This window comes from Struthio camelus, chromosome 8 (genome assembly GCF_040807025.1).
Source record: "Struthio camelus isolate bStrCam1 chromosome 8, bStrCam1.hap1, whole genome shotgun sequence".
NCBI classification, from domain to species: Eukaryota; Metazoa; Chordata; class Aves; order Struthioniformes; family Struthionidae; genus Struthio; species Struthio camelus.
The window spans coordinates 14,867,272-14,935,885 of record NC_090949.1 but is presented as its reverse complement, the minus strand read 5'-3'; the positions used below and the strand labels follow the sequence as shown (position 1 = coordinate 14,935,885).

Sequence of the window (68,614 nt, the reverse complement as noted above, 5' to 3'; positions counted from 1 at the left end):
AAGCAGGATAGGCTATATGTACTACTTACTATCTCTCAAAGAATATAGTAATTTTCTTGCTTACATATTGAAAATAGGATCCAGATCTCACAGAATGGCGGAAGTATACTAAATGCACATGTAATTCCCATACGTTATCTGGGGATCAACTGAAAGAAGCTGTACCTTTAACGCACTCCTATACACAAGAAAGCTGGCTTTGACTGCCCCTATCAATTTAGGCTTATTACAGTTACTGTTTCACATAAAAGGACAAAGGAATTAGCATAAAAATTGTTAAAAAGTGCTTGCTTGAGATCATAGTAATGGTAAATGTAGCAAACAATTAGCTTGTGTGGAGAAAGAATACTGTACTTTTGAGATCACTTTGAGAAGAACATCAATAAAATGGTGAGTGTCACCTTTGAAAATCTAATGGAGATCTTGGCCAAGAGAACTAACAGAATGTGGATCAAATAACTGCATTTTTTAATATACAAGTAAATATATCAAAGAGAGGAGATGACTTATAGCAACGGAAATCAGAAAAGATGTCTATGGAGATTAGTAAGATGTTCTCATTTCTTACAGTAGTGGGAGCTGAGAAAAAGACATATTGCCACCCTTAGTTCTAAACAAAGTAAGAAACATTCCAAAATTCCAAAAATGTGGATGTAAAACACAATATTAACTAATTCTATAGGAGTGACAGAAACAAATATCTTTGAATGGAATATATCACAAATGTCTTTTCTCAGTATCCCTTTCACTTCTTTTCCCTAAGTCTTTATCAAAACAGCCCACATCGGCATCTATGGAGAATGTATACATATCACAGTGGCACATACAGCTTCTGGAATCATATGATATTCTCAGTATTAACAGAAAGACCTACTGTTAAGGAGATGCGTGATCTGTATGTGTTGTATAGAATATAACTAGTCTATATAATGTGGCAGTTACAAACCATGTAGGAACACATAAGAAAGTTAATACCAATTTTCAAACCAACTTAATGTAAGAAAAGTAATACCATGAAGTTCTATAAAATGAAAGAATCACAACAAAACCTCAACACTGTACAATTTCATATACAGTTAAGAGTCACAGCATCATCTAGTGGTCAAATACTAAAAGCAGAATCCTAAGTGAATTATCCATCATTCTGGTATTTCAGCTCTTTAAGACAGAAAAATTAAAAGCATAAAGTAAGTAAATGGCTGAGGTGTAAATGGCTATTTACACCTCAGGAAATATTGAGAACTCAACGTGGGCAAAGCAGAGGAAAGCAGTTAGCTGATTTTTTAAGGCTTCCTTTTTAATTTTTAATTTTTGCTCTTTCTCTTTTTCGGAAAAAGGCAATAAAATTAACAATGCACACTTGTAGACGAGACATCATGTACTCTTTATTCACTTTTTCTTAAACTGTACTCATACTCTGAATAGAATGAAAATCCTCCACCATGTGTCCCATTACAAGCCAAGTGAAATGAAATAGAGCAATCATTTTGCAGTCTCTTTGAGGCTGCATATATGTTTATACAGTGCGTAACAGAAGATAGCTCTTATCCATGCCTGAAGCTTCTGTAACATACATACATAATACTAGTAATAATAGCTGTTATGTTAGCAGTGGTATTTGATCCGTCTGCAACGTTATCATTTTTAAGGCTACTTTGTTACAATTATTCACGTTAATAATGAAACTTACAGGATTGCTACTGTGAACATCAGATTTTCCCAGCAACTTTGGCATCTGTGCCTCAAAGCTATTCTTGCAGTTTTATCTCTTTTTATTTTTCTTAGTAATTAAACCATTTTGTTCTGAGGGTACTAAAACAGTAATCTGTTAACAAAAGAAACCTTGCCAGCCTTGTCTAGCTTACAAGCATTTGGCAAAAAAGTATCTTTTGGGGAACTGAATTTGAATGACATGTAATACCACCTCCTTCTGCCATATTTTTGATTTACAGAATGGCTATTAGTGGAATAATGACGCAGTGGCATAGGCTGTTGCTTTGTGGTCCAGTAAATATCGTATTGCCACTGCTAGTAAAAAGCCGCAGGCTTTTCACTGAATTTACAAAGCCTCAGGACTGAGGCTTGTCAGACCTGATTTGCCTGAATTTATTTTGACCTGTCTGAATCTTTGTCTTAGCTTGTTTAGCTGTAACAGCATTTTTTCTTACCAGGTGGATATGCCTGATTTGTTTTACAAAGTTGTAAGAAGTAGTTATTCTGCTTTATGACTAATGTAATACAGGCATACAGGCCTCGTATGACAACAGAGACCTTGATGATGGGAACCACGGGATGCAGTGTAAAGGAATACAAGGCGTGGGATGGTAAGAGACAGGAGACAGGCTAACTCTGGAGACCTTAGGGCTATAAACAACTCATCAGTGGTCAGTTAAAGAAATGCAGATCAGGACAAAACTAGTGTTGAGGGTAGCATATGAAACAAAAAACAAGTATTCAACATTTTTAAATGATCCATATCTAGTAAATTCAGAAGAAAGAGCAAGGTGTCAAGCACATTAGCAGACATAAAAAAAGTGACCCTAAGCAGATCCTAGAATGAGGAGGAAGAAACCATCAAAATCATACTCCACCTGGCAAACGACTCAGGATGCAGATGACCTGCCATGGTGCCCCCACCAGACTGAGACCATCTACATTAGGACACATAGCAGCAGTGGAAAGGTGAGCTTAGCACCAAAGAAAAAGGTTAGATACTAGGAAGCGTGTGCGTAACAATTTTAACTGTACTGTTATAGAGACTTTTCTTGTAATAGCATTCTTTCACTGATTTTATTTTTTTCTTTTTCTGTAATAATTAAATCTGGATTAACAATAATTCTTAGCTTATACTGTTAAGATTTCAATTACACTAACAAAAATTCTTGGCTTTACATATCTGGCTTATTTGTTTTTTTGATGCTAACAAGATTTTAAGCATAACAAGGATTTAGCAGGACTTGAGCCACATTCCTGAAGGTTCCCAAGGAGGGCTGTTGAACTTAGAGCACAAAATCGTAATAGCCTGATGTCACGGTCAAGATCTAGAAAGACATCAGTGATAAAAAAGCACTACTTATTGCAAAATCACTGGCCCTGTATGTCCATTAGATCATGGAACAAGCTAAGTTTAGTGCCTTCAAACGTTTAGCTTGCTCTTTCAGTGTTACAGCATGTGCCACTGTAGTTTTGCTGGTTTGCTGGGATATCTCAAGAGTATACATTTCTGTAATATAACTAAAAGGATCATGGACAAGGAACACTGGTGTATCTGCGAAGGAATTATTCTTAGAATAGCTGCATGGAGAGACCTAAGCAGTTGATTAAACTGTAAGCATCTGCTTAGAGTAACCTAAAGCAGACTATCCGCAGTGACTCTGTAATTATCCATTGCCATCGCTCCTGCAGTTTGGTCCATAAAGGCTTAAGACCCTTGTTTTACCAATCTGTTATGTTTACTAAACACTTTCAGAATGGTCTGCTTTGGGTCTGCTGCTCCCAATCAGGTCACAGTGCTGTCTTTAGCTGGCAATCATTTTTCATCCAGCCACTGTGCACTCTATGGTTTGTTTCCCCATGAGGTACTTATGGTGCTGCACCTGAGGAACATATTTACTTCCCAGCCAATTGATAGAACACTACAATCCACAAATTGATAAAATTCTGCTTTAAAGGATACAAATGAGAAACAGCAAAGTCAGCACAGACACTACCCTAAAGAACTGTTAATACTTAACATGTCAACATATTTTTGATGTTTTGAGAAATCCTACATACTATTAGGAATGTAATGAAATATACGCATGGGTTTGAATGTCTGCTGTTTCTTCTGTCCCAAATATTGGGCATACAAATATTAAAGTCACTGGGTACTTAACCTTTCAACACTGGAGTTAGAAGAATAATGTCACCAAATCCTACATGATGAATTAGCTCTGATTCAAAGATAACAAATACGTACTATACTGGATAGTCTTTAATCGATTAAAACAGAACATTTTTGATGACTTTTGGAATAAGGCAGAAAATATATGAATTAAAAAACAAGATGAGAGGGAAATAATGAATTCTAGTAAGCGCCAAATAGATGTATTCAGAACTTGGGAGAGCTAAAATGGTGTTCTTGTGGGTCTTTTCATGTTGTGCTCCTAAAAGCGGTATTTTGATCCCTTGCTTGCTACATGCTAATTCTTAAAAAAAGAAAAAGAAAAAAGAAGGCAAATTCACCCTCTCTCCACTGTATTTTACACTTTATTTTATTACCTATAATTATTTATGTCTCTCACACAGCTATAGATATTGTTCCATACGGGTGGAGGGACAGAAAAAGAGGAGCAAAACTCCAGACTGCAGTTTCCAGATCATGCTTGATGGGCTATCAGGTGTCAGACAGCTTGGAGAAAGAGTAAAATGTCAAGCCGGGACAGCAGTGAATAACTGAGGATATAGACTCTTATTTTCAGTCAAAAGCAGCATGCTTGAAATCTTATAGCACAATGGCCTAGAATAAAGTTACAGTTGCATAAATACTATAGATTGATGCATTTGATGAAAAAAAGACACTGACTAAGTATATAAGGTATAATGCAGAATAAGTCCTTGGCTCTGAACTTGATCCCCAGTGGGTAAAAAAGAAGCACTCAGCTTGTAGAGAGGCATATTTTATGTTAGCAACCTTTCAGCTGAAAGCATTGCTTTAAGATATGAAATACACTACCTTAGCATTGGACATGTAGCCGGAGAACTGACTTTGAAAACTGTGAAGAAATGCAGCATGTAGTTTTTCCCCTCAACATATTGTGTGAGAGGAAATTTGACTGATACTTAAATATAGCTCTTAATAATAATGAGAAGGTGTTTCCACTAAATGTGTTTTTTATCCTATGCTGTAGAATATACTTAAAGGTGCTGACACTGTTACAAAAACAAAAATCAAGTAAAAACTTGAAGCATGTTGCACTTGGAGGAAAAGCTTAGAAAAGCAAGCAGAACAGAACTTCATAGGGAAAGGAGGGCAAGAGGCACCATTGTTAAAAGCAACTTTGCAAATTTTGTTTGAAAAGAAGTAAAAAAATGATTAGATTTTGCTGCTGAGGCTGCACAGTGTATAGGAACAACTATGTCCTTTTTCTGATACTGGAACTCCAACTGCTAGAGTCTGCACAAGGTATAGAATCATTCTTTTTCTTCTTGTGTGGATTTCTTAAATAGATTTTTACTCATACTTTGTAATTAAAAGACAAAAGAAAAGAAGTGTTTTAAATACAAATCTGTGAATTCTACTGAAACATCACGAAGCTGTTGTGGTGCAGCAGGATACAGGCAGCCTAGAATATTCTTCTGGGGTTCCTTTTTATATATTTCTACATAAAGCTTATGCTTAAACCATGTATATGTAAGCTTTAATCACAAAGCAAAAAAAAAATCTATAAAAAATATAAGCCTGAAGCAAACTCATACATTTATTTCTTCATGCTTTAAGGAGGAAATAGAGAGTCAAATAATAGCTGGTCAAATTCCAAGCATGTTTTTTGGTCGCTTTGTATTCAAGGCTAACTCATTTTTGACCTGGGTTTAGATCAGGACTTATGACCAGAAGCCTCACTCAAATGTGATATTGCATGAGAAAAAAGGAATATATGTTCAGCTCAGAAAGGAACAAGTCTTTAAAAACAGCCTTTTTGAATTTTTTATTAACTCATTAAGTGTAGACTTTCATGTCAAGTTATGGATGACTTATTTCTATTAAATAGTATTAAAAGTCCTTCACATGTTTCAATAAAGAGAGAACAAACAAAAACAGCTATAGCATTTGAAATAAATAATTAAGGAACATTTTTACATTTTTATTTTCTATTCTCTTTAGTGAAGAAAGATTGTTTTTAAAAAAGCCTTTCTTGACAGCCTCTCAAACTGTATTAAAAGTAGCACTGGCTGTTGTTCCTGGGGAAAAGAGAACTTGAATTAAGGTTATTTGGAGTTGCTGCTGTTGTAATTGTTTTCCTTGTGTCAGTAAAAGACGGAAACAAAAGCAGAAAAGCCAGTAAATGTAATACATACAGTCTCTTTCTTTAGTGCCAACTCTAATATGCAATTTGATTACCAAAAAAACATGGTCCCATTATACCTTGTTATTTATTCTGTGGACTGCTCAGCTAATGTTTGAGGCCATTTAAAACTCTGCCGTGGTTGCCTTTCAGTCCTAGCCATGCAAAAGGGTTCCAAAATGTTAGGTTAGGTTGCCTTGGAGATTCTTTTAGGTAGATATGTACATGGCCTTTTGCAGACAAGGTGAAACAAGATATACTACTGGAGGCTTATCTTCACACTAACGCAGCTACATGCTTCCCCCCTCGGAGCTTGCTTGAGTCCTGCTGATTGGAATACGGATACATTTTTTTCTTCTATAGGAGACAACAGAGCAAATACCTGGAGACATATAGGAGAAAGATATATAACCAAGAATGATAACAGCAAGTTCCAAAAATCCCACACTGAAGCTTTTATTCAACACTTAGCCTCCTCCTGGCCTGATTTTATTAGGATCATGAAAACTTAACAGCATCTTAGTGTATTTTATCACTCCAAGAAACAGTAAGGTGGCTGCTGTCATAGTAAAGCCTACCTTTTCCTGTTTAAGGATGCAGATAAATACTTTATCAGAAACTGGGAGCTCATTAATTTATATCATCCAAAAGATTAAAAATAATTTCAAGAGTAAGCTCATCCATCTATTTCTAGTGACTTTTGCAGACCCTTGCATTATTTTAATTTAAATAAGCCAATTTATATTTTTCTACTTGTCACTGACTTTTGCTGACTTCATAAACAAATGCAAATAACAGGCTGAGTCAGGCTTTTATTTCTTTGGACAGCTTGGAGTTGCTGGCTCTGGCCAGTGATGGCTTGAGGTCTTTAATGGACAACTTCATGGAGGGAATGAAATGAAACAAATGGTGTGCAAACCGTCAGGGTCTTCTGGGGAACCGGTTTTCCTGATCTTCAAACTTCAGAATTTCTTACCAATTTAAGAGATCTTAATTCAGAATCTGAAATTCTATGTCTTTATGAAATTAACCTACATTTATACAAATACAGTGTTTTTCTAACTGGATTAAAGGATTTTGTTTCTGCATCTTAGCAAGAAAAAAAATTGCACGTTTTTATCCCTTTGGCTTGCATAATATTCTGTATTAAGCCTCTTCTCTAAAGATGTTCAGCTTCAGGGGCCTTGTCCATCAGCGTGAACAGACTTTTTTATAACAGGGAAAAGTGGGGTGAACACATGTGAGATATTAAATTTTTTTCTAGTGAAACTGCTTACGTCACTTTAGTGTTCAGTATCACTGGAAAATACACATTTTCTTTGCCTACCCTGACTGCAACTGAGAAGTGTGTTTCTCATTTCTGAGAGAAAAATATATTTGGAGCCATTTATATCATTGAGTTACTTCACTACTGGGTGACTGACGTGCAGATTAATGATCACAGTGAACGAGAGAGCTACAAGAGAGACTGGACGTTCGTTCTGCCTACAAGTCTGACAGCCCCACTGCATAAATAGTTCTCCTGTGTCATTACCCAGGAGTGAACTAAAAGTCAGGCCAATTTAAACAGGATGCAGCAGCAGAGCCACCACAGATGTGCTTTTGCAATCCTGAGACTCCCATTTGCAATAATTGCATGCTGACCCGCATTTCACAGAAAGTCCTCTGGACTTTATACCAGCCATGGGCCACACTTTAAACGTGCTAGGCTAGTGCTATTTTTAAGGTTTTAGCAGCCTGAGAAAACACTGTACTGCTGGTGCTGAATATCTCCAAGGATGGAAAAGAGCAGTCTCTTCAGCTCAAGGCTAATGATAAAAACGTTTTGAAAACCAGACAACTTCTTTGCATTTAGTCTTAAGACAAGCTCTGGAAGGGAGCAGAAGAGGGCAATGGTCATAGTAAATGACCTTCCCTTCGGCACGCTATTTCAGCTCTGATGAAGGCAGATTTTATATATTATCAGCTAGAGTCAGTAAACTCCTGGAGCACAAGTGACCCACGGCAAATGACCCCCGTGCAGATGAGGCTTTCCTAACAGAGGTGACTGAGGCGAACGCCTGGGCAGCTCATCCAGGTGTCACCACGCATCAGACAGGCAGTTTCTTGCAGGTACCCGGGGAAATCCCAGGCCAAGGCAGCTGGCTGAGGCCTCGCGGTGAGCCCGACAGCAGCCCCCAGCCCAGGCCTGCGCCACGCGCAGCCGCACCGGGGCCGCTGGGCGCCGCCGCCCGGCCTCATCGTCCCAGCGCCGGCGATGGCAGCAAGGCGGCTGCCGGTGGGCTAGCGCCTTCAAGCACAGCTCCTCGGGCAGCTCGGCGCAAGACGTGACATGTCCGCAGGCCGTCTGAGCGAGCGCGTACGGCAGCTCCCGCGCCGCAGGGCACAGCCTCACCGACCTCCGAGGGCGGCAGGTGAGCTGCAGAAAGCTGCCACGGCAGAGAGGTGGCTTACCACGACGCCGCTCCTCCGCCTCGTGGCTGCTGGCTGATGCCCAGCGCGCCGGGAGGGTTGCTTGGGGCAGCGGGTCTCGAACCAGCGGCCCTGGGCGCCGTCCAGGCCCGGCCGCTGCGGCCGCGCCCTCCTCCGCCCAGCCGCTAGGTGGCGGCAGCCGGGCGTCGCGCGCCGCCAGTCTCGCGAGAGTCGAGGCCGAAGCCGCCGTTTCCGCTCTCCGCAGTCCTCGCAGGATTTGCCGGGGGCAGCTCGAGCTTCCGGGTCCGCGCGGCGCCTAGCGCCGGCCCCCGCTCGCAGCGATGGCGGCGCCGGGTTCCGAGGAGGTGCGGGCCGGCGGGGCGCTGGGGGCGCCCGGCCCCGCGCCTCACCCCGGCCCCGCGCCTCACCCCGGCCCCGGCCCCGCGCCTCACCCCGGCCCCGCTCCCGGGTCTCATCCCGGCCCCGCGCCTCACCCCGGCCCCGCTCCCGGGTCTCATCCCGGCGTCGCGCGGCGGCGCGGGCGGACGCTGCTGGTGCGGCACCTGCCCGCCGAGCTGGCGGCGGCGGAGAAGGAGGATCTGCTGAAGCACTTCGGGGCGGTGGCCGTGCGAGTCCTGTCAGACCACGGGCGGCTGGTGAGGGGACCCCTGCCCCGTCCGCGCCGCTGGCTGCGGGCTCTCGTCCGTCAGGATTTAGGAGAAGAGCCTTTACAAAAGGGTGTGGGGGAGGGTTTAAGAGGGTTAATCCTCTTTGTCGATATCTGCTTGCTTTCGGTTTAAGATGGCTTTAGCTCACGAGGGAAAAAAAAAAAAACTAAGCTCTTTTTCCGTATTCCTGAAACTACTGGCTTCCTGTGTTGATTTTTTTGATTGCGGATGGTTCTCCTAAACTCTTAGGAGAAACACTCCCTAGTCCCACATATGAATTTAGATAACTAGTATCTGGAAGCTTTCAAATGTCTAAATTTAAATTTGCAAATTACTCTCTGAATATAATTTGTATGTAATTTTTTTGATATCTCTATATATAGAGTTCAAACAGAAAGAGTTTTATGTATGAGTTCATGACAAAAAGATTTTTTTTGTTTGTTTTCTAGAAACATACTGCTTTTGCTACGTTCCCCAGTGAAAATGCAGCTGCAAAGGTTTGTATCAAGTTTGTTATAAAGTGTTCTAGCAAAGCAATTTCTTGAATTGCCAGTTCTGTTCTAAAATGTTTTCCACTTCATCTAGTATTGAGTGTTGGGGGGGAAAAAAGATGCCTAAAAGTATTATGGTTTTATCTTAGTAGGTGCATGATAGCTTTATTGAAACAAACGCTATTATAGCATCATAAAAAATATAAGTTGGATGGCACTTCTGGAAGTTATCTGATCTAACCTCTTAAAGCATGGCCAACTTGGATGAGGTTGCTCAGGGTCTTGTCTAAGAGTGTGTGTGCTTATTCGTATACAAACTGGTTTGATGTTTCTCCCACATAATCATATATATGCTATAAAATCGAGATGTAGTGATGTACACAGTTCAAGGCTGCCTTGCATGCCAGAGGTTAATAACAAGAAAAGTGTCATGCTAATGGGACACACACACGTGCAAAGAAGGTAATGTTAATACCTATTTTCAAAATATCATTGTGGTAAAAAGCCTGTGTCCTGAATTCCGCTCTTATGCTCTGTTTTTTTCTTAAGGCCATGCTATAGGATAGCGTTCAAAGAAATTACAAAGAGCGTATGAGGTGAACAGTGGTGAATTTAGGTTGCTTTGTGTCATTCGGCAGCAGCTTGTCCTGATTTCCGGGGAAAAAAGCTTGAGCTTCCTAGTGCTACGTTTTAGGAATTTTGATTTTAAGGTTCCCAGATATTATTGTTAGACTTCAGCATGTTGTAGTTCCTGAGAAGGGGGTTTGTTATGTGAAATCATAGGGATTTACTAGACTATTAAAACCGTAGTTAAGGCTGGGGTCTCGTAACTATTTTCAGGTGATACAATTCTTTGCAACTGTTCTAGCTACGCAAAATCATCTTTTTCCTTCTTGCTGGCAGGAAGGAGGCTGCCAAAAGCAGGGCCATGAAGGTGGGGACTGTGCAGCTCCACCTCTGTAATGGCGCAGGCTTCACTTAAAGCAGTTGAGACTGCAGCCTATTTGAAGCAAAGAAGAAACAGTTGCTCTCTGAAATATATTCTGATGTTTTCCCTCTTCCTTTTCTTTCCTTTTTCTGTTACGATTCTTTGAAGGCCTTGTCAAGACTGCATCAGCTGAAACTTTTAGGTCACACTTTAGTTGTTGAATTTGCGAAGGAGCAAGATAGCATACACGTACTTAGCCAGCCTTCACTTTCAGAGAAGAGTAAAAGGTATGTGGATAGTAATTTAGTTTCTGTGTTTGTAGTCAAGGAAAGGAAATTGTTCATAATGCTTACAATTTAAGTCAAAGGATAAGGCAGACAACTGTTTAAAAGCATTAACAGGCGGGTTCAGATCTATAGATAAGTGATATATATGTCTATGTATAGCTACATTTCTCCCATTAGTGTTGTTTCATTCAATATCATCATAAAATAATTTCCATCCTTATTCCAATAGATTTACACCTTTAATCAGCAGATTGTCCTGTTTGTTTTCGTTTACAGAGCAAGACTCCAGCCTGTGTAGGCTGACCTCTGTTATGCAAGTTCCCTATGTCAAAAGGGCCTCTTTGACTTTTCTGTGTCAGGGTTATGATTTCCTTTTGCTATTAAACAATGCATGCAGTGCTTTCCTGATGTCTTTTGCATATCTCGTCAAGAGCTAGACAGAACTGGCACGCTATTGCAGCCGCTGGCTTCTATGCTGGAGCTGGTTTGTGTGCCTCTATCTTGAGGCACGAACAGAACAAACATAAAACTGTCTGGATCTCTCTTAAAATATTAAAAACATATATAATATTTAAAAATATGTAACAATGAATCCTCTTTTCAGGATGTAAGTTTTCCTAATATTATTTCTTTCAAATGCTAGTATTTGACCAAGAACTGTGACAGTTTGAATTTCAGATTACTGTCAAGTACTTCATTAAAAGAATAAATTGTATAGTTATTCTTTCAGGGTTAGCTATGTAATATAAGCTATGCAGTTGTGCTTAAATGAAACACAGAGATTTTTAAAAATTGATTTTTACCTATTCAGAGAGAGTGGAATAAATCATAATTTAGTACCTTTGATCTCCTACAGTCTCTGAACAGTGAGTAACATGCAATAATGTTGCTTCTTCTCCTGTGAGTACATTTATGTGAAAACTGTTTAAGTAAAGGGAGACGCTTAAAGTTGCGTGTTTTATTACGTGGGCCTTAAAAGTCTGACTGCTATAATTTGAGTTGTAGTGTCATTAGCAAAAATTGTCACAATTTGTTTTTCATTTTGAACATATGAAGTGAAATATATTTCATACATTATGTGAGGCATTTAAATTTTGCCGTATTTTAATATTAGATTACCTTTCAGCTCAGAAGAGCCAGTGAAAGAAGAAGAGAAGAAAGAATCAAGTTGTCTTAAAATAGAAAATGGGATTGCTCCCAGCCATGGGTTAGTATTTCTTTTCTTGCATACTGATTTTATTCTGCTAGTTTATTTCAAAACAACTATTTTATACTGTTGAACAGCAGAGAGTGCAGTAGTTTTGTTCTACAGGATGTTGCTGTTCTTCCTGCATAGGTATAGGAATTGTTGTATTGATGAAATTCGTAGTTCGTCAAGTTTAGAGCCTTACGGTTGAATAGTGACCGGTGTTTTGAGGCATGAAGCTGTGGACTGCATAATAGCCTTCTTGTAGAACTTGTTGCTTTTTCAGGAAGAGTTTGAGGGCTAGGTGGGTTGTCTGAGTGTTAACAGCAGATTACCCTTGACTTCTGTTTTTTCAGAGACTTCTTGTTCCATGTTTCCCTGTTTGCATACGTGAAGAATATGTTTTTTGGGGGGCATATAGACTAAATCCAGCATTTTGTAAGAGTGTTGGACTTGGTTTCTGTGCAATGTGGCTATGCTGTACTTCTGTGACACGTAGATTGTTTCCTGTGTGCTTTAGGCTTTCTGCATGTGTTAGTACTTTCATTTTGCCCAAGCCCAGTAAGTCTGTTATGTTTAAGCAACTGATTGCCGCTGATATAGAAGACACAATATGAGTAGCCCAGTCAGCTAAAACAGTACTCATTACTGTTCTAGAGGAAATGGTGGTATTTCAGTGATATTTCAGATGGAATGAATTGTTAAACCTCTAATAATAATTGGTAACAGTTAGTTAAAATATGATAGTGGAGCTAAGATTCCTTATCTTTAATCTTTTTCCTCAGCCTCACCTTTCCCATCAACTCTTGCCTCAAATATTTGTATCCACCGCCTTCAAGTACAATTCTAGCAAATATAGCAAATGCCCTGGCAAGCGTTCCCAAATTCTATGTGCAGGTAAGTAGAAGCATCAAAAAAGGGAAGTATAAAAATAAGAATATCCTTTCTTCCCATTTTTTGTATTTACTGCAACATAAATTATTTCTGTGGATAGTTAAGTTAGTTTTCCTATGATAGCGCTAACCAATATTAATTCTTTACTATGTTGAGATAAGACTCCATTGACCAGAAGTAACTGTTACTCCACTGGCGCTGAAGACTTGACTGGATAAGATCTCCATAGTTAGTTTTGACTTGAGTACTTCTGTAATTTAGTTGTGAGAAGACCTTTTATGTACTTTTTGCTTAGCTTTTTTCAGGTGAAGCTTATATTTACTGCTAGCATTGCCTTACAAGTGTAGGCTTTCATGTTGGTTTAAAGCAACATAGTTATGTCCTCTTTAAAAGTATGTTGAGTTATACTTGTCAGAAGTTATCATCTGTGATATCTGGCAAGTAACTTAACCTTGTTTAAAGGAAGTAATACTTAACTTGAATCATTTCAGGTACTTCATCTTATGAATAAAATGAATCTTCCTCCACCTTTTGGACCAATTACTGCTCGCCCTCCCATGGTAACTCTTCAGACTCTTTTTTACAGCAGTTGAAATGCATTTTAAATTGTGAAAACATAAGCAACATGACAGAAGATCTAAGTTCAAAACTTTAAAAGTGGGAGAAATGTAGGAATGCTTAGAAGATAGCAGGTACTGCTAATTTTTCTTGGATAAGATATATACGTTAATCATCTAAAGAAATCTCTTTAGTTGTACTTAAAACAAAGAAATAGCCCTCTCTGGTAGAACCGGATATTTCAAACTGTTGAGTATAAAAAAGGGAGGTTGTAGAAGCATTTATAGCATTGTACTGCAGTTATAGGAAATATAATAGAATACTACTAGTCTGTTGCTTTACAGAGGCCTATCAAGTTATTTGATCTGTATGTTTCTTGGAAGTTCTAATAAGATTCAGACTGTTAATTCTTATTATTCTGTATTATGCAGAGCTTTTGGATTTAATTTGTTCCATCTCCAGGATTTTTTTTGAAGGGAGCAGGTATGAGGGAGAACTGGCAGAGGTTCAGGATGAGCTATTTCTGTAGCAGTCTGAAGGGAACTTGAAGTATCAGCTCCCTGGCCTCAGTTCTCCATTATCCCTGACAGAGTAGTTTAACTGATTACAAAGGGAAAATAGAGCAAGAAAGGACATACTGTAGTTATCACTGTTGCTGGAATTGGATGTAGGAAATGGATGTAGGAAGTCTGTGTTCCGTTACACTTTGTGATTGCCCTAATAAAACACCTGCTTCTCATGAGAAAGCTTTGTGAAGTAGCTGGTAAAGAAAGCTATAAAACAAATTCATCAAATCAATGAATTCACACAAATTTTTCTGAGAATCATTTTGTTCTTTGCCTGTTATTGCAATAGGTTAAATGCTGTGAATGTAATGTTCATACAGAAATGAGTAAAGATGCGAAGCCAGTCCTTAAAAATCCTAGAGCAGTTTTTTACAGGGCAGAGATCATTATCAGTGCCTAAAGACATCAGTGCATTATGGAATTGATGGTACATGCAAGTAGCTATTATGTTTAACTGTAGATTGTTGATAGTGGGGTTGGAGGTTATTTTGTAGACGGGGAATTTCTTTGGTTTCTGTAATCTAAAAGAAAATCCTCACTCCTTTTTTACAGAGATAGTAATGGCATAACTTTGATAGGTGACAGAAGGTTCACTGTAGAAACTGAGATAATTTGGGAGCTTTGGGCTCCTTCCACATATTTTCACCCTGCTTCTCTCAGGAAATGAATGTAAAAATAAAAACCCAAGGACACAATTGCTACTGTTTTTATCTTTAATTCCTTAAATTAAAAGAGTAAAAATATTCACTGTAACACTTCAGAAAGCAGCAAATAATTTTTTTTAAGTGGAAAGTTATTCGCAATGCAATTTATCCACACAGCAGATATGTCTCTATGAACGTATTTAAAAAAGCTGCTGCTTGCTGTCTTCTAACTTGTTACTCTCACTGTTCTTATTATGCACAGGAAAACAAGCTATGTAGTAGTCCTAAAAAGCAAAAAAAAGCAAAAATGACTTTCTTTTTCCTCCTTGAAACTAGTATGAAGAGTACTTACCAGTGCCTGTGCCACCTCCTCCAATCCCACCTCTGCCTCCTGAAGAGCCTCCTCTTCCTGAAGAGGAAGAAGAGCAAGTATCTAGTGGAGAAGAATCAGAATATGAAAGTGATAGTGAGGAAAAAGAGAGGTGTGTATTTTTGTAATTTGCAAGCTGTTGGACTCTTTCAAGGTGGTATTTTCATTCTTATGGCTTCTAGTTTTACCAATGGTGGAATCTGTTGACGTTTCCAATGTATAGATAGTCTTTCCAGACACTTAAAGAAGCGTCAAGGTAACTTAAAAGCATATAAATACAATGCTGTTTTGGACCTCTGTAAAAGGGGGAAAATGGCCACCTGGCACCAAAATTACTGTTTGTTTCTTTGCAAAAAGAACAGAAATTCAGAATGAAGCCTGAAAAATGGAAGTAATAATTAGCTTGTTTTCTAGATTGAATTTGGCTTTGCACATCTTTACTTGTGTAGTTAGCCTGTGACTTTCAAGCTGAATGGTGGGTGCATGTTGATACCTAAAATGTTCTTCCTACGTCAGGGTGTAGTGTGAAGTAATAATAATGGGAGGTTGTGTCTGCTGAGGATTTGCCAGCAGTTTTGGGATGCAGTACGTACTGAATTACATCATAGCTGGTTTCTCTGCTTTAATCTGGTGCTAGATAAGGAAATAATTTTCTGTATCCGATATTTAAACTGAAGTGAAAAGTAAATAGGACAATCTCTATGCTATATTCAGAAAAATGTGTGCATTTGAAAAACATGGGAAAAACTGCAGAGTGGAAGTGGTATGAAAACTTGGTTCAGCCTGGGGCTGCTTAGCATTTCTACAACTTCAGTGTCCTGATTAGGCACCTAGTTGGAGAAAGAAAAGACATCACTGAACTCATTACAATTTGGGTCTATTGCTTAAGTGATGCTCCTTTGCTCCATGTGTATGAAATTGATATGTGATGTAATTTCTTAGTGTAGTTTAGATCTTAATGCAGCTTAATATATAATTTATATTCTGAAAAGTTGTATTTCAAAGCTTTTAAGGAAGGGAGAAAGGTTTAATTTACAAGTGAGTAATCTCAAATAAGATGTAAACTCAATTTGGTTCTTTCTTTTAATTGTTGTGTTTAAAATAGAATGACCAAGTTGATGGAATTAGCAACCCTTCAGCCTAAAAGACCAATAAACACAAAGAGGCGTGGCGTTAGAAAAAAACAAAGAATTAAAGACTTACTGAATGCTCCTGTGTGTACTCCCCACAGGTTTGTATTATTTGTATGGTGCTTTCACTTTTTCAGATTATTCCTTTTACTAAATCACTTTCGCTATTTGATACTGGTTTTGGGTGTTACTGTTTTAATACAAAACTCTTCACTGGTAAGTACGTTTGGTAGCAGGATTGATCTTCGTTTAGCCACATGATTGATTTTTTTACCCATTGCTGTGAAGGTCCAAATTTTCAGGTGATTTGGTCTCAGGTTTGCTCAACAGCCTTGATCGGTGGTGTGCGTGGTTCATTCTTTAGCTTTCTCTCCCCCCACCCCCATCAAACTAATAAAAATCCCTTTTTCATTAAAAAAAAAAAAATCACCATGACAAAGCAGGAGTCTGCATTTGCTGCTTGGAGCAATTCTTTTAAAAATATGGAGATAGAGGAAGAATAAAAATAGATTTAATTTAAATCTTTTTAGTTATTGAAATAGCTGTATTGTGGCACAATAGACACAAGTATAATATTTCTGTCTAGTAATGATCTATTGTGAAGGCATTTTTATAAATAGCTTTCCTTTTTCCTCTAAGTGATTTGGTATATTTTTTACAAAAAAAAAAAAGTATATTTATACTATATGAAGCAGCAAAACCAATTATTTTTGGCTTATTTAATTTACTGATGGAAAGCTTTTCATGAGTGCTTGAGATGTATGGACTTCTTGTTTTTTGCAGCTGCTGCCAGGCAAACTGAATGTATTTACATTGTTTTAAATGTGATCTAATAAAGTTGAAATTGATTATGAAATAGAAAACTCATGTTTGATAAATAACAGTATAAAATCTAATTGGAAGAAATGCTTATCTTTTATTTGACTATATGTTTGTCAGTGACTGAATCTGTTTAAGTTGGATTAACGTGTTATTGTTTTAAACAGTAGTTTGCACCCTACACTGTCACCTTCAGATGTTTTTGAACAGCCTCAACATGTAGGTCATAAAAAAATTGAGTTCCATATTACTACTGACATCCCAGCTGTTCTTCAGATAAACTCGGAAAGAGAAGAAAAAAATGGTGAGGAGTTTGTATTTCAAATGTAATTAATGTTAATGTCATGTGATTTCAGTGTGCAAAGTCTGCTAAAATTTAAGTCAGGGATTTTTTAAAAATTCTTTTGTACTGGAGATTTCATAAATAATGCAAGTCAGAGTCCTTTTTTAAGGACACTGACTCGTATCTTGTCTTTTGTTGCTTTTCCTATGTTAAAGCACAGAACTCTGGGCTTTGGTACAATAAGGGGATATAGAGGATTTTTAGAGGTCTCTTTCTTTCCTATGAGCTCTCTGCATTTACAGTGAATTGCACTGTCTTTTTTAACTTTAGATTGTTTTTAGGAAATGTTGCAAGTTCATTCTTAGTGTTGCATAGTGTAATTGCATTTAGATTTTCCTTTTCCAGTTTCTAGAAGGCAACCTTCAAGTGGTTGCTAGCTCCTTTTCTGTAGTGCACTGATAATCACTTTGCTGTATAAATACTGGGCGATAGTAGCAGTGTGGTATGGTGGTTTCTTATAGCGTTACGGTTAGTCTTGAGTTTCTTCTTATTTTACAGTAATGTACAATTTCTTTCAATGAAAATATTAAAAAATAAATACGTCAGTGAAATGTATACAGCCTTGAACAATAAGACTAGTTTTATTTTGGCTGGCATGTGCCATGTTTTTTTCCAGTAGTAAAGTTGATTTTGTAGAACCATATAGAGCAGATGTGTTTATAAAGCCAGGAATGAAGACAGATTTTTCTTAAGAGTGTATTCAGACTCCTTTACAATGCCTGCTATATTCAGATGCTTCTTCTAATTTTGAAAGGTTTATATTTTTTTGCTTGCAGTTGATCCTCTTGTGAATAAATATACAAACCACTTTATATACTGTATTCAAATTTTAGATCTTTATGCAACCACAGAAGAAATCAATAATGCAGGATTTGGAAAGATTTTCCCAGCTCCTACCTCAAATGATAAAATGGAAATGGAAGAAGAGCATGATGAAATACCGTCGGAATTTATTTCTAGACGGGAACTAGAAAAAAACAGACTTTCTAGAGAAGGTATAACCTTGAGAATAAATCATTATTAATAGATCTTTACTTTTTGTAAAAAAACTTAAATTAAAAAAGAAGTATTCTTTATCAGATATATAAAATTACTTGTGTTGTAATGATTAAAAAAATCATTCAATGAGTTGAAACATTTAGATTGTCTATTTTTCTGTCTTTGTCTTGTCCAAGAAATGGAAAAATTTTCTGTTTTCAAAAACTATGAGCCAGGTGAACCAAATTGCAGGATATATGTGAAGAATTTAGCTAAACAAGTTCAAGAAAAGGTAGGTAAACAAGCAAATTAAGTATTTATCCAAGAAGCTTTTTTTTTTAATCAGCTTTCCTCTTAAACCTTCCCTTTAATTCCAGGATCTCAAGTTCATATTTGGAAGATATGTTGACTTTCAGTCAGAAACGGAACGAAATATGTAAGTTACTTTGATGCTTAGTAAAATTAAAGCTTTATGTTAATTTCTGCAGCTGTGGTGAAAACTTTGATTAAAGATTAATCATCTTTTCTTTTTTTCTCTCTGCTTCAGCCCTTTTAAGGGGGGAAATGCTTCTCATCTGCAAATCTTTCTTTATCAGAAGTACAAAAGTAGAATTATTTTTTTGAACAGAGTTCAAAGTAGCCAAAATAGGCATAAAATTTAGGTCTGAATTAACTGTTTATTGGTGAGCGATGCAGAATGTACACAGTGGAGATCATTGCGTGTATGTGATCATTTTGCATGCGTTGTATTGTAGTTGTACATCAGCTTGTCATCCTGCCGTCTAGTGTCAGTTTTGACTAAATAGCTTACACATTTTTTTTCCTGCAAATATTAATGGTCTCCAATGACATAATTCCTGAATGTAGGCACTCCTCCTATTTCTACTATTTCCCCGACTTGTCTCATGAGAATTATTTATAGTGTGAAATATGAAAGTGTGCTTAAAAACACGAATAATTCCTTATTCTCAATTTTGCTTCTAGGTTTGATATACGTTTGATGAAAGAAGGCCGTATGAAGGGACAGGCTTTTATTGGACTACCTAACGAAAAAGCAGCTGCTAAAGCTTTAAAAGAAGCAAATGGATATGTCTTATTTGAAAAACCCATGGTGGTTGTATCTTTTATTGAAATATTTGTATTATATTCTCTTTCTAATTTATTCATGAGTCTCTAGCCTGTCATGTAGGGTTCTACTTTATTAGAAATCTATAGGAGGAGATGATATATTTTTAAGAAAACCAGGCAGTATAGCACAGTGTACTATTGTTAATTTTATGATAACTGGAGGCACTTCCCCTTCTGAAAAAGAAAAATTAATGTGTTTTATTTAAGACTTAATAAAATTGACACTTCTGTTGTTAGCTCTTTGATCTTGCAGACATTCTAAACATAATTTAGCTTGTATAACTACTCTCCAAATTGAGTAGGCTCTCCAACTTGGTTAAGCCTGCATTTGCAGAATTAGGAGCTCAGGTATATTTTTGACACAAAACTCCTTTTGACAAGGATTTACATTCAGAAAATGTATACTTTACATCCATATTAATGTAAAATCAGAAATACTTGTAAAAAAATATTCCTGTCAGCAGTCCATGCTTAGACTGCCTCTCTGGCTAGAACTGTCAGTCTGTTTCTGGGCCTGTGTAACATATTGTGATTCCTATACTTTTTGTTTGGATTTCCTTTGTCGTGTTGTTTGTGTGCTTTAAATCTTTGCTTGTCCTCTTTATTGTTAGTTGTCATTTAACTGTTTCCTAGTTTTTTAACTTTTCTTTGTACTGTTGTTCCCATGACCTCTGTTTCCTTTAAATCTTTTCTTCCTGAATACTTTCCGAGATATCAGAAGTTGTGGAATTAGCATACAGGGATGGACATCTGTAAATACCAAACATTTATCCTGCTGCAGTTACTCTGTTTGCATCTCCCCTTCCCGGTTTATCTACCTTATTTGCTTAGTAATCTATACTCTTGGACAGGCTCTCTTAAACATTTTTAAATTGCCCATCAGTGAGGTCTTAATCTTTGACTGATAGGCATAACTGTAACCACGTTTAATACTGTAGCAGAATTGACTCTCAGAAAAATGAAGGACACATTTTAAACCATCTCTTTTACTGGACTAATACTACTTTTCTGCTTCTGAATTGATGACTTTGTTCCACTTGGCACTTATAGTCCTTAACAGAATCTCAGCAATTTGCTCGTTCAGCTAGACCAAAACAGGATTCCAATGAAGGGAAAAGAAAAAAATAGAACACTGGAAAAGGTAAGGATGTCCTGCCTGAAAATAAAAAGAGAGAGAAAGATACAAGCTGTTTTTTTTATTACTGTTTTTTAAATAGCTGCCTAAATGTGTATGTCTTCTATCAGAAAACCAGGCTGCAAGTTACATAGATAGTAGAAGTTTAATGTGTTACTACTTTCTTTCTCTAGAAACCTGGTGACTGCCATTTCCCCAGTCCTCGGGTCATAGGGTCCTTTGTCAGTTTTTCTGATCTTTAAACTAGGGAGTGGGGAGTTGGGAAGAATAACTTTGTAGAATCTGACCACTTAGCTTTTAGTAACCTTCAGGAGTTTTGGCTTTGAAAAGAGTTATTTTCAACACCCTCTTCCCCCTACATTTTAATGTGACCCTGAAGAACTGCTTCCAGTAAAAAGCCTGCTCCCGCTAGCTATTTAAAGGACCTTTGACTTGGTAACTTTGAATCAGGTCTTTGTGCTATTGCAGCATCCTTTAAGCTTGTCTGATTTAGGAAAGGGTATTGTGTCAGCAATTTTTACTTAAAGTTATGTTAATCAAGACTTCTTTTGTGATGCAGTGCACAGATGCTGATTTCTGGTGTTTCTGTCAACAAAGCTGGCAAAGTAGCTTTTAGCAGAAAGCGTTCATGGTTTGACTTCGTTTCCCATCATATATATGGCTTTACTTCACTGCTGCTTTACTTCAAGTATTTGAGTTACACTAGAGTAACTTGAGCAAAAACAGCTCTAATTAAATTGTGAGGAGTTTCGTGACCCAAAAACATTTGCGTAGTGAATTGTCTTGAACTAGCACATAAAATAACTGGTATGAGACTTAGAATTCCTTAGTTCTCAACCTCCACCCATTGATAGATCAGGTAGACCAAATTTAAAATGCCATTTAACTAATTACAGATGTCAGTTGGGCATCACTGTGCTTATTCCTCCACCGAAGACTGAATGAACTCAAACCTTAGGCTGAAAGCTTTTGAAACATTCTACTTATTCCATCATATTTTTAAATCTGGATATTTTGATCATTTATTTTGGGAAAAACCCCTAAAGCTTGGAATTAAGGGTATAAGTGACTGTTTCTGACTTATAAAACTGTTTTATGACTCCCAGTACTGTTATTGCCAGGGTAATACTTCTATTAATAACAAAGTTACTGTAATTGTAGATTTCTCGTTCTGTCAGTTGTCTGTGAATTTTTGGTCAGATTCCATGTGAGCCTATTATTTCAGTCATTTCTGAAATGCTGTGTAATCTTACCAGTTCATATTTTGAATTATTGATTTCTACTCTGCAAAATCAGTATTCAAATTGAAGACAGTTTTTTGGCAGGTATTCTTGTGTGGTGGTTGTTGAAAAAGAAACAAACCTTGGCTAAAGTATTATAATAAGATCAGGGGCTTAAATAAATGATTTGGTCTTGTTTCTAACTTACTCCTTGATAGGGAAAAACCTTAAGACAATTTATTGAGATTTATTTAAATGGCAAAAGAAAACTTGCAGAAGTGTTTGAGCTATTGGAAATCTTCACTAGTATCCACACATCTTTCCAGCTAACTTTATATATTTTCTGAAGTCAAAATCAGATTTTATATGTTTTAAATAGTATTCAAATTACATAAACAGGAGCAACTGGATGATGATTTGGTTAAGCATATTGATGGGCAACTCAGAAGTATATTTTTAGAATGAGCAGGCATATTTATGCAAAACTTATTTATGCCTCTAAAAGGTTACATGAGGTAGCTCGCTGTCACTGGTTTAATATAGTGAGGGCAAAACTTCTTACTTTGACCATTTGTATGTTAAGATTACAGAATGCACCTGAGATTAATACACAATTGTGGGAATCCAAGAGTTTTAATTAAAAATGCTTTCACTTGCCAACTAATGATGAAGCTGAACCATATTTCTACCTGAATGTCTTTCCTGTTCCTGCTCAAATATCCTGGTAGATGTTAATTTGTGATGCAAAATTCTGTGATAGAAATCTGAGTCTGTAAGGAAGAAGGGTGTTGGAGTCTCAAATTTGAAAGACAAATAAAAATTAATTTATGCAGGTATTTGGGAGGCTTTAAAATTGATCTGTGTTGTACATCTCACAGTATTTTTAAAAAAAGACTAAATTGACATAAGTTAAATTTTGATTATTTTTAAACAGGAAGAAGCTGTATTTAATTCATGAACACTGTTCCAAACATTATGTTCTCCTTTGTAGAGAAAATAATATAAAAAAAGCTGTATTACTCCTTTATGACTGAAATATCTTTCTCTTGATGGACCGACAAACATTTAAGGTGGTATTTGGGATGATTATTTTTTCTGTAGCTAAAATACTAGCTTTTGGGGAGCAGGGTTATGTAGAAGAAGCTGATGCTGAGAAGTCACCAGCTTCTTTTTAGGGAAGAGGTGACCTGACAGAGTACATTGAATGGAAACATAATTGGGTTTTGGACCTGATGGAAAAAGTGAGTGTGTAAAATATGGAAGACTGAAGGAGAATCAATGAGACAGAAAATTCTGGTATTATCTTAAGAGTTCAAGTTATCAAAAGATGTATTTACTTTTGAATATGGAGTTAGTTTTGGTGGACTCAGCCCTCCTTAAATGTGATAAGGGGTCAAAACTGTATTTTATTAAATGAGGCATTTTTGCTTACGGTAGGTAGTATAAAGTTATGTGAATGCAATACTGAGAATAAAGTAAATTTAAACCACATTCTGCTGTTCTTCTTTAGAAACATTCCTGCGTAAATACTGCAGTAATACTGTCATGCAGAGTGTATCCTTTCTTGTTGTATCCTTTTTTGTGCAATGTTTCCCGTAGCACTCTACCTCTTCAGTTTTCTCTAAAGTAGGTGTGGGGAGGAGTTTACACATTTTAGAGCTTGAACTAATCTGGTAATTTTGAAAATGAAGGACACTTATTCAGAATTAATGAGTTGTCTCTGTTGCTTAAATAGACACAGTGAAATTTCCTGGTCTCAACACATGGCCTCCACATTCTTCCTCAAAGGCCATAAACTTCTTTAATTTGCAGTCTAACTTCTTAGCTTGTATGAGCTAGATGTTTGTGGAGCTGTGCTGAGCTCACACTGAGAATTACTTCTTGTTTTCTTTAATAAAATATATGTTGGTTAAAAACATTGCAAAGCAGTCCATTAAATTATTGCAGTGTTGAGCTGTATTTTAGAACATTTAATGATTACTATTGTCCTAGTTTATGAGAAACAATTTATAGTGGATTTACTTTTGAACATTATTTTTTAGAGTAGAGAACAGTAAATCTAAGTGTCTCCCAATGAAGTAATAGAGCTTGGAATGGAACTATTAATTGTTGCTTTTTTGTTGTTGTTTTTTTAGATTGCTTTCTGCATTGTGATAGTGTTGTTGCCAGTGATTTATATATTTTTTTTGTGGATTACATATTACATTGTTCTGTTAAATTCATTTTAGCATAAATCTGATACAGCCTGTTTATTTTTATATATATATATATATACATAAAAAACTTTAAAGTTTTTCAGGCATTCTATGCTTTTCTAAATATTAAGCATCTTACCATTAAGCTATCAAAAGAAAGCACATGCCCTTATTTTCTAGTCGTTCATACTTTTAACATGCCTTTATGATGTTCCAGGTCCCTTTTGTGTTCCATCTCTTTCAAGTGTTATCAAGCTGAGAGAGAAGAAGCAGTGATCATCAGGACTCTTGAACTGTGCGTAGTAGCATTTCTAAACTATTTAAGGCAGAGTATAAATTTGCTCCTCTAAAAGATTCCAGATGTCTTTAAACAGTCACAGGACTTATGACAAATGTATGCTAATTTGCTTGTAAAATCTCTAATAAATTATTCCTTTCTCTTCATTTTGCCTTTTTTTTGTTGTTGTTGTGGGGTTTGGGAGGGGCAAGAGGAAGGAGGAATGCACCTTTATTTTTTGAAAAGTTAAATAATATAATCGTAATTAATTCAACAACATGTTCAAGATGATGCGCAGTATGTATTTTTAGGTATCAGAGTGAATTCTTTCTTTCTGCCTTGAGTATAATGTTCAGCTGTTAGTTTCAGGGTAAAAGTGAGAAAATATGAGGATAATCTTATTTTACTATGAATCTCTTTTCTTGCCTTAGAAACCAAACAGAACTAGTGCAGTGGAATGAGGTTGAGGGAACTGTACTGCATAATTAGCCGCTCTGTTTTTTCCTGAGTAGGCCAGGAAAACTTTCTCTGACAATATGTGAGAACTTCTGAAGAGTGTGATGCCCAAAAGAGAGAAAGGAAGAAGTTAAGGGGAAAAAAAAGCCCTAACAAATCTGAGAGTTCTTTGGCCGTTTTACTATAAGTAATGTAAGGTGTTAAATAAAGCTAAGCTATGTGTTTGGCAGGGTTGTTGTTAGAGAACAAGTAGAATATTCCCCCTACCCTCCATTAATCTATCAAACAAATGTCCTCAATCCAATTGAGAGAACCCTCTTTTTTAAAAGGCATGTGCAAGCTTCCACTCCCTTAAGCTATCTTCTTTTTTTTTATGTACTTGTTTATGCTATTTTTTCCTTTTTCTTCAGAACATGTTTCAGTTTTCTCCCTGTTATTTCAGGTAAAGTTACCACTCTTTTAACAAGTCATATGGGGCTGCTTTCTAGATCACACACAAGGAGCAAACGCAGGCTTATTTCACAATCTGCTTCAAAAACTACTGGCATGTAGACACACGAACTTTAATTAAACAAGAAATGTTCATATTTAAAATTTTTGAATATCCTCATAACATATTTTTCCAGGTAGGACTAGCTCATGTAGGTAATGTAAGAATCAAAAATCTTACTGCAGTTTGGTAGTATGAATTGATTCTTTGATATAGCAAAGATCTTGTGACATCAGAAACTAGAATAGATTTTCTGTATATGAACCTGTGCATCTTATCAGAATTTTCTTTGAAAGCCAGAGTCAGAAGGTTGTTCTAATACACTTTTGTCACAGGTCTGTTTGGAATTAAGTTTAAAATGATGCAAAGTGGATTGTGTGATTTGAAGAGGGGGGGAAAAAAAAAAAAGTAGTGTGCACATTGCTTCAGTGTCTTCCGCAGGAGCCTGATTTATAAGGTCTCCTCTCCAGTTCCATTGTTATGGGTGTTTTTAACTCAGACCTTTCTCTTTGAATTTTAGGGACTTCACCTGATTACAGTGAAAAGAAATTTTGGTTTTGAGAAGATACAAATAATGTTATTTGCAAAGTGGAGGTGGCATCTATTCAGAAACTAGTTAAATTATCCTTATGAGACTAGTAACTTGGAAAACTCACTAACATATTTAACAAGTATTACACAGTTTGCAGGTGTCATACCCTTCACATCTTTGAAGGTTAACAGCTAAGACAAGGCCTAATGTCAAACTGAGAATCACTTTTCTTTAATGTTTTCTAGCAAATTTTAAACTGTCTTGGTTTATTTCTTAAATGTATCTTCCTAGCTGATGCAAGACTGAAAAGAAAACACTTGCGATTGCAAATACTTGTGTTTACTGAAGTAGTTTGCTGCTCCTGTGCTTGCTACAGAACAGCAAATGGGTAGCTCAAATCCTGTGACTGCTGCCTGAGTCTTCTCCAGGCTAGGAAAACCGCTTCTTGAATGAAATGTTATGTACAGGCAAATATTTGTTGTAGCTGCAGTGCTGATTATTTCCAGAGAAGAGAAACCTTATTCCAGTGACATGACAGACTCCATTTGTTACTGTGTGTAGCACAGACACTGTGGCAACAGTAAGGTAGAAAATGTTAGTTAATCCTGCATTGCTTTTGAAGAGGTGGAACCCTGCCTTGTGCTACCACGTTTTTGGTCTGTATCTTGGTGGAGCCACTGCACAAAGCATTGTGACTCAGGTAGGTTATTGCACATAAAAAGTTATATAATACACAAAGCACGCAGTATTTGTTAATATCCGCATTGGATGATGTGCATAGAGCCTAGCTATTAAAATACTATGTAAGACTGGAATAGGATGGCAGCAGATGGTGCTATAATCAAAGACAAAAATACTTTAAAAAAAAAAAAAAACCTTTCTCAAATACTAAGACTAAAGATATTCCAGAAAGAAATTTTCTCTTGTATTAACATAATAATGTGTAAATTTTTTTAAAGTTTTTATTTAGGCATATAACAATTTCTCTTAAAGTAGCATAGCTGAATAGCAAACCTGGCATGGGGCTGAGGGGATGGGCCTTGCTTTTTCGGGTTTTCTGTCAGCTGTGGTGCAAGCTCGAGCACTGGAGGGCAGCAGGGAGAAGGCAGGCGGCGGCACTGCCGGCGCCCTGGCAAGGCTGTCGCGGTGGCTGCCCCCAGGGGCTCGCTGGCCCTGCCTGCCGTCTGGCCCCCCCTAGCTGGAAGCTGCCGAAAAGATGCTGCTGGAATCTATGGAGAATGATGCAAATTAGCCCCAAAACGTATGTATGAAGATATGCTACATGCTTTATGTCTTTTTAATTCCTGTATGTGCTGAAAAGGCCCTGGAGGAAGTCAGTAAGGGACAGTGCAGTGTTCCCAAAGAGGGTGTCAAAAAGGAAGCAGAATTGCTATGTCTGTACAAAACATGCAGCTGCTGAGAGACGTTCTGTGGGGAAAGACTGGAAGTTCCCATGGAAGCTAAACTACTTTCTTTTTACAGCCTTTTTAACATCTGAAGCTTCAGTAGGCCTGCATGAGACCTCTCAGGTGTTGCCGTTCAGCTCATTTAGGCATTCCTTGTGTAGTTTGTGTGCTGAAGTAAAACTAGGATAGCAGTCTGACTTTGGTCAAATGAACGGATGCTGGCCAGGTCTTGGCAATTACTATGCCTTTCTGTCTGACCTTGGGACCAGGGTTTAGTTGTTTATCTGCTTACTCCTTAATTTGGCTCACAGACTGTAATAAATCTGAAAGTGATCTGGGCTTTGAATCCTTGTTTACCCCCTCCCTTCCCCAAACCAAAACAGCACCATGCAACCCAAGCATAAATAAACCTTTATAATGGCATATTTTATGAAAGGTGAAATCTGTAATTTGTATCTGATGAAGTCTCTAAATCTCTTAAGTTATTGGTAAAGATACCAAAAAATACTCTGATAGCTTGTAATCTAAACAAAATAATAAAGTTAGTTCTCCCTGCCTTGTAGTTTTTACAAGACTTATTTGAATTCATAATGAGTTTTCATCCAATTGAAATACAGTATTATATTGAATACCTAGAATGACTGAACTTCATGCAAAACAGAAGCTTATTCTGACTTAAGGCAAGAGAAAGACAACTTGGAAGTCCATACTCACCATCAACAGGGTATTCTGTAAACACTGAAGAGATGATGTTCAGACTTTGAACATTATTTTTCCTAGAAATGTGTAATTCTTTTAAAATAAAATGTTGTAATTTTTGTGATGTTTTTGTACACTTGTTTTAAGGTGCATAAGAGTTACTGCTGCTGTTGGATAGTAATTCTATATTAAATATAAGATCCTGTAGAGAGAGGTTTATTATTTTGAATGATGTCATGTGATTTTATTTTACTAAATAGGTATCACTTCAAGTATGCATGAGAGACAATGACTAAATAGGTAATACGCAGTGTCTTCCTTCTTCTTTTTCTTCTTTTAAGAGCAAATTTAAATACTGTTGCTAGGATCCTTGGTATTTTGGGGATAGCAGCTGAGTTTGATATCCCAGACTTTCAACCCAGCAGAAAATGAGCTGACTGCCTCCTGAGTTCTCAGGTTCTTCAAGACAGCAGTGGAGTTTTTCAGAAATAACGATTCTCTCCCATGTTCTTTGAATTGCAATCAGCTGAACTCTCTCTGCTTTCCTATGGCCATACGATATTTTTTTTCCCCTCCAGTTTTAAAGCATTCTGAAGCTGGAGTCTTCAGGTTATATTGGGGATTTGAGCATATCCATCTTATCATTACTTGTACTGAAGCCAGAACAGCCATAAACCTTATTTCAAAGAAAGCAAAAAAACTACATTGAGCCTTCTCTTCAAACACTAGGCCTTGGAGGCAGTCTGGTCAAAATATATTATTCCTAGTGCTTTGTATAGCTTAGTTGTCATCTCATCTCATTTATTATTCACTTTGAGAAAGCAAAAAGACAAACAAACAAAAAAAAGACAAACAAAAAACAATTTTTCCTTACAGGTAAAATTCTTCAGCTATTGTGGATCAGATATTTACCCAAGCAACAGGCAAAAGTGAAGGTCTCAGCTGACCCTCAATGACCAGAGCTGTAACACCAGTCACTTTTGTATTATGTGTAAAAAGTAATGACAATGCTTTGATTATCTGGCACCCTGACTTAAAAAAAAGTTGTGTGGGGAATTTTGACTCAAAATCTCAGAAAGTTTGAACAGGACTTAGCGCTACCAAGCTGATAAATGCCTTCTCTTGTCAGAGAAGATCAAACTCTCTTGGCTCATTCTCTGTTAATATACGTTCTTCCAATCAGGATAAGGAAACAAATCTAACACCAAAATGAAAGCACACAGATGACAACTGCTTATGTTTGAATACTTATCTGTATACATTACAAAACCCAAGATGTATACTTATATGCATTACCAAAAAATTGCAAGTTACCAATTTCACTAAAATTGCTTTGTTCACTAGTAGCAAAACAAGCTAAATTAGTCAGATGATTCGTTCTAAATAACTCTGATTGCCCTGAGAAATACACTGACAGCTGATAGCAACAGAATCTGGAAGCGGGAACTACACTATATAAACTGGCATAGTTTGCACTTGAATTCACTCCAAAGAGTATAGCTTTACAGATTGAGAGATGCACTTTCTTTACTGGAAATAAAAATAGAGAGGGTTGTTTTGTAGAATTCACTTAACATATTATATAAACTTGTGTTTGGATATCTGTGTCATAACAGATCAGAGTTTTCAGCAGTACGTTCTCAAATATGTTTGTATATTAAATTGGGAGAGGATGCATTTTTTTTTTCCACACAGAAAACCTGAGGGCCCCTATGTTTGCCTTTAGCCCTTCACTACAGTGTTTGGTGTCTCCCATGATACCACACTCAAAATCTCTTTATTCCTTCATTGTCCTTTTTTGTTTCTGTGTGCTTTAATAGCTTCTAACAAAGAGTACATACTTCGGAGAAAGTCACAAGATTTTGTGCTGTGTTATTTAAGGAAAGTAGTTCAACTTCTTGTTTGTGCCATGTCTCTTATCTTGTAGGAGTTTTATCTTAGACCCTCTAAATCAACTTCTAAACATCAAGACTGCAAAATGAGATTCTAAATGTCTATTGTAAACTTTGACAATCACTAACTTCCAGTGTGTTCCGAGCAGTATCTCTCTAGATGAGAGAAAAGAGAGATTTTAATAGGCCTGTTGTCTGTGTTAGTATATACATAGGGCAATGCGCTATGACTTGGTAGTAGAGTGGTGCTAACCTAGCCCATCGGAAGCTAATGTAGCTTGTTTTGCTCTTCTGGAGAGTTTCTTTGGTACGTTTGCAGAGCTCTGCACACCTGGGCATTGAGAAGGAGACTTGGTTATGGAGCTTCACAGCACTTGCAGTGTCCTGCATTCCACTGTGTTATGTTCTCTGGGAGAAGAACGTCTCCTCACAAGTTGCAGTAGGGGCAGAGATTAAACATTTACTGCTTTTGGTTTTGAGTCAGCATAGTAACTCTACTGTAGTTGAAGGCTCCTCTATAATTAGTGCTTGCGTTTTAATGACAGTTATCACAAATGACAGATCTGCATACGTTAAACTTCCAAAATATCTGGATTTTGTTGGCAGCTTGCTGTAAGATGCGCACCACTTCTCCAAGGCCTTGTCTCAACATGCACAAGTCTTAGTAACGCAAACTGGAAAAAAGACCTCTCTTGTGGGTAGACAGAGGTATAAAGTATTATGTATAAAAATGGAAAAGGAAATGCCAATATCAGTCTCTGTAACTACTTCTCTGCCATTCAGATATTTTTGGAGGGCATCATAATAGTAAAAATAATATTGTTACACACTTGAGACAACCTGTACTAAACTATGCCTGAACTTTAACTTCAGGAAAGCTAAGTTACTGTTAGCATGGGAAGTCGATACGGTTTAGATAAACCAATTCTCAAACAAAATAACAATCAAATAAAGTTAAATAAATAAGATGCCAGAGATAGGTAGTTGCTTTTAAACGTGTATTTTGTAATGTGTACTTTACCCTCTTGCAGGAACATAAACGGGCAGTGAGAGGGTCACAACTGATCAGAGAAGACACGATGGGTATCTATTTTCTTCTGCTAATTGTAGGGTTTTGCTGGGCCCAGTACAACCCCAATACTCAACCTAGGAGGACGACTATTGTGCATCTCTTTGAATGGCGCTGGGCCGATATCGCTCTTGAGTGCGAATGCTATTTAGCTCCGAATGGATTCGGAGGAGTTCAGGTACGTTGTTTCCCAGCAGTAGGTAGTAAAATTGCTTCAATTTGTTTTTCAGAGCAAAATGTTCAATTTACCAAAGGACGGGTATTGGGAAAGAAAAAATAGAAAAATAGAAATTGGTAATCGGGTAGTAAATACTGACAAATACATTCCTAGGCAATCATTGTGTAAGAGTGAATTTATTTCATCGCTCCAAAGGGCATATGTTTTGCTCTCTGTACTATTTCATTTGGATGAATTAGAATTTCAGATTGCGAACTAAATCTTTATTTACTGTTTTGAAGAGTGAAGGAAGGATCCGTTATCCCCGTCTCACGTATCTATGTTTAGCTGCTTGATATATTTAAATCAAGGGAAACTTTTAAGAGCTAGACAAACATAAAATGACAGAGAAGGGCTCCCAGAGAGAATACTAGAGTGCTGAAGGTTTAAAAAAAAAAAAGCAATGAAAAAATCAAAACAAAAAACCCCTTAGGCTGCTAATTGTGTGCACCTAGACTGGCAGGTTTCTCTCTAAAGTCTAGTGTCAGAGTAAGCCATTAAAAGGCTCTGCTTTGCAGGAACGTGGGGTGAGTGAGCAGGCAGAAACTAACTGAAAGCAAGTGGTGGAGGTGAGTTGGTGAGAATCTGGGGCAGCTGCAGAGCAAGCATCTGTTCCAGTGGAACTAGTAGTGCCAGGTGGGTGCAGTGTTATGACTGGAGAGTAGTAACCTATTAAAGCATTTCAGTTTGTTGGCTTGCTCTGGAAAACTTGGTGAAAGAGTGCCGCAGCCTGTCTCTTGTAACCTGCGAGTTAAAAAGTTGGCCTGAGAACTTTCCTATGATTTTTTAAAAAATACATCTTTTCTTTGCAACCTTCTTTCCAGAGTCACAGGCGTGATTGATTTTAAACTGATTTTTCAAACTCTGCTATACTCCTGCATTCCTTTTTAATCCATGGCTGTGACAACCATATGAAAATCCATGGCCCTCGGAAAGAAAGTATTTACAGGTGCAAACTGCTGCTCAGCTTGTCACAAAGTTGTTGATGTAAAGTAAGCTGTAACCCAGAGATTTGTGACAGATATGTTAGGATCCAGATGGTTATGCCCAGAGACGTGAAGATGGCAGCAAAAGCTTGTTGCCCAAGAGGCATCCTTGGAAAGAGCCCATGAAAGGAAAAAGCTTATCTGGGAACTGTGAGAAGTCTCATTCTGTGTATGCTTCTATCTAGAACATTATAAAAATTACAAAGGAAAGTTGGATCTGTTTTAAATATGTTACTCAGTTTCTTGTTTTACAGTTGATTTCTGATTTTGGAGTATCTCTGTTGACCTAACCATTCAGATTTCAGGCACTTCTTTTGAGATAAGAGGCCTATGTACCCAAAGGGGATTAGGGACCTATGTCCATAAACATCATTTTATGGTATATTTCTACCTGCTGAAGGTCTGAACCCAAGTCTTTTTTTTCCAGTTGACTACAATGGGTGTAGAGGATACGGAGGATCCATGTGGACTAGGTATTGTGAGCTTCTTGGATTAAAGGGATCTGATTTTCTATTTTTAAGTTCTTTCTCTAACAATACTGAGCAAACATTAAGTAAACTATAATCAGTACCCTATTACGAAGAGACACCATTTTATTCATAGATTTCTCCTCCAAATGAAAATATTATCATTACTGATCCCTGGCGACCTTGGTGGGAAAGATACCAGCCAGTCAGCTACAAGCTCTGCACACGATCTGGAAATGAAACTGAATTTAGAGACATGGTGACCAGATGTAACAACGTTGGAGTAAGTGCTTTGCAAATCTTGTGTTAATAGTGCAAGAATATAGATGCCAGGAAATTTAGAAAGGACAACGTGGTAGCTTTGGAGCACGGCTGTTTGTTTCATTTACTTCATTTACTTTGTTTCATTTACTTATCTGTTGGCACGCACGTTGTATCACCACTGCTATGTAGGTTTAGGAAAACTATCTGACAACTTTAATAAAAGTGAAATATTTTAAATACAGAGCATGTTTGGAAGCAAGCGAGCAGAAGTAGGTGGATAAGACAGGAGATAAGAACAAGACAATGTTATTTAATCCGTGGTGCTGTGGGAAGTAGCATCCCCAAGTTGAAATGTGAATTTATTCTCTAGGTACCTATTTATGTGGATGCAGTAATCAACCATATGTGTGGAGCTAATGTTGGTGCTGGCAAGCATGCTACTTGTGGAAGCTATTTCAATGCAAAGACTGAAGATTTTCTAGCTGTGCCATACTCTGGCTGGGACTTTAATGACGGTAAATGTAAATCTAGAAGTGGAGACATTGAAAATTATCATGATGTATCGCAGGTAAACCTAGAACTATAAATATATTTTTCATATCTGTTGGTTCTTGGGCTGTTATTTCTTTGCTCCTCTTCACTGTCAGACAGAAAAGATGAAATGCTTCATGGAAAACCAGCCTAATTAATAATAGAGGTTTATCAGAATAGCGTTACTAATGTAAGTTCCGCTTTTTTAAAGGAATAGCTCTACCTTTTTACATATAGACAATGTACTTCGGTACTTTATAAAGACAATTTTAAAATTCTTAAAATCTATTTAGGGATTATTCTGTGTTTAAAAGGAAGGTTAAGATTATTATTATTGGACTCTTATTTATTATGTGGATGATACTAATCTTATATTTTTAGATTCCTCTTCTTAAGAAAGACGTGCTGGTTTGCAGATAAGAAGTCTATCTGTTCCTGTAGGTCAGATTATAAGATCAGGATTGCAATACTACAACAGAGCAAGTAATTATTTTAGAAAAATAAATAACTACTTTTCTCGAACCATGTCTTGTGCCCTTCAAATGTATTTAATCATTTTTAAATCTAAGTTTAGGAGAGAGGATTTTTTGGAAGCTAGAAGAAGGGGGACTTTAAATGTCCAAGGAATCTTGAGCAGTTCTTGAGGAGCATCTGAAATGCGGGATCTTTGGTACATGTTGCGATATAGGCTGAGGTCTCTCTCTCCAGGTGGATGTGCATAGCCATGGAAAACCACCCTAAATGTTATTAAACATATACAGAATGTACTGAAATACTCTTCTAAAATATATTGTTTTGATGAAAGTATATGCCCCTCATTTTGTGTTTGCAGGAAACAAAAATAAAAAGGGTCAAGGAAAAGGGCTTAGTGTTTAGTAAAGCTATATAACTCAAGACTTTTTAAAATTTTGAAATATCACTACTAGAAGTCTTTCCTGCATTAAAGAAGAAATGGGTGCAAATGAAGAGAGTAATGAATCTGTACCTTGTACACCGGAATAAAAATAATACATTGTTTGTGCCTCATACTTGCATTAAAAAGCTGATAGTAGATTTAATGTTTTGTTTCTGTTGTTGTATTTCTTCTGCACTTACAGCTGTGCAGGCTGGGTGAATGCAGACTGCTAGATGCCCCTTCTATGCAGATGTAAATAACAGTCCAAGGCACAAAATATGCATGGTAGAAAACAACTAGTGGAAGTTTTATTTTGGCATTGTATTGTAGACAATAAAATTAAAAAAAAAATTGGAATGCTATTTTCATTTGTTAGGTGAAAAATAATTCATATCAAAATTTTTATATAGGTCCGTGACTGTCGCTTGGTTAGCCTTCTTGATCTGGCTCTGGAGAAGGACTATGTGCGCTCAAAAATTATGGAGTACATGAACTATCTCATTGATATTGGTGTAGCAGGCTTCCGGATTGATGCTGCTAAGCATATGTGGCCTGAGGATCTGAAGGCAATTTTAGACAAGCTGCACAACCTAAATACTAACTGGTTTTCTCCAGGATCTAAACCTTTCGTATACCAGGAGGTAATGAATTTTCGTAAACTCACTTGACAGGTACCTTTTTGCAAATACACGGTAGGCTTAGTCCTGCTCTTGTAGCTGTGCTTTGCTTAAACTGGGACTGAGCACCTATCAGACTGAAGATCTATAGAAACTGATTCTAAGATTTAATAACCACATTTTCAGATCTCTAATCTACCTGCTAATGGACATTGACATGCAAAATGCCTCAATTGTTTGGGACCTTCTGAGCTGATAACCCGGAAATTTCAGTTGAGATGAAATTTACTGCATTTAAGTTTTTGTAAAAACTTGATTGACTTCAGAAAGAGATGAATTCACTCTGTGGTTTTTGTATTCCAAAAGATGGCATAACCAGTGTTTCTTGAAATTTCAAATTTGTCTTACATCTCAGTAACAAATTCTAGGAACAACTGAGAAACTAGTAACTATTGGTTTCAGTCAGCAGAAGTTAAAGTCACTAGACATATTTTATTAAATCATGTTACCTATAAGGTCCAAGGGAAATTCATTTTACATCTCTAGCAGGAAAGAAAGCAGAAAGTTAGCAGGAAGGAAAGTTTTCTTTTTCCTGTACCAGGTAATGGACTGCAAATGTGCTTAGCAGATTAAAAAACTTACTTCTCTTGATGTGAGGCATGAACTAAGGTCCACGGCTGTACACTGTACTCTTCTTCTTCTTCTTTTTTATTCTTTTTTTTTTTTTTTTTTGGTGATCAGGCTGGCATAGATCCCTACTTTCTCTTTCCTGTACCAGGTAATTGACTTGGGTGGAGAGCCGATCACATGCAGTCAGTACTTTGGAAATGGCCGAGTGACAGAATTCAAATACGGTGCAAAGCTGGGGACGGTGATCCGCAAGTGGAATGGCGAAAAGATGGCCTACTTAAAGTAAGGGTGACCGTCCTGTGACCTCTGCAGCATAAGGCAGCTGGACACGCGGCTTGACAGGGTGGCCTGAAGCCTTTGTCTTTTTGGGTAGGAACTGGGGAGAAGGCTGGGGCTTTGTGCCTTCTGACAGAGCCCTGGTCTTTGTGGATAATCACGATAACCAGCGAGGTCACGGGGCTGGTGGAGCTTCGATTCTAACCTTCTGGGATGCCAGGTAAGAGATGCCGTTGCGTGGGTGATGCTGCTTTTGTGGGTTTTCTCCCTGGTCTGATGCCCCTTTCCACGACACATTACATTTTGGTCTTACAGGCTTTACAAAATGGCAGTTGGTTTCATGCTGGCTCATCCATATGGGTTCACGCGGGTAATGTCAAGCTTTAGGTGGCCAAGACATTTTGAAAATGGAAAGGTAAGTTGATAAAGGTGAAGATCAAATCGCTGTGCACAAAAAGATCAGAACAGAGCCAGTGCACCAGTCAAGTCCAGTTAGGCTTGTAAATCATAAGTGATTTCTGTGTCGTGGGCTTGATCTACCTGTTGGAAATGCAGTGTTACCTTTAGCTTTCCTCTCCAGTTGGTATCTCTGCGTTTTCAGCAGGAATAGTAAAACTTCTCTTTTTAATGAAAGGATGTTAATGACTGGTACGGACCACCAAGTAACTCAGATGGCTCAACGAAATCCGTTACAATTAATGCGGACTCCACCTGTGGCAACGACTGGGTTTGTGAACATCGCTGGCGTCAAATAAGGTAGGGCGCCGTGGGGAAAAATTCAGCAAAAGCCGTTAGTTTTGCATCATGTTCCTCGCTGCTTTAGAGCTCTTGCAGTTAGAGCAACAGCCGTTCTTTGCGCCTCCAGGAACATGGTTATCTTCCGTAACGTGGTGGATGGTGAGCCTTTCTCCAACTGGTGGGACAACAACAGCAATCAGGTGGCTTTTGGACGTGGTAGTAAAGGATTCATCGTCTTTAATAATGATGATTGGTAAGTTGTGGGGTTGAAGAGAAGCACGGTGCCTCAAGCGCCATCTGACAGAAAGATGATGTGTTGGGAAGGGGAATGTCTTGGCAGTAGGACGCAGTCGGGTGCAGGAGATGTGGTAATACCGAATCTGAGGCTTAAGGATCTGAAGTGAGTATCTGGAGGTGTAGGAATGGCCCGTTGGTGTTTTTGAGGTGCCAGTCATATTCTCTCCGTCCCTCTCCCTCTGAGAAACTATGGCCGTGGCTCGAGTAATGCCCACAGGTCGGAGTAGTAGCGGCTGCAGTTTTGGCAGCTGTGAGAGAAAAGGGAACTCTCTCACCTCTCTCATGCCATCCAGTCTGAATGGGTTGGACAGTCACAGTTCTAATCGCTGCTGACAGTGTGTGTCCTGCTGTGAAGCTCGGTGAACCGTTTGATTTTGTCCCATACTCCTTTTTTTGATGACTGGTGGTATCCGTGCAGCCTGAGTTAGAGTCCTGCGCTGCGTTCCTGGTCTAGAGGGCCAAAAGGAGAGGGTAGGAGGCGATAACCGGAATAACCCGAGAACTCTCTCCCATTCAATTGCCCTTCAAAGTGAGGGACTAGCATCAGACTCGGAAGTCCTTGAGGTGGTTTGCAGTACCTGTTTTGAAAAACTGAGCATGCACTCGTTTTCACATAGGCACATGAATGTGGATTTGTACACGGGACTGCCTGCTGGGACCTACTGTGATGTCATTTCTGGACAGAAGGAGGGCAGCAGGTGTACTGGAATACAGGTGTACGTTTCTGGTAATGGAAAGGCCAACTTCCAGATCAGTAACAATGCTGAAGACCCATTCATTGCAATTCACGTTGGTGCTAAATTGTAACTCCAGTGAAATGTGTTTCTGCAATGTCTCTGACTATGCAACCGCCTTGTATCAAGAATGAGTGATTCTCTGCATCTAGCGAATAATAAATGGGCTTTAAACTAATGGGTAATGCTTCTTCTTTTAATGCATTGGATTGTGACTTTCTCGCGTCATGCTTAGTGGCAGGGCAACGGTAAGTTTTAAGGAAGTGCTGGCAATGTGACAGCGTGCTTCCCTGATCGCAGGAACACCGGGAAAAAAGCTTGGGAAGGCGCTTATTTCCAAGGCTGATGCGTGCACGCTCATCACGTGCTGAGGAGTAGCCACGTTGCGGCCGGTCAGCTGCTAGCTGCGTGTATCCGCACAAAATCGTGATGCCTTTCTGGTGACAAACCAAACAAGCGTCTGGCTCGGCAGAGCCCAGTGGCCTGCTCCAAGGAGACCTTCACGGTGGCTATTCCAAAAGTCTATGCGAAGGGAGATGTTTATCCGGGCTTCGCTTAGACGTTGTGAGAGTGGCATAAGCACAGCACCGTCTCCACGGTGCGTTACATTTGATAGTTCTGTAATATCTCGCCTAATTATGGAGCCTGAGCGCAGAATGGGCAGCTCTCACAATTTTACTGTCAGCCACGAGACAATCCGCAGATAAATGTGAGCGTGCCACCCTTACTTTAAAGTGCAATGCCTATTTGGGACCAAGCCCTTGACGTGACCCAACCTGCAAAGGCCAATGGGAAAGGCATCCCAAGCGTTAGCGGTTTTGAGAGCAAGGTATACTTTGGAAGGCTGTTTCCCGTTTCTGGAGGGAGGGAGGGAGAGTGTGTGTGTGTGTGTGTGTGTGTGTGTGTGTTGGGGAGGGATTGGCTCAGAACGCGCTCAAGGGCTCAGGGCGTTTGGCAATGTAGTCGTGGTGGGGGAGCACGGGGCGGGGAAAGGCAGTGTCCCTGGCCCACAGCTGGACCTATCATTTCCCTTGGTAGGGGTGGCTAGAGCCAGCTTGCTGAGGGCAGAGGGCCTGCCGGCCTGATGCGGCCTTTGGATCTGCTCCCTGGAAAGGTGTCCAAGACTGGGGAGCCCCACGTGGAAGGAGTGAGGAGGAGAGGCTGGTTTGCAGCAGCAGCAGCAGTTAACAGCCATTGCAACGCTGCCTTTTCGCCCTGGGATCAGATGCGGGAGCCCTCCTGCACCTCTGAAACAGACTGGCTCCGCCGGCTCTTTTTGGGTCAGCCTAGCCCTGTTTGTCAGAGCCATGCTGACAGTGAACTACAGCCCTTGGAAACCGGGTGATGCTGTTGTTAGCTATTACTCAGAGACCACGTAACCCGGCATCTAACACTTGGTCTAGCCATAAAGATGATTGCTGTTTTCTTCTCAACCCCCTCCAGCTACTGTGGCAAGTGATTGCCCTGAGAGACATGGCCCTGAGGAGTCCATGAATAAACAGGAGGAAAGAAGGTGCCGAACAGGGAGAGGGAAGAGTCTGTGCCTGCAAACAGTTGGGCATCCGCTTTTCACGGATGCTGGAAGGCAGTGAGTATTTTGCCTGCTGAAGCCATTGTAGGTTGAGCCTTAGTTCTGCCTCTAACGCTGGAATTGATTGCAATGTGGAGGAAGAAATCACGAGGCAGTCTTGCTGGGGGTAAGCAAAAAGCTGCTTGGACCGAGACGTTGACTGCTTTGAAAGGACCAGGCCTGAGCCCCAGGTTTGCAGGGGGCCTTTTTATTTTACGGAGGCAATTCTGGCCCACTGCTTTACAGAGAGGCGCAAGGTAGGCAAACTGTAAGGAAGCAGCGTTGTCATCCAGAACAACAGCAGGTCTCTCAGATGGGTCGTGAACGGGTCAGCTGTCTTCCTCGTCTTCAAGTCACTCCCAGAATTATTATCATTAGACAAATTTCACCATGGTTTTCACGACTCCATTTTATACAAAAGAGGTGTCAGGAAGGCCTTGATTTTATATGCCTGGGCCAGTACCGAATGAAAATCTGCAGTGTGTGGGGGTATTTTCTCCTGTTAAAGTGCAGCATTTTCCAGGGCCAAGCAGGATGTCCAATTCGTTTGCTGAAGTGTAATATTTCCGAGTTTTGTGGCCACTATGCCATAGTGCATTATCTGTTGCAAAAGGAGTAGCGTGCCCTTGCTTTGTGGACACTGTGAGTTTTATAGAGCAACATCACCGCCTGAGGGCCCTAGTCCAGGGATTCTTTTGCTTGCCCTTTTCGCTTTAGGGGTATTTTTGGCCCCCTGCCTTACAGAGTAGCACATGGTAAGCTAACTAAGTTTCTCTCCTTCCTGTGCAGTTGCCTCATTCTTCCGTGAACGCCTCCTGTGCTCTTTTGTCTCCTTGGATCTATCTGAGCAGTGCAGTGCTGGTGCTTGCTCAAGAGAAAAACAGTTGTGCTACTCTGCTCGCCATGTACCCAAGCCCAAAGCATTGGGGGTAGCCCTTGCCAAAGTGCTCTTCCTAGCAAATGACTAAGCATTTACCTGAGTGTGCATCAGGATCCATCTCTTACCACGCTGGTTTCCACCACAGTAGCTTTGAGATTTTTTGCAGTGTTGGCAGTGTTTACAAGTTAAATCTGACTATCAGAGGTCGTTTTTGTTGCTGATCAGCTCCAATACTGTGAAGATTATAGATGGCGCTGAGAGGTACTTTTAAAGTACGTTTTGTCAGTAAATTAAGCTATGGACTTTACACTCCTAAGGACAGATGAAGTTTGGGCCCTGAGAAATAAAAGGGCAGCTCACAAGCTCAGATATTGCAGTGGCCTGCTCAAGGCTGAAATGGCACCAGGCTTGCCCTTAAACACGCAGCCACTCGAGTACTGTAGTGAGAAGGAAGTGGTCTTGAGGGAAGGGACTGTGAGAATGAGCAGAGCTGCAGGAAGACAGGCCCCAGGTTGGCTAGCATGCCGGGGCTGGGCAACTTCTAGAGAGAAGAAAAGCATCCCAAAGGAAGCTGCCCGGGTGAGCCTGTGGGAATTTGCCAAAGCGCTACACCTTTGGATCTATGCAAACTATGGATCACTGCCTGAGCAGCGTCCCTCTGGCTCTCTGCAGAAGGTGCCAAGCATGAGGGGAGCGGAGGCAGAGCTGCAACAAACGCTGATAAGGTGCCTAGTCTAGCGTAGGTGTGAGTAGAAAGCTTTAAATGTAGCCATGTTCTCTGTGTCAGAAATGATAGTTCACGTTAACTCTCTCTAACTAAGCACCTTGGAGACCGACCTCCCTAAGTCTATCACGTTCTATTTTAGTAGCTCATCTGTGAATGGTAGAAGTATTTTCACAATTTGGCCGTCACAAAGGCATTTGTGACACACCACAAGGGTGTTTGTTATTGTTTAGCCCAGCTAAATAGCAGTGAGGCAGACGATTGTCTTGAGATTGTTCTTGTGGGATAAAGAACAGTTTGACGCCGTTGGGTCTTGTGCGCGTATTGATGCTGCAGCTCCCTATTGGGAAGGTGCCGCCACTGCAGCATGGTCTCACTGGTATATTCATTGGGCAGGGGTGTTGTGCTAGGACCACATGGGGAAGTGCAGGAGCAGGCCTACTTTTTTTAGGTTTGTCGTTTAAAAGCTTGGGCAAATGGGACCTACTTCTGCTTTTTCTCCTGGAATGTAAGTTATGGGAAAGAGAGGGATGTACAGGACACAAGGATTTTATAGCAAGGGTCGGGCAGTAACGCTAGCAGTAGATGTATACACACACACACACATATATATATGTATATGCAGGAATGTATATGCATATATATACATATGAATATATATGCGGGAAAACAGGTCAGTTTCTAGTTATGCATCCATACTCTGAATCCAGCAGTCTCTGACCAGGTTCTTTTAGATATTGCCTGTGTTGAGGGGTGTGGAATGTTTAACTCTAGATTTGCTTGTTTGAAGATGTTTGGAGTTACAGGGGATTTTGATTTAGCAGAGTGATACAGCAATATACCGAAATGACAATGACAATGCAGGTGTAAGTTGCACTTGGCCAAATATGGCAATTGCAAGATACAGTTGAGTCACAATACAAATGGGATCCCCATTACCGATGTCTGGAATGTGCTCTCCGCCGTGATGCTGGGCATCCCCGGTCACCAGGAAGGAGTGCGTGGGTTGAAAGCATCTCAGGCCCATTGCTGTCTTCAAAGTCCTTGTGTAGTTGTTCAGCTTTTGTAGCCTGTGTTGGGCTGAGCCACGTATACACGCTCTCCCCCGGCACTGGTCTGGCTATCTCAGGGAGGCAGTCACGCTCCTCTGATTAACTCAGGGAAAACATTTACACAGCCAGTTGACCCACTCAGCTGCGATACAGTCAGCTGATCCACGCATCCAATATAGCCGTTTATCTAAAACAAAGGCCACCTTCTGGTTGGTCCCCTTTGTGTTGAGATAAATTCAGCGTTCTTTGCAACAGCTGTGGTCAGTCGCATCCTACCTTCTTCCCTGAGCACCGTTGGGTGCGTTGCCCTCGCCCACCTCCTCTGAGCCTTCTTCCACTGTTGGGGTTTATGGGTCGGTCACGTTATCCCTGCGATTCCCCTGTTGAAGGCTCCTGTCATGTCGTGTGATTCATCTGCTGTTGACCGACAGTGGCTGATCAGGTCCCTGGTTTTGCGCTGGTATAAATCCTGAGAGCTCGATGCTTTTGAATGCTGGTGAGTTCATTCCCATGAATGGGCTATTAAACATCTGGCTGTCCTTTAATTAGGTTCTTTTTGTGTTATCTTCCAGCCCTCCCCCCCGCCCCCCCCCCCCCCCCGGCATTGGAGGGCTCATATGTCATGTTTTTTAATAGACTTTTCAAAAATATTTTTCCTAATAAGACTTGAAAGAGTACAGTTTTGAATGTGGGTACGCTGCCCACAGGCTGCTCAGTTTACGATAACGTATATCGATGTGAAACAGTAGTTTATCTTCAGGTGCTGGGCAATTCAGGAAAGATCAAAAACGCTGAAAGGTACTCAGTCAGATAGCCAAATAATAACTGACAGTGTTTATCTGTGTGAAATCTGCCAGCTGCAATGGGAACTGTGTCATCGTGCAGGAGTATAAGTAGCCAGTGAGAAGACCACAGCCTTACACGGAAGACACCATGCAAGTCCTCCTCCTGCTCGCAGCTGTTGGGTTTTGCTGGGCCCAGTACAACCCCAATACTCAGCCTGGGAGGACCTCTATTGTGCATCTCTTTGAATGGCGCTGGGCTGATATTGCTCTTGAGTGCGAACGCTATCTAGCACCTTATGGATTTGGAGGAGTTCAGGTACGCTGTTTCCCAGCAGTAGGTAGTAAAATTGCTTTGTAGCACTTGATTAATATAATAAACCCAAATGTCTGAATCAGAGCCAGCAGATTCCCAGCAGCTGCTATGCTGAAGATGGCAATGGAAGCAGTATAAGCTGTTAGACACAACCCTAGCTCCTGCAAGGCTTGTTAGGTTGCATCTCTAGCAGATCAGTTACAGAGAGGCATGCTTTCCTCCGAAATTTGTTGCTTGCAGAGCTAAGATGTCTTCTTTGTCTTTTTCCAACGGACGTGCCTACCTACTGAGTTTTGGCTTTTCTAATGCCATCGCGGTTCCAGATAAAAAGTCCTGTCTGTAGCTTCAGCTCTGCAATGTGTGTGCCCTTCAAAAGTAAACCTGTGTTGGACCTGGGCAGCCCACAGGAACCAAAGTAAACTTCTTCATTGCCAGTCTACAGGATGGGCACCTCACAGACCAGAGCTTATGCTGGGGGAGAGGGAGCTTGGGTTGGCTTGCAGCCTGCTTCTCCTGGAAATCCAGAATAAATCTCAGTGCTGAGCACACGTTTTGTGCTTCAGAGCTAGAGTAAGAAAGAATTGATAGTTTATGAAGGTGCATCTTTTCCTCTGCAGGTTTCGCCTCCAAATGAAAACGTGATTATTACTAACCCCTACAGACCCTGGTGGGAAAGATACCAGCCAGTCAGCTACAAGCTCTGCACTCGCTCAGGAAATGAAAATGAATTTAGAGACATGGTGACCAGATGCAACAATGTTGGAGTAAGTGCCAGGAGGCAGTGAAAATAATATGGGTGGAAGTGCTGTTTTGGCTGAGGGAAGTTACTGCTCCCATTCCCAAAGGAGGCAGAGAATAAAGGAAAGGGGGGAGAAAGAGGAAGAACTAAAGGTGATGCAGCAGAACTCTGGCTATCACTTCACCACTCTTAAAAACCATACTGAAATGCAGTGACTGCTTTTCTAGGTTCGTATCTATGTGGATGCGGTTGTCAACCACATGTGTGGATCTGGGGCTGGCTCCGGCACCCATTCTACCTGCGGAAGCTACTTTAATGCTGGGAACAGAGACTTTCCAGCTGTGCCATACTCTGGCTGGGATTTCAATGATGGTAAATGCAGAACTGGAAGTGGAGAAATTGAAAATTACGGTGATGCTTCTCAGGTAACTTTCTATGACGCAAGTTTGACATCTGTTTTCTTGACCAGATTCATTGTTCCATTTCTTCTCTCCTGTTTCCTGTTGTGTAAACGTTACAGTGCAGCAAAAGAAAGGGAGGAGGTTATCCGAGTCACCTGACTAGTGACTAAAGTAACTAACGCCGGCTTCTGTTTGGGCAAGGTGCCGTTAGGTGCGTAATGTCATAAGACTTGAGAAATCAAGAAGCCTCCTCACCTGTTTAACGCGGGCATGAGCAGGAGCCTGTTCCTGAATTGAGTCCAAGGTACTCAGCTCAGCCGGCGAGCAGTTAGGGCTTGTAAGCGTAGCTGACACTGATAAGGAGCCCCTGTAGAAAATTGGCAGCCCAAAGTGTTGAGCCCTGTTTGAGTGTGTTGCTCTTTTCTGCACATTAAATCAGTGGTCGTTCTTTCTCAAGTTTAGAGCTCTTTACTGCATCCTCTTTGCCACTATTCACCATGCTATTTCTCATCCTAAATTCTGAAGACAGCTACGTGGGGGGAGATGATATCTCAGCGACTGCCCGACCTTGAGAATCAGGCTGTGTAATAACTTGGTGCACACTTTGGAAGAAGTCTCTTCTGTATGGTTGTGCTCTACAAACTGGGTAGATTTGACTAGTTGAGAAGCCCAAACATTTTATTGCAACATATGTGTTTTGTAGCCTGAAGGAGTGACACCTCCAAACTTTTCTGACAGGTCCGGGACTGCCGCTTGGTTGGCCTTCTGGATTTGGCTCTGGAGAAGGACTATGTGCGCTCCACTGTTGCTGGGTATATGAATCACCTCATTGATATTGGCGTAGCAGGCTTCCGGCTTGATGCTGCCAAGCATATGTGGCCTGGGGACATAAAAGCGTTCCTAGACAAGCTGCACAACCTAAACACTAACTGGTTTTCTTCAGGATCTAGACCTTTCATTTACCAAGAGGTAATCTCTTTTTTTTTTTTTTTTTTCCCCTCCCTGTTGTCTTCCTTTCTTTCCATCTTTCCCTTCCGCATGCAGCGGAATGGGAGAAATTATATGGGCTTGATCCTACAAACCCCAAAAGGCTGAGCCCTGCAGTCTAGCGGTCAGCAGTCCAAATTGAGACTTGCACTCCAGAATTGCAAGACGCCTTGGAACCTTCATGGAGCAGCTTGCTGGAGATGTCTAATAGTCATGTGACTGGGAGGGGATGGTGCAGTACATGATGACAACTGTACAGCCAAAGAAAGGGCTAACCACTTCTCTGGAGCAGACCTCCAAAAATGATGAATAGATTTGCTTTTTAAAAAAGCCTCGACCATAGATCATGGCTCACCTTTTTCCTGCCTTCATTCAGGCCTGTTTTCACATGTCTACAGCATGCTTTATCCTGAGTTAGGGTTGATTTACTCTTTTTCTTTGTTTTTTTTTTTTTTTTTTTTTTTTTGGTGATCAGGCTGGCATAGATCCCTACTTTCTCTTTCCTGTACCAGGTAATTGACTTGGGTGGAGAGCCGATCACATGCAGTCAGTACTTTGGAAATGGCCGAGTGACAGAATTCAAATACGGTGCAAAGCTGGGGACGGTGATCCGCAAGTGGAATGGCGAAAAGATGGCCTACTTAAAGTAAGGGTGACCGTCCTGTGACCTCTGCAGCATAAGGCAGCTGGACACGCGGCTTGACAGGGTGGCCTGAAGCCTTTGTCTTTTTGGGTAGGAACTGGGGAGAAGGCTGGGGCTTTGTGCCTTCTGACAGAGCCCTGGTCTTTGTGGATAATCACGATAACCAGCGAGGTCACGGGGCTGGTGGAGCTTCGATTCTAACCTTCTGGGATGCCAGGTAAGAGATGCCGTTGCGTGGGTGATGCTGCTTTTGTGGGTTTTCTCCCTGGTCTGATGCCCCTTTCCACGACACATTACATTTTGGTCTTACAGGCTTTACAAAATGGCAGTTGGTTTCATGCTGGCTCATCCATATGGGTTCACGCGGGTAATGTCAAGCTTTAGGTGGCCAAGACATTTTGAAAATGGAAAGGTAAGTTGATAAAGGTGAAGATCAAATCGCTGTGCACAAAAAGATCAGAACAGAGCCAGTGCACCAGTCAAGTCCAGTTAGGCTTGTAAATCATAAGTGATTTCTGTGTCGTGGGCTTGATCTACCTGTTGGAAATGCAGTGTTACCTTTAGCTTTCCTCTCCAGTTGGTATCTCTGCGTTTTCAGCAGGAATAGTAAAACTTCTCTTTTTAATGAAAGGATGTTAATGACTGGTACGGACCACCAAGTAACTCAGATGGCTCAACGAAATCCGTTACAATTAATGCGGACTCCACCTGTGGCAACGACTGGGTTTGTGAACATCGCTGGCGTCAAATAAGGTAGGGCGCCGTGGGGAAAAATTCAGCAAAAGCCGTTAGTTTTGCATCATGTTCCTCGCTGCTTTAGAGCTCTTGCAGTTAGAGCAACAGCTGTTCTTTGCGCCTCCAGGAACATGGTTATCTTCCGTAACGTGGTGGATGGTGAGCCTTTCTCCAACTGGTGGGACAACAACAGCAATCAGGTGGCTTTTGGACGTGGTAGTAAAGGATTCATCGTCTTTAATAATGATGATTGGTAAGTTGTGGGGTTGAAGAGAAGCACGGTGCCTCAAGCGCCATCTGACAGAAAGATGATGTGTTGGGAAGGGGAATGTCTTGGCAGTAGGACGCAGTCGGGTGCAGGAGATGTGGTAATACCGAATCTGAGGCTTAAGGATCTGAAGTGAGTATCTGGAGGTGTAGGAATGGCCCGTTGGTGTTTTTGAGGTGCCAGTCATATTCTCTCCGTCCCTCTCCCTCTGAGAAACTATGGCCGTGGCTCGAGTAATGCCCACAGGTCGGAGTAGTAGCGGCTGCAGTTTTGGCAGCTGTGAGAGAAAAGGGAACTCTCTCACCTCTCTCATGCCATCCAGTCTGAATGGGTTGGACAGTCACAGTTCTAATCGCTGCTGACAGTGTGTGTCCTGCTGTGAAGCTCGGTGAACCGTTTGATTTTGTCCCATACTCCTTTTTTTGATGACTGGTGGTATCCGTGCAGCCTGAGTTAGAGTCCTGCGCTGCGTTCCTGGTCTAGAGGGCCAAAAGGAGAGGGTAGGAGGCGATACCGGAATAACCCGAGAACTCTCTCCCATTCAATTGCCCTTCAAAGTGAGGGACTAGCATCAGACTCGGAAGTCCTTGAGGTGGTTTGCAGTACCTGTTTTGAAAAACTGAGCATGCACTCGTTTTCACATAGGCACATGAATGTGGATTTGTACACGGGACTGCCTGCTGGGACCTACTGTGATGTCATTTCTGGACAGAAGGAGGGCAGCAGGTGTACTGGAATACAGGTGTACGTTTCTGGTAATGGAAAGGCCAACTTCCAGATCAGTAACAATGCTGAAGACCCATTCATTGCAATTCACGTTGGTGCTAAATTGTAACTCCAGTGAAATGTGTTTCTGCAATGTCTCTGACTATGCAACCGCCTTGTATCAAGAATGAGTGATTCTCTGCATCTAGCGAATAATAAATGGGCTTTAAACTAATGGGTAATGCTTCTTCTTTTAATGCATTGGATTGTGACTTTCTCGCGTCATGCTTAGTGGCAGGGCAACGGTAAGTTTTAAGGAAGTGCTGGCAATGTGACAGCGTGCTTCCCTGATCGCAGGAACACCGGGAAAAAAGCTTGGGAAGGCGCTTATTTCCAAGGCTGATGCGTGCACGCTCATCACGTGCTGAGGAGTAGCCACGTTGCGGCCGGTCAGCTGCTAGCTGCGTGTATCCGCACAAAATCGTGATGCCTTTCTGGTGACAAACCAAACAAGCGTCTGGCTCGGCAGAGCCCAGTGGCCTGCTCCAAGGAGACCTTCACGGTGGCTATTCCAAAAGTCTATGCGAAGGGAGATGTTTATCCGGGCTTCGCTTAGACGTTGTGAGAGTGGCATAAGCACAGCACCGTCTCCACGGTGCGTTACATTTGATAGTTCTGTAATATCTCGCCTAATTATGGAGCCTGAGCGCAGAATGGGCAGCTCTCACAATTTTACTGTCGGCCACGAGACAATCCGCAGATAAATGTGAGCGTGCCGCCCTTACTTTAAAGTGCAATGCCTATTTGGGACCAAGCCCTTGACGTGACCCAACCTGCAAAGGCCAATGGGAAAGGCATCCCAAGCGTTAGCGGTTTTGAGAGCAAGGTATACTTTGGAAGGCTGTTTCCCGTTTCTGGAGGGAGGGAGGGAGAGTGTGTGTGTGTGTGTGTGTGTGTGTGTGTGTTGGGGAGGGATTGGCTCAGAACGCGCTCAAGGGCTCAGGGCGTTTGGCAATGTAGTCGTGGTGGGGGAGCACGGGGCGGGGAAAGGCAGTGTCCCTGGCCCACAGCTGGACCTATCATTTCCCTTGGTAGGGGTGGCTAGAGCCAGCTTGCTGAGGGCAGAGGGCCTGCCGGCCTGATGCGGCCTTTGGATCTGCTCCCTGGAAAGGTGTCCAAGACTGGGGAGCCCCACGTGGAAGGAGTGAGGAGGAGAGGCTGGTTTGCAGCAGCAGCAGCAGTTAACAGCCATTGCAACGCTGCCTTTTCGCCCTGGGATCAGATGCGGGAGCCCTCCTGCACCTCTGAAACAGACTGGCTCCGCCGGCTCTTTTTGGGTCAGCCTAGCCCTGTTTGTCAGAGCCATGCTGACAGTGAACTACAGCCCTTGGAAACCGGGTGATGCTGTTGTTAGCTATTACTCAGAGACCACGTAACCCGGCATCTAACACTTGGTCTAGCCATAAAGATGATTGCTGTTTTCTTCTCAACCCCCTCCAGCTACTGTGGCAAGTGATTGCCCTGAGAGACATGGCCCTGAGGAGTCCATGAATAAACAGGAGGAAAGAAGGTGCCGAACAGGGAGAGGGAAGAGTCTGTGCCTGCAAACAGTTGGGCATCCGCTTTTCACGGATGCTGGAAGGCAGTGAGTATTTTGCCTGCTGAAGCCATTGTAGGTTGAGCCTTAGTTCTGCCTCTAACGCTGGAATTGATTGCAATGTGGAGGAAGAAATCACGAGGCAGTCTTGCTGGGGGTAAGCAAAAAGCTGCTTGGACCGAGACGTTGACTGCTTTGAAAGGACCAGGCCTGAGCCCCAGGTTTGCAGGGGGCCTTTTTATTTTACGGAGGCAATTCTGGCCCACTGCTTTACAGAGAGGCGCAAGGTAGGCAAACTGTAAGGAAGCAGCGTTGTCATCCAGAACAACAGCAGGTCTCTCAGATGGGTCGTGAACGGGTCAGCTGTCTTCCTCGTCTTCAAGTCACTCCCAGAATTATTATCATTAGACAAATTTCACCATGGTTTTCACGACTCCATTTTATACAAAAGAGGTGTCAGGAAGGCCTTGATTTTATATGCCTGGGCCAGTACCGAATGAAAATCTGCAGTGTGTGGGGGTATTTTCTCCTGTTAAAGTGCAGCATTTTCCAGGGCCAAGCAGGATGTCCAATTCGTTTGCTGAAGTGTAATATTTCCGAGTTTTGTGGCCACTATGCCATAGTGCATTATCTGTTGCAAAAGGAGTAGCGCGCCCTTGCTTTGTGGACACTGTGAGTTTTATAGAGCAACATCACCGCCTGAGGGCCCTAGTCCAGGGATTCTTTTGCTTGCCCTTTTCGCTTTAGGGGTATTTTTGGCCCCCTGCCTTACAGAGTAGCACATGGTAAGCTAACTAAGTTTCTCTCCTTCCTGTGCAGTTGCCTCATTCTTCCGTGAACGCCTCCTGTGCTCTTTTGTCTCCTTGGATCTATCTGAGCAGTGCAGTGCTGGTGCTTGCTCAAGAGAAAAACAGTTGTGCTACTCTGCTCGCCATGTACCCAAGCCCAAAGCATTGGGGGTAGCCCTTGCCAAAGTGCTCTTCCTAGCAAATGACTAAGCATTTACCTGAGTGTGCATCAGGATCCATCTCTTACCACGCTGGTTTCCACCACAGTAGCTTTGAGATTTTTTGCAGTGTTGGCAGTGTTTACAAGTTAAATCTGACTATCAGAGGTCGTTTTTGTTGCTGATCAGCTCCAATACTGTGGAGATTATAGATGGCGCTGAGAGGTACTTTTAAAGTACGTTTTGTCAGTAAATTAAGCTATGGACTTTACACTCCTAAGGACAGATGAAGTTTGGGCCCTGAGAAATAAAAGGGCAGCTCACAAGCTCAGATATTGCAGTGGCCTGCTCAAGGCTGAAATGGCACCAGGCTTGCCCTTAAACACGCAGCCACTCGAGTACTGTAGTGAGAAGGAAGTGGTCTTGAGGGAAGGGACTGTGAGAATGAGCAGAGCTGCAGGAAGACAGGCCCCAGGTTGGCTAGCATGCCGGGGCTGGGCAACTTCTAGAGAGAAGAAAAGCATCCCAAAGGAAGCTGCCCGGGTGAGCCTGTGGGAATTTGCCAAAGCGCTACACCTTTGGATCTATGCAAACTATGGATCACTGCCTGAGCAGCGTCCCTCTGGTTCTCTGCAGAAGGTGCCAAGCATGAGGGGAGCGGAGGCAGAGCTGCAACAAACGCTGATAAGGTGCCTAGTCTAGCGTAGGTGTGAGTAGAAAGCTTTAAATGTAGCCATGTTCTCTGTGTCAGAAATGATAGTTCACGTTAACTCTCTCTAACTAAGCACCTTGGAGACCGACCTCCCTAAGTCTATCACGTTCTATTTTAGTAGCTCATCTGTGAATGGTAGAAGTATTTTCACAATTTGGCCGTCACAAAGGCATTTGTGACACACCACAAGGGTGTTTGTTATTGTTTAGCCCAGCTAAATAGCAGTGAGGCAGACGATTGTCTTGAGATTGTTCTTGTGGGATAAAGAACAGTTTGACGCCGTTGGGTCTTGTGCGCGCATTGATGCTGCAGCTCCCTATTGGGAAGGTGCCGCCACTGCAGCATGGTCTCACTGGTATATTCATTGGGCAGGGGTGTTGTGCTAGGACCACATGGGGAAGTGCAGGAGCAGGCCTACTTTTTTTAGGTTTGTCGTTTAAAAGCTTGGGCAAATGGGACCTACTTCTGCTTTTTCTCCTGGAATGTAAGTTATGGGAAAGAGAGGGATGTACAGGACACAAGGATTTTATAGCAAGGGTCGGGCAGTAACGCTAGCAGTAGATGTATACACACACACACATATATATATGTATATGCAGGAATGTATATGCATATATATATATATGAATATATATGCGGGAAAACAGGTCAGTTTCTAGTTATGCATCCATACTCTGAATTCAGCAGTCTCTGACCAGGTTCTTTTAGATATTGCCTGTGTTGAGGGGTGTGGAATGTTTAACTCTAGATTTGCTTGTTTGAAGATGTTTGGAGTTACAGGGGATTTTGATTTAGCAGAGTGATACAGCAATATACCGAAATGACAATGACAATGCAGGTGTAAGTTGCACTTGGCCAAATATGGCAATTGCAAGATACAGTTGAGTCACAATACAAATGGGATCCCCATTACCGATGTCTGGAATGTGCTCTCCGCCGTGATGCTGGGCATCCCCGGTCACCAGGAAGGAGTGCGTGGGTTGAAAGCATCTCAGGCCCATTGCTGTCTTCAAAGTCCTTGTGTAGTTGTTCAGCTTTTGTAGCCTGTGTTGGGCTGAGCCACGTATACACGCTCTCCCCCGGCACTGGTCTGGCTATCTCAGGGAGGCAGTCACGCTCCTCTGATTAACTCAGGGAAAACATTTACACAGCCAGTTGACCCACTCAGCTGCGATACAGTCAGCTGATCCACGCATCCAATATAGCCGTTTATCTAAAACAAAGGCCACCTTCTGGTTGGTCCCCTTTGTGTTGAGATAAATTCAGCGTTCTTTGCAACAGCTGTGGTCAGTCGCATCCTACCTTCTTCCCTGAGCACCGTTGGGTGCGTTGCCCTCGCCCACCTCCTCTGAGCCTTCTTCCACTGTTGGGGTTTATGGGTCGGTCACGTTATCCCTGCGATTCCCCTGTTGAAGGCTCCTGTCATGTCGTGTGATTCATCTGCTGTTGACCGACAGTGGCTGATCAGGTCCCTGGTTTTGCGCTGGTATAAATCCTGAGAGCTCGATGCTTTTGAATGCTGGTGAGTTCATTCCCATGAATGGGCTATTAAACATCTGGCTGTCCTTTAATTAGGTTCTTTTTGTGTTATCTTCCAGCCCTCCCCCCCGCCCCCCCCCCCCCCGGCATTGGAGGGCTCATATGTCATGTTTTTTAATAGACTTTTCAAAAATATTTTTCCTAATAAGACTTGAAAGAGTACAGTTTTGAATGTGGGTACGCTGCCCACAGGCTGCTCAGTTTACGATAACGTATATCGATGTGAAACAGTAGTTTATCTTCAGGTGCTGGGCAATTCAGGAAAGATCAAAAACGCTGAAAGGTACTCAGTCAGATAGCCAAATAATAACTGACAGTGTTTATCTGTGTGAAATCTGCCAGCTGCAATGGGAACTGTGTCATCGTGCAGGAGTATAAGTAGCCAGTGAGAAGACCACAGCCTTACACGGAAGACACCATGCAAGTCCTCCTCCTGCTCGCAGCTGTTGGGTTTTGCTGGGCCCAGTACAACCCCAATACTCAGCCTGGGAGGACCTCTATTGTGCATCTCTTTGAATGGCGCTGGGCTGATATTGCTCTTGAGTGCGAACGCTATCTAGCACCTTATGGATTTGGAGGAGTTCAGGTACGCTGTTTCCCAGCAGTAGGTAGTAAAATTGCTTTGTAGCACTTGATTAATATAATAAACCCAAATGTCTGAATCAGAGCCAGCAGATTCCCAGCAGCTGCTATGCTGAAGATGGCGATGGAAGCAGTATAAGCTGTTAGACACAACCCTAGCTCCTGCAAGGCTTGTTAGGTTGCATCTCTAGCAGATCAGTTACAGAGAGGCATGCTTTCCTCCGAAATTTGTTGCTTGCAGAGCTAAGATGTCTTCTTTGTCTTTTTCCAACGGACGTGCCTACCTACTGAGTTTTGGCTTTTCTAATGCCATCGCGGTTCCAGATAAAAAGTCCTGTCTGTAGCTTCAGCTCTGCAATGTGTGTGCCCTTCAAAAGTAAACCTGTGTTGGACCTGGGCAGCCCACAGGAACCAAAGTAAACTTCTTCATTGCCAGTCTACAGGATGGGCACCTCACAGACCAGAGCTTATGCTGGGGGAGAGGGAGCTTGGGTTGGCTTGCAGCCTGCTTCTCCTGGAAATCCAGAATAAATCTCAGTGCTGAGCACACGTTTTGTGCTTCAGAGCTAGAGTAAGAAAGAATTGATAGTTTATGAAGGTGCATCTTTTCCTCTGCAGGTTTCGCCTCCAAATGAAAACGTGATTATTACTAACCCCTACAGACCCTGGTGGGAAAGATACCAGCCAGTCAGCTACAAGCTCTGCACTCGCTCAGGAAATGAAAATGAATTTAGAGACATGGTGACCAGATGCAACAATGTTGGAGTAAGTGCCAGGAGGCAGTGAAAATAATATGGGTGGAAGTGCTGTTTTGGCTGAGGGAAGTTACTGCTCCCATTCCCAAAGGAGGCAGAGAATAAAGGAAAGGGGGGAGAAAGAGGAAGAACTAAAGGTGATGCAGCAGAACTCTGGCTATCACTTCACCACTCTTAAAAACCATACTGAAATGCAGTGACTGCTTTTCTAGGTTCGTATCTATGTGGATGCGGTTGTCAACCACATGTGTGGATCTGGGGCTGGCTCCGGCACCCATTCTACCTGCGGAAGCTACTTTAATGCTGGGAACAGAGACTTTCCAGCTGTGCCATACTCTGGCTGGGATTTCAATGATGGTAAATGCAGAACTGGAAGTGGAGAAATTGAAAATTACGGTGATGCTTCTCAGGTAACTTTCTATGACGCAAGTTTGACATCTGTTTTCTTGACCAGATTCATTGTTCCATTTCTTCTCTCCTGTTTCCTGTTGTGTAAACGTTACAGTGCAGCAAAAGAAAGGGAGGAGGTTATCCGAGTCACCTGACTAGTGACTAAAGTAACTAACGCCGGCTTCTGTTTGGGCAAGGTGCCGTTAGGTGCGTAATGTCATAAGACTTGAGAAATCAAGAAGCCGCCTCACCTGTTTAACGCGGGCATGAGCAGGAGCCTGTTCCTGAATTGAGTCCAAGGTACTCAGCTCAGCCGGCGAGCAGTTAGGGCTTGTAAGCGTAGCTGACACTGATAAGGAGCCCCTGTAGAAAATTGGCAGCCCAAAGTGTTGAGCCCTGTTTGAGTGTGTTGCTCTTTTCTGCACATTAAATCAGTGGTCGTTCTTTCTCAAGTTTAGAGCTCTTTACTGCATCCTCTTTGCCACTATTCACCATGCTATTTCTCATCCTAAATTCTGAAGACAGCTACGTGGGGGGAGATGATATCTCAGCGACTGCCCGACCTTGAGAATCAGGCTGTGTAATAACTTGGTGCACACTTTGGAAGAAGTCTCTTCTGTATGGTTGTGCTCTACAAACTGGGTAGATTTGACTAGTTGAGAAGCCCAAACATTTTATTGCAACATATGTGTTTTGTAGCCTGAAGGAGTGACACCTCCAAACTTTTCTGACAGGTCCGGGACTGCCGCTTGGTTGGCCTTCTGGATTTGGCTCTGGAGAAGGACTATGTGCGCTCCACTGTTGCTGGGTATATGAATCACCTCATTGATATTGGCGTAGCAGGCTTCCGGCTTGATGCTGCCAAGCATATGTGGCCTGGGGACATAAAAGCGTTCCTAGACAAGCTGCACAACCTAAACACTAACTGGTTTTCTTCAGGATCTAGACCTTTCATTTACCAAGAGGTAATCTCTTTTTTTTTTTTTTTTTTTTCCCCTCCCTGTTGTCTTCCTTTCTTTCCATCTTTCCCTTCCGCATGCAGCGGAATGGGAGAAATTATATGGGCTTGATCCTACAAACCCCAAAAGGCTGAGCCCTGCAGTCTAGCGGTCAGCAGTCCAAATTGAGACTTGCACTCCAGAATTGCAAGACGCCTTGGAACCTTCATGGAGCAGCTTGCTGGAGATGTCTAATGGTCATGTGACTGGGAGGGGATGGTGCAGTACATGATGACAACTGTACAGCCAAAGAAAGGGCTAACCACTTCTCTGGAGCAGACCTCCAAAAATGATGAATAGATTTGCTTTTTAAAAAAGCCTCGACCATAGATCATTGCTCACCTTTTTCCTGCCTTCATTCAGGCCTGTTTTCACATGTCTACAGCATGCTTTATCCTGAGTTAGGGTTGATTTACTCTTTTTCTTTGGGTTTTTTTTTTTTTTTTGGTGATCAGGCTGGCATAGATCCCTACTTTCTCTTTCCTGTACCAGGTAATTGACTTGGGTGGAGAGCCGATCACATGCAGTCAGTACTTTGGAAATGGCCGAGTGACAGAATTCAAATACGGTGCAAAGCTGGGGACGGTGATCCGCAAGTGGAATGGCGAAAAGATGGCCTACTTAAAGTAAGGGTGACCGTCCTGTGACCTCTGCAGCATAAGGCAGCTGGACACGCGGCTTGACAGGGTGGCCTGAAGCCTTTGTCTTTTTGGGTAGGAACTGGGGAGAAGGCTGGGGCTTTGTGCCTTCTGACAGAGCCCTGGTCTTTGTGGATAATCACGATAACCAGCGAGGTCACGGGGCTGGTGGAGCTTCGATTCTAACCTTCTGGGATGCCAGGTAAGAGATGCCGTTGCGTGGGTGATGCTGCTTTTGTGGGTTTTCTCCCTGGTCTGATGCCCCTTTCCACGACACATTACATTTTGGTCTTACAGGCTTTACAAAATGGCAGTTGGTTTCATGCTGGCTCATCCATATGGGTTCACGCGGGTAATGTCAAGCTTTAGGTGGCCAAGACATTTTGAAAATGGAAAGGTAAGTTGATAAAGGTGAAGATCAAATCGCTGTGCACAAAAAGATCAGAACAGAGCCAGTGCACCAGTCAAGTCCAGTTAGGCTTGTAAATCATAAGTGATTTCTGTGTCGTGGGCTTGATCTACCTGTTGGAAATGCAGTGTTACCTTTAGCTTTCCTCTCCAGTTGGTATCTCTGCGTTTTCAGCAGGAATAGTAAAACTTCTCTTTTTAATGAAAGGATGTTAATGACTGGTACGGACCACCAAGTAACTCAGATGGCTCAACGAAATCCGTTACAATTAATGCGGACTCCACCTGTGGCAACGACTGGGTTTGTGAACATCGCTGGCGTCAAATAAGGTAGGGCGCCGTGGGGAAAAATTCAGCAAAAGCCGTTAGTTTTGCATCATGTTCCTCGCTGCTTTAGAGCTCTTGCAGTTAGAGCAACAGCCGTTCTTTGCGCCTCCAGGAACATGGTTATCTTCCGTAACGTGGTGGATGGTGAGCCTTTCTCCAACTGGTGGGACAACAACAGCAATCAGGTGGCTTTTGGACGTGGTAGTAAAGGATTCATCGTCTTTAATAATGATGATTGGTAAGTTGTGGGGTTGAAGAGAAGCACGGTGCCTCAAGCGCCATCTGACAGAAAGATGATGTGTTGGGAAGGGGAATGTCTTGGCAGTAGGACGCAGTCGGGTGCAGGAGATGTGGTAATACCGAATCTGAGGCTTAAGGATCTGAAGTGAGTATCTGGAGGTGTAGGAATGGCCCGTTGGTGTTTTTGAGGTGCCAGTCATATTCTCTCCGTCCCTCTCCCTCTGAGAAACTATGGCCGTGGCTCGAGTAATGCCCACAGGTCGGAGTAGTAGCGGCTGCAGTTTTGGCAGCTGTGAGAGAAAAGGGAACTCTCTCACCTCTCTCATGCCATCCAGTCTGAATGGGTTGGACAGTCACAGTTCTAATCGCTGCTGACAGTGTGTGTCCTGCTGTGAAGCTCGGTGAACCGTTTGATTTTGTCCCATACTCCTTTTTTTGATGACTGGTGGTATCCGTGCAGCCTGAGTTAGAGTCCTGCGCTGCGTTCCTGGTCTAGAGGGCCAAAAGGAGAGGGTAGGAGGCGATAACCGGAATAACCCGAGAACTCTCTCCCATTCAATTGCCCTTCAAAGTGAGGGACTAGCATCAGACTCGGAAGTCCTTGAGGTGGTTTGCAGTACCTGTTTTGAAAAACTGAGCATGCACTCGTTTTCACATAGGCACATGAATGTGGATTTGTACACGGGACTGCCTGCTGGGACCTACTGTGATGTCATTTCTGGACAGAAGGAGGGCAGCAGGTGTACTGGAATACAGGTGTACGTTTCTGGTAATGGAAAGGCCAACTTCCAGATCAGTAACAATGCTGAAGACCCATTCATTGCAATTCACGTTGGTGCTAAATTGTAACTCCAGTGAAATGTGTTTCTGCAATGTCTCTGACTATGCAACCGCCTTGTATCAAGAATGAGTGATTCTCTGCATCTAGCGAATAATAAATGGGCTTTAAACTAATGGGTAATGCTTCTTCTTTTAATGCATTGGATTGTGACTTTCTCGCGTCATGCTTAGTGGCAGGGCAACGGTAAGTTTTAAGGAAGTGCTGGCAATGTGACAGCGTGCTTCCCTGATCGCAGGAACACTGGGAAAAAAGCTTGGGAAGGCGCTTATTTCCAAGGCTGATGCGTGCACGCTCATCACGTGCTGAGGAGTAGCCACGTTGCGGCCGGTCAGCTGCTAGCTGCGTGTATCCGCACAAAATCGTGATGCCTTTCTGGTGACAAACCAAACAAGCGTCTGGCTCGGCAGAGCCCAGTGGCCTGCTCCAAGGAGACCTTCACGGTGGCTATTCCAAAAGTCTATGCGAAGGGAGATGTTTATCCGGGCTTCGCTTAGACGTTGTGAGAGTGGCATAAGCACAGCACCGTCTCCACGGTGCGTTACATTTGATAGTTCTGTAATATCTCGCCTAATTATGGAGCCTGAGCGCAGAATGGGCAGCTCTCACAATTTTACTGTCGGCCACGAGACAATCCGCAGATAAATGTGAGCGTGCCGCCCTTACTTTAAAGTGCAATGCCTATTTGGGACCAAGCCCTTGACGTGACCCAACCTGCAAAGGCCAATGGGAAAGGCATCCCAAGCGTTAGCGGTTTTGAGAGCAAGGTATACTTTGGAAGGCTGTTTCCCGTTTCTGGAGGGAGGGAGGGAGAGTGTGTGTGTGTGTGTGTGTGTTGGGGAGGGATTGGCTCAGAACGCGCTCAAGGGCTCAGGGCGTTTGGCAATGTAGTCGTGGTGGGGGAGCACGGGGCGGGGAAAGGCAGTGTCCCTGGCCCACAGCTGGACCTATCATTTCCCTTGGTAGGGGTGGCTAGAGCCAGCTTGCTGAGGGCAGAGGGCCTGCCGGCCTGATGCGGCCTTTGGATCTGCTCCCTGGAAAGGTGTCCAAGACTGGGGAGCCCCACGTGGAAGGAGTGAGGAGGAGAGGCTGGTTTGCAGCAGCAGCAGCAGTTAGCAGCCATTGCAACGCTGCCTTTTCGCCCTGGGATCAGATGCGGGAGCCCTCCTGCACCTCTGAAACAGACTGGCTCCGCCGGCTCTTTTTGGGTCAGCCTAGCCCTGTTTGTCAGAGCCATGCTGACAGTGAACTACAGCCCTTGGAAACCGGGTGATGCTGTTGTTAGCTATTACTCAGAGACCACGTAACCCGGCATCTAACACTTGGTCTCGCCATAAAGATTGCTGTTTTCTTCTCAACCCCCTCCAGCTACTGTGGCAAGTGATTGCCCTGAGAGACATGGCCCTGAGGAGTCCATGAATAAACAGGAGGAAAGAAGGTGCCGAACAGGGAGAGGGAAGAGTCTGTGCCTGCAAACAGTTGGGCATCCGCTTTTCACGGATGCTGGAAGGCAGTGAGTATTTTGCCTGCTGAAGCCATTGTAGGTTGAGCCTTAGTTCTGCCTCTAACGCTGGAATTGATTGCAATGTGGAGGAAGAAATCACGAGGCAGTCTTGCTGGGGGTAAGCAAAAAGCTGCTTGGACCGAGACGTTGACTGCTTTGAAAGGACCAGGCCTGAGCCCCGGGTTTGCAGGGGGCCTTTTTATTTTACGGAGGCAATTCTGGCCCACTGCTTTACAGAGAGGCGCAAGGTAGGCAAACTGTAAGGAAGCAGCGTTGTCATCCAGAACAACAGCAGGTCTCTCAGATGGGTTGTGAACGGGTCAGCTGTCTTCCTCGTCTTCAAGTCACTCCCAGAATTATTATCATTAGACAAATTTCACCATGGTTTTCACGACTCCATTTTATACAAAAGAGGTGTCAGGAAGGCCTTGATTTTATATGCCTGGGCCAGTACCGAATGAAAATCTGCAGTGTGTGGGGGTATTTTCTCCTGTTAAAGTGCAGCATTTTCCAGGGCCAAGCAGGATGTCCAATTCGTTTGCTGAAGTGTAATATTTCCGAGTTTTGTGGCCACTATGCCATAGTGCATTATCTGTTGCAAAAGGAGTAGCGCGCCCTTGCTTTGTGGACACTGTGAGTTTTATAGAGCAACATCACCGCCTGAGGGCCCTAGTCCAGGGATTCTTTTGCTTGCCCTTTTCGCTTTAGGGGTATTTTTGGCCCCCTGCCTTACAGAGTAGCACATGGTAAGCTAACTAAGTTTCTCTCCTTCCTGTGCAGTTGCCTCATTCTTCCGTGAACGCCTCCTGTGCTCTTTTGTCTCCTTGGATCTATCTGAGCAGTGCAGTGCTGGTGCTTGCTCAAGAGAAAAACAGTTGTGCTACTCTGCTCGCCATGTACCCAAGCCCAAAGCATTGGGGGTAGCCCTTGCCAAAGTGCTCTTCCTAGCAAATGACTAAGCATTTACCTGAGTGTGCATCAGGATCCATCTCTTACCACGCTGGTTTCCACCACAGTAGCTTTGAGATTTTTTGCAGTGTTGGCAGTGTTTACAAGTTAAATCTGACTATCAGAGGTCGTTTTTGTTGCTGATCAGCTCCAATACTGTGAAGATTATAGATGGCGCTGAGAGGTACTTTTAAAGTACGTTTTGTCAGTAAATTAAGCTATGGACTTTACACTCCTAAGGACAGATGAAGTTTGGGCCCTGAGAAATAAAAGGGCAGCTCACAAGCTCAGATGTTGCAGTGGCCTGCTCAAGGCTGAAATGGCACCAGGCTTGCCCTTAAACACGCAGCCACTCGAGTACTGTAGTGAGAAGGAAGTGGTCTTGAGGGAAGGGACTGTGAGAATGAGCAGAGCTGCAGGAAGACAGGCCCCAGGTTGGCTAGCATGCCGGGGCTGGGCAACTTCTAGAGAGAAGAAAAGCATCCCAAAGGAAGCTGCCCGGGTGAGCCTGTGGGAATTTGCCAAAGCGCTACACCTTTGGATCTATGCAAACTATGGATCACTGCCTGAGCAGCGTCCCTCTGGTTCTCTGCAGAAGGTGCCAAGCATGAGGGGAGCGGAGGCAGAGCTGCAACAAACGCTGATAAGGTGCCTAGTCTAGCGTAGGTGTGAGTAGAAAGCTTTAAATGTAGCCATGTTCTCTGTGTCAGAAATGATAGTTCACGTTAACTCTCTCTAACTAAGCACCTTGGAGACCGACCTCCCTAAGTCTATCACGTTCTATTTTAGTAGCTCATCTGTGAATGGTAGAAGTATTTTCACAATTTGGCCATCACAAAGGCATTTGTGACACACCACAAAGGTGTTTGTTATTGTTTAGCCCAGCTAAATAGCAGTGAGGCAGACGATTGTCTTGAGATTGTTCTTGTGGGATAAAGAACAGTTTGACGCCGTTGGGTCTTGTGCGCGCATTGATGCTGCAGCTCCCTATTGGGAAGGTGCCGCCACTGCAGCATGGTCTCACTGGTATATTCATTGGGCAGGGGTGTTGTGCTAGGACCACATGGGGAAGTGCAGGAGCAGGCCTACTTTTTTTAGGTTTGTCGTTTAAAAGCTTGGGCAAATGGGACCTACTTCTGCTTTTTCTCCTGGAATGTAAGTTATGGGAAAGAGAGGGATGTACAGGACACAAGGATTTTATAGCAAGGGTCGGGCAGTAACGCTAGCAGTAGATGTATACACACACACACACATATATATATGTATATGCAGGAATGTATATGCATATATATACATATGAATATATATGCGGGAAAACAGGTCAGTTTCTAGTTATGCATCCATACTCTGAATCCAGCAGTCTCTGACCAGGTTCTTTTAGATATTGCCTGTGTTGAGGGGTGTGGAATGTTTAACTCTAGATTTGCTTGTTTGAAGATGTTTGGAGTTACAGGGGATTTTGATTTAGCAGAGTGATACAGCAATATACCGAAATGACAATGACAATGCAGGTGTAAGTTGCACTTGGCCAAATATGGCAATTGCAAGATACAGTTGAGTCACAATACAAATGGGATCCCCATTACCGATGTCTGGAATGTGCTCTCCGCCGTGATGCTGGGCATCCCCGGTCACCAGGAAGGAGTGCGTGGGTTGAAAGCATCTCAGGCCCATTGCTGTCTTCAAAGTCCTTGTGTAGTTGTTCAGCTTTTGTAGCCTGTGTTGGGCTGAGCCACGTATACACGCTCTCCCCCGGCACTGGTCTGGCTATCTCAGGGAGGCAGTCACGCTCCTCTGATTAACTCAGGGAAAACATTTACACAGCCAGTTGACCCACTCAGCTGCGATACAGTCAGCTGATCCACGCATCCAATATAGCCGTTTATCTAAAACAAAGGCCACCTTCTGGTTGGTCCCCTTTGTGTTGAGATAAATTCAGCGTTCTTTGCAACAGCTGTGGTCAGTCGCATCCTACCTTCTTCCCTGAGCACCGTTGGGTGCGTTGCCCTCGCCCACCTCCTCTGAGCCTTCTTCCACTGTTGGGGTTTATGGGTCGGTCACGTTATCCCTGCGATTCCCCTGTTGAAGGCTCCTGTCATGTCGTGTGATTCATCTGCTGTTGACCGACAGTGGCTGATCAGGTCCCTGGTTTTGCGCTGGTATAAATCCTGAGAGCTTGATGCTTTTGAATGCTGGTGAGTTCATTCCCATGAATGGGCTATTAAACATCTGGCTGTCCTTTAATTAGGTTCTTTTTGTGTTATCTTCCAGCCCTCCCCCCCACCCCCCCCCCCCCGGCATTGGAGGGCTCATATGTCATGTTTTTTAATAGACTTTTCAAAAATATTTTTCCTAATAAGACTTGAAAGAGTACAGTTTTGAATGTGGGTATGCTGCCCACAGGCTGCTCAGTTTACGATAACGTATATCGATGTGAAACAGTAGTTTATCTTCAGGTGCTGGGCAATTCAGGAAAGATCAAAAACGCTGAAAGGTACTCAGTCAGATAGCCAAATAATAACTGACAGTGTTTATCTGTGTGAAATCTGCCAGCTGCAATGGGAACTGTGTCATCGTGCAGGAGTATAAGTAGCCAGTGAGAAGACCACAGCCTTACACGGAAGACACCATGCAAGTCCTCCTCCTGCTCGCAGCTGTTGGGTTTTGCTGGGCCCAGTACAACCCCAATACTCAGCCTGGGAGGACCTCTATTGTGCATCTCTTTGAATGGCGCTGGGCTGATATTGCTCTTGAGTGCGAACGCTATCTAGCACCTTATGGATTTGGAGGAGTTCAGGTACGCTGTTTCCCAGCAGTAGGTAGTAAAATTGCTTTGTAGCACTTGATTAATATAATAAACCCAAATGTCTGAATCAGAGCCAGCAGATTCCCAGCAGCTGCTATGCTGAAGATGGCGATGGAAGCAGTATAAGCTGTTAGACACAACCCTAGCTCCTGCAAGGCTTGTTAGGTTGCATCTCTAGCAGATCAGTTACAGAGAGGCATGCTTTCCTCCGAAATTTGTTGCTTGCAGAGCTAAGATGTCTTCTTTGTCTTTTTCCAACGGACGTGCCTACCTACTGAGTTTTGGCTTTTCTAATGCCATCGCGGTTCCAGATAAAAAGTCCTGTCTGTAGCTTCAGCTCTGCAATGTGTGTGCCCTTCAAAAGTAAACCTGTGTTGGACCTGGGCAGCCCACAGGAACCAAAGTAAACTTCTTCATTGCCAGTCTACAGGATGGGCACCTCACAGACCAGAGCTTATGCTGGGGGAGAGGGAGCTTGGGTTGGCTTGCAGCCTGCTTCTCCTGGAAATCCAGAATAAATCTCAGTGCTGAGCACACGTTTTGTGCTTCAGAGCTAGAGTAAGAAAGAATTGATAGTTTATGAAGGTGCATCTTTTCCTCTGCAGGTTTCGCCTCCAAATGAAAACGTGATTATTACTAACCCCTACAGACCCTGGTGGGAAAGATACCAGCCAGTCAGCTACAAGCTCTGCACTCGCTCAGGAAATGAAAATGAATTTAGAGACATGGTGACCAGATGCAACAATGTTGGAGTAAGTGCCAGGAGGCAGTGAAAATAATATGGGTGGAAGTGCTGTTTTGGCTGAGGGAAGTTACTGCTCCCATTCCCAAAGGAGGCAGAGAATAAAGGAAAGGGGGGAGAAAGAGGAAGAACTAAAGGTGATGCAGCAGAACTCTGGCTATCACTTCACCACTCTTAAAAACCATACTGAAATGCAGTGACTGCTTTTCTAGGTTCGTATCTATGTGGATGCGGTTGTCAACCACATGTGTGGATCTGGGGCTGGCTCCGGCACCCATTCTACCTGCGGAAGCTACTTTAATGCTGGGAACAGAGACTTTCCAGCTGTGCCATACTCTGGCTGGGATTTCAATGATGGTAAATGCAGAACTGGAAGTGGAGAAATTGAAAATTACGGTGATGCTTCTCAGGTAACTTTCTATGACGCAAGTTTGACATCTGTTTTCTTGACCAGATTCATTGTTCCATTTCTTCTCTCCTGTTTCCTGTTGTGTAAACGTTACAGTGCAGCAAAAGAAAGGGAGGAGGTTATCCGAGTCACCTGACTAGTGACTAAAGTAACTAACGCCGGCTTCTGTTTGGGCAAGGTGCCGTTAGGTGCGTAATGTCATAAGACTTGAGAAATCAAGAAGCCGCCTCACCTGTTTAACGCGGGCATGAGCAGGAGCCTGTTCCTGAATTGAGTCCAAGGTACTCAGCTCAGCCGGCGAGCAGTTAGGGCTTGTAAGCGTAGCTGACACTGATAAGGAGCCCCTGTAGAAAATTGGCAGCCCAAAGTGTTGAGCCCTGTTTGAGTGTGTTGCTCTTTTCTGCACATTAAATCAGTGGTCGTTCTTTCTCAAGTTTAGAGCTCTTTACTGCATCCTCTTTGCCACTATTCACCATGCTATTTCTCATCCTAAATTCTGAAGACAGCTACGTGGGGGGAGATGATATCTCAGCGACTGCCCGACCTTGAGAATCAGGCTGTGTAATAACTTGGTGCACACTTTGGAAGAAGTCTCTTCTGTATGGTTGTGCTCTACAAACTGGGTAGATTTGACTAGTTGAGAAGCCCAAACATTTTATTGCAACATATGTGTTTTGTAGCCTGAAGGAGTGACACCTCCAAACTTTTCTGACAGGTCCGGGACTGCCGCTTGGTTGGCCTTCTGGATTTGGCTCTGGAGAAGGACTATGTGCGCTCCACTGTTGCTGGGTATATGAATCACCTCATTGATATTGGCGTAGCAGGCTTCCGGCTTGATGCTGCCAAGCATATGTGGCCTGGGGACATAAAAGCGTTCCTAGACAAGCTGCACAACCTAAACACTAACTGGTTTTCTTCAGGATCTAGACCTTTCATTTACCAAGAGGTAATCTCTTTTTTTTTTTTTTTTTTTTCCCCTCCCTGTTGTCTTCCTTTCTTTCCATCTTTCCCTTCCGCATGCAGCGGAATGGGAGAAATTATATGGGCTTGATCCTACAAACCCCAAAAGGCTGAGCCCTGCAGTCTAGCGGTCAGCAGTCCAAATTGAGACTTGCACTCCAGAATTGCAAGACGCCTTGGAACCTTCATGGAGCAGCTTGCTGGAGATGTCTAATAGTCATGTGACTGGGAGGGGATGGTGCAGTACATGATGACAACTGTACAGCCAAAGAAAGGGCTAACCACTTCTCTGGAGCAGACCTCCAAAAATGATGAATAGATTTGCTTTTTAAAAAAGCCTCGACCATAGATCATTGCTCACCTTTTTCCTGCCTTCATTCAGGCCTGTTTTCACATGTCTACAGCATGCTTTATCCTGAGTTAGGGTTGATTTACTCTTTTTCTTTGGGTTTTTTTTTTTTTTTTGGTGATCAGGCTGGCATAGATCCCTACTTTCTCTTTCCTGTACCAGGTAATTGACTTGGGTGGAGAGCCGATCACATGCAGTCAGTACTTTGGAAATGGCCGAGTGACAGAATTCAAATACGGTGCAAAGCTGGGGACGGTGATCCGCAAGTGGAATGGCGAAAAGATGGCCTACTTAAAGTAAGGGTGACCGTCCTGTGACCTCTGCAGCATAAGGCAGCTGGACACGCGGCTTGACAGGGTGGCCTGAAGCCTTTGTCTTTTTGGGTAGGAACTGGGGAGAAGGCTGGGGCTTTGTGCCTTCTGACAGAGCCCTGGTCTTTGTGGATAATCACGATAACCAGCGAGGTCACGGGGCTGGTGGAGCTTCGATTCTAACCTTCTGGGATGCCAGGTAAGAGATGCCGTTGCGTGGGTGATGCTGCTTTCGTGGGTTTTCTCCCTGGTCTGATGCCCCTTTCCACGACACATTACATTTTGGTCTTACAGGCTTTACAAAATGGCAGTTGGTTTCATGCTGGCTCATCCATATGGGTTCACGCGGGTAATGTCAAGCTTTAGGTGGCCAAGACATTTTGAAAATGGAAAGGTAAGTTGATAAAGGTGAAGATCAAATCGCTGTGCACAAAAAGATCAGAACAGAGCCAGTGCACCAGTCAAGTCCAGTTAGGCTTGTAAATCATAAGTGATTTCTGTGTCGTGGGCTTGATCTACCTGTTGGAAATGCAGTGTTACCTTTAGCTTTCCTCTCCAGTTGGTATCTCTGCGTTTTCAGCAGGAATAGTAAAACTTCTCTTTTTAATGAAAGGATGTTAATGACTGGTACGGACCACCAAGTAACTCAGATGGCTCAACGAAATCCGTTACAATTAATGCGGACTCCACCTGTGGCAACGACTGGGTTTGTGAACATCGCTGGCGTCAAATAAGGTAGGGCGCCGTGGGGAAAAATTCAGCAAAAGCCGTTAGTTTTGCATCATGTTCCTCGCTGCTTTAGAGCTCTTGCAGTTAGAGCAACAGCCGTTCTTTGCGCCTCCAGGAACATGGTTATCTTCCGTAACGTGGTGGATGGTGAGCCTTTCTCCAACTGGTGGGACAACAACAGCAATCAGGTGGCTTTTGGACGTGGTAGTAAAGGATTCATCGTCTTTAATAATGATGATTGGTAAGTTGTGGGGTTGAAGAGAAGCACGGTGCCTCAAGCGCCATCTGACAGAAAGATGATGTGTTGGGAAGGGGAATGTCTTGGCAGTAGGACGCAGTCGGGTGCAGGAGATGTGGTAATACCGAATCTGAGGCTTAAGGATCTGAAGTGAGTATCTGGAGGTGTAGGAATGGCCCGTTGGTGTTTTTGAGGTGCCAGTCATATTCTCTCCGTCCCTCTCCCTCTGAGAAACTATGGCCGTGGCTCGAGTAATGCCCACAGGTCGGAGTAGTAGCGGCTGCAGTTTTGGCAGCTGTGAGAGAAAAGGGAACTCTCTCACCTCTCTCATGCCATCCAGTCTGAATGGGTTGGACAGTCACAGTTCTAATCGCTGCTGACAGTGTGTGTCCTGCTGTGAAGCTTGGTGAACCGTTTGATTTTGTCCCATACTCCTTTTTTTGATGACTGGTGGTATCCGTGCAGCCTGAGTTAGAGTCCTGCGCTGCGTTCCTGGTCTAGAGGGCCAAAAGGAGAGGGTAGGAGGCGATAACCGGAATAACCCGAGAACTCTCTCCCATTCAATTGCCCTTCAAAGTGAGGGACTAGCATCAGACTCGGAAGTCCTTGAGGTGGTTTGCAGTACCTGTTTTGAAAAACTGAGCATGCACTCGTTTTCACATAGGCACATGAATGTGGATTTGTACACGGGACTGCCTGCTGGGACCTACTGTGATGTCATTTCTGGACAGAAGGAGGGCAGCAGGTGTACTGGAATACAGGTGTACGTTTCTGGTAATGGAAAGGCCAACTTCCAGATCAGTAACAATGCTGAAGACCCATTCATTGCAATTCACGTTGGTGCTAAATTGTAACTCCAGTGAAATGTGTTTCTGCAATGTCTCTGACTATGCAACCGCCTTGTATCAAGAATGAGTGATTCTCTGCATCTAGCGAATAATAAATGGGCTTTAAACTAATGGGTAATGCTTCTTCTTTTAATGCATTGGATTGTGACTTTCTCGCGTCATGCTTAGTGGCAGGGCAACGGTAAGTTTTAAGGAAGTGCTGGCAATGTGACAGCGTGCTTCCCTGATCGCAGGAACACTGGGAAAAAAGCTTGGGAAGGCGCTTATTTCCAAGGCTGATGCGTGCACGCTCATCACGTGCTGAGGAGTAGCCACGTTGCGGCCGGTCAGCTGCTAGCTGCGTGTATCCGCACAAAATCGTGATGCCTTTCTGGTGACAAACCAAACAAGTGTCTGGCTCGGCAGAGCCCAGTGGCCTGCTCCAAGGAGACCTTCACGGTGGCTATTCCAAAAGTCTATGCGAAGGGAGATGTTTATCCGGGCTTCGCTTAGACGTTGTGAGAGTGGCATAAGCACAGCACCGTCTCCACGGTGCGTTACATTTGATAGTTCTGTAATATCTCGCCTAATTATGGAGCCTGAGCGCAGAATGGGCAGCTCTCACAATTTTACTGTCGGCCACGAGACAATCCGCAGATAAATGTGAGCGTGCCGCCCTTACTTTAAAGTGCAATGCCTATTTGGGACCAAGCCCTTGACGTGACCCAACCTGCAAAGGCCAATGGGAAAGGCATCCCAAGCGTTAGCGGTTTTGAGAGCAAGGTATACTTTGGAAGGCTGTTTCCCGTTTCTGGAGGGAGGGAGGGAGAGTGTGTGTGTGTGTGTGTGTGTGTTGGGGAGGGATTGGCTCAGAACGCGCTCAAGGGCTCAGGGCGTTTGGCAATGTAGTCGTGGTGGGGGAGCACGGGGCGGGGAAAGGCAGTGTCCCTGGCCCACAGCTGGACCTATCATTTCCCTTGGTAGGGGTGGCTAGAGCCAGCTTGCTGAGGGCAGAGGGCCTGCCGGCCTGATGCGGCCTTTGGATCTGCTCCCTGGAAAGGTGTCCAAGACTGGGGAGCCCCACGTGGAAGGAGTGAGGAGGAGAGGCTGGTTTGCAGCAGCAGCAGCAGTTAGCAGCCATTGCAACGCTGCCTTTTCGCCCTGGGATCAGATGCGGGAGCCCTCCTGCACCTCTGAAACAGACTGGCTCCGCCGGCTCTTTTTGGGTCAGCCTAGCCCTGTTTGTCAGAGCCATGCTGACAGTGAACTACAGCCCTTGGAAACCGGGTGATGCTGTTGTTAGCTATTACTCAGAGACCACGTAACCCGGCATCTAACACTTGGTCTCGCCATAAAGATGATTGCTGTTTTCTTCTCAACCCCCTCCAGCTACTGTGGCAAGTGATTGCCCTGAGAGACATGGCCCTGAGGAGTCCATGAATAAACAGGAGGAAAGAAGGTGCCGAACAGGGAGAGGGAAGAGTCTGTGCCTGCAAACAGTTGGGCATCCGCTTTTCACGGATGCTGGAAGGCAGTGAGTATTTTGCCTG

General features: G+C 42.6%; 5 protein-coding genes across 8 annotated transcripts; all 5 read left to right on the top strand.

Moving 5' to 3' along the window:
- The first annotated feature begins 8,717 nt into the window (after nt 1–8,717).
- Nucleotides 8,718–24,440, top strand: RNPC3 (RNA binding region (RNP1, RRM) containing 3). 4 transcript variants are annotated; one of them, XM_068952226.1, is made up of 15 exons: nt 8,718–9,112; nt 9,574–9,621; nt 10,712–10,830; nt 11,957–12,037; nt 12,802–12,913; nt 13,402–13,470; nt 15,015–15,160; nt 16,154–16,279; nt 17,168–17,301; nt 18,174–18,335; nt 18,516–18,610; nt 18,696–18,754; nt 19,303–19,435; nt 20,515–20,587; nt 24,214–24,440. In XM_068952226.1, exons 1-14 carry the CDS (start codon nt 8,798–8,800, stop codon nt 20,572–20,574), a joined length of 1,659 nt encoding a protein of 552 aa, XP_068808327.1. In that variant the 5' UTR covers nt 8,718–8,797; the 3' UTR covers nt 20,575–20,587; nt 24,214–24,440. The 4 variants fall into 4 exon arrangements, with proteins under 4 accessions (XP_068808327.1, XP_068808325.1, XP_068808326.1 ...); XM_068952224.1 differs by having other exon boundaries at nt 17,165–17,301; XM_068952225.1 differs by lacking the exon at nt 24,214–24,440 and adding an exon at nt 23,312–23,446 and having other exon boundaries at nt 17,165–17,301.
- Nucleotides 24,441–30,785: 6,345 nt separating this feature from the next.
- On the top strand, nt 30,786–37,647 carry LOC104140496 (pancreatic alpha-amylase-like). Its single transcript, XM_068952228.1, has 10 exons — nt 30,786–30,995; nt 32,624–32,770; nt 33,122–33,319; nt 34,588–34,818; nt 35,573–35,706; nt 35,798–35,920; nt 36,016–36,115; nt 36,335–36,456; nt 36,566–36,691; nt 37,353–37,647. The coding sequence occupies exons 1-10, from the start codon at nt 30,828–30,830 to the stop codon at nt 37,540–37,542; spliced, it is 1,539 nt and encodes a 512-aa protein (XP_068808329.1). The 5' UTR covers nt 30,786–30,827; the 3' UTR covers nt 37,543–37,647.
- Nucleotides 37,648–42,604: 4,957 nt separating this feature from the next.
- On the top strand, nt 42,605–47,506 carry LOC138068036 (pancreatic alpha-amylase). The gene is made up of 10 exons (XM_068952597.1): nt 42,605–42,796; nt 43,411–43,557; nt 43,760–43,957; nt 44,672–44,902; nt 45,433–45,566; nt 45,658–45,780; nt 45,876–45,975; nt 46,195–46,316; nt 46,426–46,551; nt 47,212–47,506. The coding sequence occupies exons 1-10, from the start codon at nt 42,629–42,631 to the stop codon at nt 47,399–47,401; spliced, it is 1,539 nt and encodes a 512-aa protein (XP_068808698.1). The 5' UTR covers nt 42,605–42,628; the 3' UTR covers nt 47,402–47,506.
- A 4,953-nt stretch (nt 47,507–52,459) lies between these two features.
- LOC104152596 (pancreatic alpha-amylase) lies at nt 52,460–57,357 on the top strand. The gene is made up of 10 exons (XM_068952599.1): nt 52,460–52,651; nt 53,266–53,412; nt 53,615–53,812; nt 54,527–54,757; nt 55,283–55,416; nt 55,508–55,630; nt 55,726–55,825; nt 56,045–56,166; nt 56,276–56,401; nt 57,063–57,357. The coding sequence occupies exons 1-10, from the start codon at nt 52,484–52,486 to the stop codon at nt 57,250–57,252; spliced, it is 1,539 nt and encodes a 512-aa protein (XP_068808700.1). The 5' UTR covers nt 52,460–52,483; the 3' UTR covers nt 57,253–57,357.
- Nucleotides 57,358–62,305: 4,948 nt separating this feature from the next.
- LOC104152655 (pancreatic alpha-amylase) lies at nt 62,306–67,196 on the top strand. Its single transcript, XM_068952618.1, has 10 exons — nt 62,306–62,490; nt 63,105–63,251; nt 63,454–63,651; nt 64,366–64,596; nt 65,122–65,255; nt 65,347–65,469; nt 65,565–65,664; nt 65,884–66,005; nt 66,115–66,240; nt 66,902–67,196. The coding sequence occupies exons 1-10, from the start codon at nt 62,323–62,325 to the stop codon at nt 67,089–67,091; spliced, it is 1,539 nt and encodes a 512-aa protein (XP_068808719.1). The 5' UTR covers nt 62,306–62,322; the 3' UTR covers nt 67,092–67,196.
- Nucleotides 67,197–68,614: the final 1,418 nt, after the last annotated feature.

What these genes read in the sequence shown, in the direction of transcription:
- LOC104152655 (XM_068952618.1), top strand. Translation starts at nt 62,323, where the DNA reads ATGCAAGTCCTCCTCCTGCTCGCAGCTGTTGGGTTTTGCTGGGCCCAG. An exon ending in ATTACGGTGATGCTTCTCAG is followed by an intron (nt 63,652 to 64,365) that starts GTAACTTTCTAT and finishes CTTTTCTGACAG; the next exon opens with GTCCGGGACTGCCGCTTGGT. An exon ending in CTAACCTTCTGGGATGCCAG is followed by an intron (nt 65,470 to 65,564) that starts GTAAGAGATGCC and finishes TTGGTCTTACAG; the next exon opens with GCTTTACAAAATGGCAGTTG.
- LOC104140496 (XM_068952228.1), top strand. Translation starts at nt 30,828, where the DNA reads ATGGGTATCTATTTTCTTCTGCTAATTGTAGGGTTTTGCTGGGCCCAG. An exon ending in CCAGATGTAACAACGTTGGA is followed by an intron (nt 32,771 to 33,121) that starts GTAAGTGCTTTG and finishes TTTATTCTCTAG; the next exon opens with GTACCTATTTATGTGGATGC. An exon ending in GAAAAGATGGCCTACTTAAA is followed by an intron (nt 35,707 to 35,797) that starts GTAAGGGTGACC and finishes CTTTTTGGGTAG; the next exon opens with GAACTGGGGAGAAGGCTGGG.
- LOC138068036 (XM_068952597.1), top strand. Translation starts at nt 42,629, where the DNA reads ATGCAAGTCCTCCTCCTGCTCGCAGCTGTTGGGTTTTGCTGGGCCCAG. An exon ending in CCAGATGCAACAATGTTGGA is followed by an intron (nt 43,558 to 43,759) that starts GTAAGTGCCAGG and finishes CTGCTTTTCTAG; the next exon opens with GTTCGTATCTATGTGGATGC. An exon ending in GAAAAGATGGCCTACTTAAA is followed by an intron (nt 45,567 to 45,657) that starts GTAAGGGTGACC and finishes CTTTTTGGGTAG; the next exon opens with GAACTGGGGAGAAGGCTGGG.
- RNPC3 (XM_068952224.1), top strand. Translation starts at nt 8,798, where the DNA reads ATGGCGGCGCCGGGTTCCGAGGAGGTGCGGGCCGGCGGGGCGCTGGGG. An exon ending in TGTCAGACCACGGGCGGCTG is followed by an intron (nt 9,113 to 9,573) that starts GTGAGGGGACCC and finishes TTTGTTTTCTAG; the next exon opens with AAACATACTGCTTTTGCTAC. An exon ending in TTCCCAAATTCTATGTGCAG is followed by an intron (nt 12,914 to 13,401) that starts GTAAGTAGAAGC and finishes GAATCATTTCAG; the next exon opens with GTACTTCATCTTATGAATAA.
- LOC104152596 (XM_068952599.1), top strand. Translation starts at nt 52,484, where the DNA reads ATGCAAGTCCTCCTCCTGCTCGCAGCTGTTGGGTTTTGCTGGGCCCAG. An exon ending in ATTACGGTGATGCTTCTCAG is followed by an intron (nt 53,813 to 54,526) that starts GTAACTTTCTAT and finishes CTTTTCTGACAG; the next exon opens with GTCCGGGACTGCCGCTTGGT. An exon ending in CTAACCTTCTGGGATGCCAG is followed by an intron (nt 55,631 to 55,725) that starts GTAAGAGATGCC and finishes TTGGTCTTACAG; the next exon opens with GCTTTACAAAATGGCAGTTG.